Source organism: Cyanistes caeruleus, chromosome 6 (assembly GCF_971803275.1).
Source record: "Cyanistes caeruleus chromosome 6, bCyaCae1.hap1.1, whole genome shotgun sequence".
Lineage (NCBI taxonomy): Eukaryota > Metazoa > Chordata > Aves > Passeriformes > Paridae > Cyanistes > Cyanistes caeruleus.
The window spans coordinates 11,318,464-11,390,552 of record NC_141706.1 but is presented as its reverse complement, the minus strand read 5'-3'; the positions used below and the strand labels follow the sequence as shown (position 1 = coordinate 11,390,552).

The following is a 72,089-nucleotide window of genomic DNA, read 5'->3' as shown; positions in this document are numbered from 1 at the left end:
AAATAAAAGACACTTCCTATAGAGATATGAACTCTGGTATCCACAGCTAACAGAGTTTCTTTTTTTCCTATACTGTTGACCTCCTAGGTGTTCTGAAGGCCACTTTTGGTATGCTGGTAAGTTAAAAAAAGCAATCCTTTAACTATAATATCTCCTATTTTGAACAAAGAAGAAATTGAGAAGAGTTCTTGGTTTCCCATAGTCAAAAAATCTATACTGGTTAAGTAATAATTGTATCCTTATACTTGTTCCCACACATCTTGCTCCTGAAGAAATAAAGATACTCTTTATTATCCTCTTGGCAGTGTCTATTTTCACAGACACTGGAAATTGAAAAAGCTTGATCAAAAAATGGATGTCATCAAGAACAGAACCATGATAATTATCAGAAGCTTAGTAGGAGCAACAATTAATAAAAGGCTTGCCCTGTGATGTGTCTGCACCCCTTTCAGTCCCCATGCAAAGCTATAGATAGGAGCTGTTAGAGAAACATCAAAAATTATCAGCCTGAAAGTTTTGCTATTACACTGATCTAATGTAAGCAGGGTCCTCTTCAGTAGTGCCCCAAATCTTTTTTTTCTCTACTTCTCATCCATGTTAAAAAGTACTTTCTCCATTGTCATCCATTTAATTAACTTCTGTCATCACAGACCTCCAAGGCCTTAGTAGCAACCTGAGAAACAAACAATGGCTTTAAGGGATACACACAGTGAGTCAAAAAAAGGATAGCCACAGTAATCCACCTGAAGTAACAGCAGTCAAGTGCAACACCAGACATGCCTGTTCTGACTCCTGCATGAGAGACTGAAACTTCCTCAGTTACTATACAGAACAACAAAGGTTTAATTGAGACTAGCAGGCAATCCTTCAACTCTTTGTATTTTTAAGCAGATGTCATCATTTTAAATATTATAGATAACTTCAGTGCCAGAGGACAACAGTAGTGTATTTTGTTCAACCAAGATTACTCCTGCATCGCACATCTCCCTATAAGCCTCTGCCTGTCAAGATAGACAACTCAAGGAGCTGCATTCAGTAGATGCCATATCTAAAAATCCATGTGTCTTGCGTTGTATAACCATCACTGCCTGTGTAGTTCGACCTTGGATTTTGCTAAGTGCAGGCATTTTTCTGTTCAAAGGCTATCCTCAATGTCCTCTTTCTCAAATAAATATTAAACAAACTCTTAACATGGCAAACTGATCCTGTTAACCATGACTTCACACAGCCTGAAATAGCTCGGAGAAATTGAAAGTAATGCAAAAGGAATGATACAGTAAGAGAAGGAGAACGGGAAGAGATGGTAGGAGGGATCCCACTATAATGTAAAACAATATTTTTCTAGACCAAGACAGTTGCCTGAAAAACACAAAAAGGAATAAAGTACAAGAAAGACCAATAAAAAAGTAGAGATGACAGAAAAAATATAGAATAGGGAAAGTGCAAAGTCTTCCCCTTAACTGGGGAACCTTGTCTACACATCTCAGCTGTTGGCACTGGCAAAAGGCATCACTGACAATTTAGTCATGATAAAGTGACTGTCTACTCCTTCATACACTTTCTCAACAAAAAGGGAAGAAGTTGGACTAACAATTGAGTATCATATACATGATTAAGACAAATACCAATAGGATTTTTTTAATAGAAGTGCTTCAGAATAACTGGTACTAGATTTGAAATGAGAGCAACCAAAGAATGTCCCATTTCTTGTATTACAAGAGAGAAGACCAGCACTAGTGTTTTATGTGTCACACTAGACACAAAGGTCCTTCAAGACCTAAGAAATTATTTTAAAAGTATTCAGTTACAAACAGGAGACTGTTTGATACAACACACACATTGAAACCTCAAAACATCACTGGAATTGTATGATGGACAATAATACAAAATACACCTTTTTTGTAACAAACTGATGCCTGCCACTAAAATAGATAATCAAAGGGAGCTCTTTTTCCTCCTACACTGACAACAAGGGAAAAAACAGGAGGGCAGCGGGAGGAAAAAGACATACATGCAATTACACCTGTTTATAACACGTTTATGTTAGGAAGAAAGCATACGCAGTATTACATGGAAGCACAAGTAGCAATTGCTTAATAGCTTAGTTGGAGAATCTCAAAGAAAATCTATTCTTTCATAACATTATAAAACACAGTGAAGCAAGAAAAGTGCAAGTTTAACTTTTATGAAAAAGCGAACTCCAAAGCATGAATAATAAACTAGCCAGGAAAATTGCATTACAAGGTTTGTAACTTCCGAAGTGCACTGTATCTATACTACATTGGCTTTGATATTTCTGTTTAAGTTATTTTACAGACCAGAGTGCATAATTAATTAATGAAATTAAGTAATTAAATAATTATTTAATTATTAAATAATTAATTCTTCCTATTAAAAAAATAACTAGAAAAAAAAAATAACTAGAAAAGAAGTAGTAAGTTGCTAATTATGAAGAAATGCTCTAACTTACATGTTAGATTTTACATCTACCATTTAAGCACATCATCCAAACAGACCTCTGGGCACTCAGTATCTTTTATGTTGCTGATGCAAGAGAGAGAAAAATTCCTCTTACCTGTGCTCCAACTCTCGTATGGACAATATAGCTCCAGAAGTCAATGCCTTTTGCTGCAGAGTGGCCAGAAACGTGAACTCGCTCTTATTCCGGAAGAGCTGAATTAACTTCTCACTCACATGGGGTGCTGCATGGATTTCTCTTTCCGTATCTAAGAATTTTATTTTTAAAAGGGAAAAAAAAGGGAAATAACAGTCTAGTAAAAATGCTAAGTCAGAGAGATTCAGGTTACATTTTTCATTTTCACATAAATATTTTTCATTTTTGAGAGTCATCTGCCATGGTCCACCACTGCATTTTTTCAATGAAAAAACCCAAATGCCATCTCTGTCAGCATGACCACTTGTCACTTTGACAAGTTCACAACTGGTCAGCTACTGATTTTCTGATGGATTTTTTGACGGGAGGCTGAACCATTTGTGTCTGCTGCGAGCAGATTAAGTTGCTGTAAATAAGGCATGCTGCAGTCAGATAAATAGGCCCCTAAATTCTGAGAAATCTCAGGCACTGACTCTCCCAACACAATTCACTAAACTCCAATTTCAGTTTTTACCACGGACTCTGTTACCACCTCTCTCTTGTACATCACAGGAAATCTGACCTTGCACAGTGCGTGGCAAAGATGTATTATTACTAATAATGCTATGCAGCTGTGCTCCTGCCTGAGAAATAAATAAAAGACATGCTTACGAGCCACGGCTGTTTCAGGGATTTCTCAGTTTAGACAAGCAAAGTATGACAGCTCATACAATATTTATTGAACTACATCCTGACCAGGCAGATGCAGAAACATTCCAGCCTCTCTAATCCTGATGATGTCCAAGCAGCACCATACCTTCTCAGAGTTGATCTTCTAAGATTCAAATGCATCATCTCCCACCACATTCATTTTTAACTCGCTCTTTTATTCACTATACATCATCTTTATGAAAGACAATTGACCACAAAGCAGAGAAATCATGACATTTCACCTTCCTGCTCACTGCCATGTCTCTCCTGCTGGGCCTTTGTCACGCATTTCCAAGACCACTTGCAGTTCCTGGATGCCACAACCAATTAGAAACCCAGTATGCTTGCTTTCCAAATATTTTACTGTGAAGCCGAAAATGCTGGCACAAATTCTCAGCTAACAGAAAACCAGAAGGCCCCATTGTGTCATTAAATGAGGCTTTGCAGAGAGAGAGGAGAGAGACTGGCTTGGAAAACAACCTAAAACCTCACACACAACTACTGAGGGAATGCCATGGACTGAAACCAAACTCCAAGGAAAAAGTATTCAAGCATGTTTGGTAATTGGGTGTCACAGTTGTTTCTGTGCAGCTTAAAGCCCTCCAAATGAGCTTACACACCAAAACTTGTAATATATGCTTGCACTCAAAGGCTCACTGGTGAAAAGTACTACAGTTAGACATCCAAAATCTCTAGTCATCATCTAAAAATTTTTGCCAGGGGCTCAAATTCTCCAATAAATAAATACAGTGCCCACATTACAGCAACCAACTCTTTGTCTGTCCAGTGCTGTTTTTACCATAGCAGAGCATAAAGATTCCACTGCCATCATATAGTAGAAGAATAAACAATCCAGCACAGAAGACCAGATTTTGTCTTTATGTATATAGCTTTTGTTATCTGTATCATCTTCACCTAGCAGCTGTTATTACTGTTAATAAATATCATGTAGTTTCTTCTTAAAAAGCTGATGCAAGAGATACAAAACCGTGTGTCCCACAGACCCATAAATTCACCAATATCCAGTTTGCAATCTACAGAAATAGGTATTTTACATTGCCAGCATGTTCCAAGGCACAAGTAATACTCAGAGGCAGAATGTCCAAGACCTGTTAGATGAAGATGATATCATTTTTTGAAGGTTAAAAACCTTCAAGTTTTACTTTTTTTTTTTTTTTTTCTTAAAGGTGTTACAGTTACTAGAAATAAAATACAACTTAACAAAGCTTTCAGAATTTCTTTCACATAAAAGCACAGGCAATGCTGTCAGTGGAACATACATGTTTTAACTTCAGTCAAGCCTTGCAAAGTACAACAGCTTCTCATTACAGGAAGGCCCACATTGCACCACCTACCCATCAAATTTTATACAAAAACATAGGGCTCCTTGCTCAGAATCATCCATGGTTCATCAGTGCACTGACTACTTCAGTTAGAAACATGCACTGAAATATTTTTCTATTCTCTGCCACCTCTTCACAGGTAACAGTATACTAAAACCATGTGAAACACTGATATTTGTTCCCTGTTGATTAAGATCGCTAAGATCCAAAGTTATGAAATTCCAGAGTGTTGGATTGAAACTACTGGGTAACAAATAGTATCTAGAAACTGCTTTGCAACACTATGGTAGTGTAATTGGTACAAAGGAAGTTACATAAACAGGGTTTTTAGAAATTAACACAATTCTAAGTACAGTGCTATGTATTTGGGGAGAGAGTCCAGTCATTACCAGCACATCGGGACATCCCTACTGCAACCCACGTGAAAAAATTTACTTGCTGATGCAAAAATGTCAATAGAAATGCTGCTTTCCACAGCCTAATCTCAGTAACTACAAGAGGACTTTCCCACTAGTTCCATGGTGAGATGGTAAATGCAACTGGACTCATAGGCTGAGAAGGCCACCAGGGCTGGTGGGGACCCAGAGGACACACCGCCTGGGGTTCTGGAGCTTAGACTGCACCAGTGCCAAGCACAGCCTGGGCTTGCAACCTGGAACTCAAATGCTGGGAAGGAGGGGTTTTGAAGACAACATTACATCTCTCACTCCTGTCCCCACGGCACAGCCCCCCACGCCTCTCCAGCAGTGTCTGCCCTCACACACCATCCCCAGGAACGTCATGCTTGTGTTTTGCTTGATTTCTGCAGAAAATATCATACAAATAAGCAAGGAGTACAATCAACTTAGAATAAGACCATTCTATTTTCAGGTAGGTTTTCACACTTGGAAATTAAAAAAAAAGAAGAAAAATTGTGAATTACATACACCCCCTCACAGCAGGTACCTGAAAGGCAAAATACTTTTTATGTCTCTATAAAAACAACTGTCTGCCTGTAATGAAATGTCATATTTCCTACATAATATAGAACAATATAGGTTTATACAGCAATCTTCAATGAAACATCGCTTCATGCTTGAATGATAATGCAATCTCAGCAAAATAAATAAACACAGATACGACTTTCATATGCCCTTCTATGTGATTATATTTTCTTAATTTGAAAAGTGACTGTCTGGAGGGCTTTTTAAAAAAATACCAGAGTGTTTCTAAAATTAAGCAAGGAAAGAGAGCAAGCATACTCAGTTATTTGCAAGTCCAAGAGACAGAATCATCTCAGACCATCAAGTAAAGGCAACTTTCTACCTTCAGCATAACAAAAGCACAAGACACACTTATGTCAGAAAGAGGATATGCGTTGCTTGATTTTAATTCTTTTTTTTTAAGCTGTGGCTCCAAGGTCTGGTTTGCCAAGACAAAGAGCAATAACCATTTAGTTACTACCATCCCCCTCCCTGGCACCATCTCCCCACAGCCAGGGATGCCACCTTGCCTTCTCCTGGATACCTGCCCCTTGAGAGCCCATTTGTGAGGTGCCTCTGCCCAGGGAGGCAAAGATTTAGTTTTAGATAAGCATTGTTAAAGTGAGAGGCATGGCTCTAAAGCCTAGGAAAAACAAATTCCACCCTCTGCCTCGGGGGATGGGCCCTGTGAGCCCAGGAAGAGTTCCCCACCCCGGACCCCTCGTGTGGTGGCAGCCCAGGTGTTGTGATTGGGTTTGAGCCCCTGGGGTTTCTCCCTTGTTCTGTTCCTATCAGACCCTGGCCTTAAACGCCACCCTGGCTCTGCCCCATAAAACCCCCACCCTGCCTCTGTTCTGGGCTCTCAGTATCTGGATTTAAGCTGAGTTTGTTCCCGTGTTGAGTAAATGGTCTCCAGAGATTAGCCATGCAGAAGCCTGTCTTGTTGAGTCCCATATGGGTCACCAGTAACCGCAGCCTCTCTGGACACGATCCTGCAGCCCCAGAATGCTACACCCATTCAGCCCCTGACCAACACAGCCCTGCCAAGCCAAAACGAGCTACAAGACGAAGTGACACCCAGGGCCAGGGTCAGCATTCACACCACAACTCTGGCTGCAGAGCATACCTACAGCACCCTGCCCAGCTGCAGCAAGCTCCTACACCATGAGGCACAGAGAGATTGTACCCACAACTATAACTACCCACAACACTCACTATCAGCACTTTCAAAATAAGTCACAATCTTTTATTTTAGCATAGGTGTGTTTTCACTTCACCATAAAAGCAAATGAAAGGTGATGCACTCTGGGGTCAATGATTCTAGGCCAAGCTTTCCCTCACACATATGAACCGTTCAGTGTTCATATTTCAGGTTATGTTCAGGTATTTCAGTGCACACTAACCCTAAATGCCAAATGGAATTAGGTACAATAACGCAGGATCAGCATCAGTCCCTACCCAACCCGATTTAAACCCTCAAGTCACATCTTCCTTTGTGGATTCAATGCTCTATGTATCACCAGCTCTAGCAACTAAAAATTAAAATCTCAGGCTTCTGCCATTTGTAACCCTGAACATATTAGAAGCTCCAGATAAGAGAAATGGAGGAGCTGGCATCAGCTCCATTAGAAACACTGTAAGAAAATCACCACCACACAGAAGCAGAAAAAATTAGTTAGAGAAGGAAAAGGATTATGCTAGGAAAGAAAGCAAAGGTTTTGCCAAGCTTCCTTTGACAGTGACAACAATCCGATATACAAAGGGAAATATGTGACCATTTGGGATAGAATTTTAAGTGATGAAAAATGTGCACCAGTTGTTAAAAGCCATATCCCAATCCATCTAGGGAATAATTTTTCTTTAATATATGTCTCCATTAGAGGAAAAATACTCAAATTCAGTTCTGAATCAACTCATTTTCTAAAGCAATAGGTACATTTTATCATTCACTAGCCTGCTTCAATACCTTTTACTTCCCTTGACAGAGAACATACTGCAGAACACACTGCTTTATTGGTAACTTCAATCATTTTAAAGCTGTTTGCTTCAACATGCTTTCAGTAGAAACTTTGAACAGTCACTCTGGACAATAAAGTAGAAATTAATCCTGCAACAACAGAGAACCTGGATTGAAGCTATCGCAATTAAAGAATTGAATATTACAGTTTTTTTGGCTTTTACCTTGCTATGGGCAAAATCCAATAAAACTGAAAACTGTATTTAAAAAAATAAAACAAAAAATCACCTCAGTGCCCCATTTTTTTTATGTCACCAGCTTTACAAAAATGAAACCAGTATTAGAAGGAGCCAAAACTAGCAACTCTCAGTGCAAGTAGTTCCTAACAGTTGCTGAGGATGAAAACACACAACAGCATCATAAAACCTTCTTGTTCACTGAAGCAGGTGGCTCACAAAGCCTCTGAGTCAAGTGGGAACCAGTGCACCAACTCCCTTCCTGCACACTAGTCTCAAAAAACATCTTTTGAAGAACTGGTAAAAACAAAAAACAAAAAACAAAAAAAAAAAAACAAAAAAAAAACCCCAAAAACCAAAAAAAACATCAAAATCTCCAACCCACAGTGCAAAACACCAGTGATAAATGCCCATTCCCACTCACTTCCACCTTTCTAAAAGCACTCCTCAGTCCACACAAGTCACAAACAGATGCAAAAATCCCCAGAAGGATGACTGCATTAATTATGGGGATTTTCTCCAAATAGAATCATTTCACTGCCAAGCAGAGAAATGCTTCATGTACTTGTCCCTCCCTACCTACCAAGGGCAAAATGTAGATGTCTGCAGATACCACCGATTTTTTATTTTGAGCTATGGGGATAAACCCATATAAATTTCTCTTTATATGCTAAGAAAATAGAAAACTTCTTAACATGCTCCTGTGGCAGGAAAAGGCACAGAACCATGTACATCCCTCAGAGCACTATGGGAGCTCAATTCAGCCATAAGCACTAAGGCTCCAGACAGCTCACGCTGTCCTGCTGAGACCCACAGGCCTGCACTGCTTCCACCCAGGCTAAATGATGAGGTTCAATAAGATGTGGGTACTGCCAATGGAAAATAAGTGTAAATTTATGTTAAGGTGCTAAGATGACACTCTGTATCTCTCTGGGGCACCTGCACTGGAACAGGATCACCTGTTCTACCTGCCAGCAACCCAAAGAGAGGGGTCAAAACACCTCACCCTTCTCTGAAAAACTATACTACCATGGAGGACCAAAGAGGGTATGATGTATTCTCATAAGCACATCTCTGTTTCTGAGTATTCTCGGCAGCATGAAAAGACACTGTAAATGTTTTTGCCTTGCTAGTTCCATTCAGAGGCAGTAATAAAAAGCAGGAAATCATGTTCAACAGCACAGTTTTCTAAATTATGATTATTCATAGTAAATCACTTTTTACATGTTGCTTCAGTGTTTCTCAAGAATAAGATCCATCTGCAGTGAAATGCTTGGTGATTTTAATATGCAAGCCTCCTACAGAGATGATGTCTCATTTTAATTATTGTTTCGGTTTAATGGGTTTTCATTAAATTAGAGGATGGAGCAATTACCAGGGTGAACAGCTAATGTCACAAAGGTAAGTTCCCATGACTATACAGCAAAAGCAGTTCTGCTAGAGAAAGTTGAAAAATAGTGTAATTCAATGTAAACTCTGCTTTCGCATCATGCAAAACTACCCCTGGCTATATGTGCTCATTTATTGCTGTCATTTTGATATACATGTTTGTAAACTAGTTTACAAATAGGTCTCTCCTATTTAATTTATCTCCTACAAAATTTATCCAGTGTTTAAAATTATATATACATATAAATAAAAATCCTTTCAGGAAGCCATTGCAAACCCAGTCCTAAAACTCCAGATGCCGGGGCAGGAGAATTTTGAGTCACTGAAGGAATAAAACAGAGAATACTTATCAAATAACAATTTCTCTTCAACAACTAATTTAGTTGATTTAGTGGCTTAATATCAGACTCTTCGCTTCTTGAAAATTACCTTGACTTGAACACCAGCTAGAGTGACCACACTCATGCTAATTAAGTAGATGTCACATGGTCTTAAGTCCTTTGTTTGCTTTATCAGCATTTCAAACTGAACCATTCCAATTGAGTTCTCTGGAACAAAGAGAGCAGCAGATACTGCACAAGACCTGGAAATGAACACATTACAAGAGTGAAGGAAGCCACCTGTGCTTCTCCAGCCCCAGCCAGCCGAAGGTGGATAAGTGGCAGAGCAACCACTGGATGCAAACATGATACAAAGCCCCTATGGAGAAAATGGGTCTCCTACCTCCAGGACTTTTCCCTTGTCTTTTCCACCCACACAGGCAGAATGACCAAGGAAAGCACTGGAGTCACTTCTCCAGCAGTGCAAGGCGAAGCAGGTTACAGTCAAAGCCCAGTGACTGACATTGCCATCAAACCAATTGGATGCTATGGACCAAAATCAGACACCTGCAGTCAAGCCAAGAGCCTTTGGAGAAGGTTTCCTGCTGTCAAAACAGGTACTACACCTTCCTGAGGCTACACATCACCTGTTACTCAAGGCAGCTACTTAAGCTTATTTCAAGTATTTTAAACGGCTGCTGAGCTCATCTTCTCAAGTAGGCTCCATTGTTTCCTCAAGGGATTCATGCTGAAATCAAGACTGTTTACAAATGGTTGATCCCTTAATTTAAATGCTTCATTGAAATGCTCCAGAAGTTCACTATCACTAAAAGCACATAATCTGCTCTTAAATCATGTGAGTTAATCAAATTACATGTGTTGTTAGTTAATTAGCTCAAGAGTCACTGATTGTATCATCTTTTCCACTGTTTACCTACATTAGATAAGGTTATCACATTACTGTGCCTATTAAGATTGTTCTTTGCCAATCTGGAAAATAACATTTTAACAGAAAGACTATGGACTTACACCAGCAACACTGTGAACAGAGCCAGTGGAAACACTGCAGTAATTGCCAAGAACCATTCCCAGTGTGCTTTCCATTTTGCAGGATAAATACTGGCCACTCTGGGGATCTATTTCAAGAATATATTAAATATGAATGTCACACATAAATAATGAGCCACTCAAAAATATGGCTCCATGCAAAAGCAAGTTAATTTTTTCCTCCCCTTCTACAAAGCATTTTCAAGTATGCTTGAAGTCACACAAAAATATTAGAGATTGCTTTTAAAAATGATGATATATATACTAAAACTTAACAAAATGCATTCTGCATTTGTTTAAAGGAAACTTAAGGTGGTACCAGAAGGTAAGGAGCCCCTAAAACAAAAAAACAAAAACAAAGAAAAGACAAGTTTTGCAAATAACTACTAATTGTAGTATTTCCTCCCAGTGTGACTCCAAATGTGTTTGTAATCCAGAAATAAAATATGAGATTAATAGAACAGAAAGATTGATCTATTTAAATTTTTGAGCATTATGTAATAATTCTGATTTCTCATTCAGCACTCTTCTTTTTTCCAGGTAATAATAAATACTGCTCATAATTTGTGGCAACAATATTAAAAAAAAAAAACATAAGTATTTCTGAAGTCCTTCATGGTTCCTAATGATTTATGATTCCTTTAACAGATAAAGTCAATAAATAACCCAGTTCAAAAAAAAATTTAAGATCCAGATTCCACTGGAGTGGGAGAGAAGCACAGTGCCTAAATTACTCTGACTATGTTGAAAATCCCAGTCTAACTTCAGCAAAGCCACACAGAAATTAGAATTTGTCCCCCTGGAGAAAACCTGCATTCATAAATGAGTAAATCAAAATACTACTTGAAATAGCTCATTAAGGGGAGTTTGAGCTAAGCACAAATCTTCACTGTGGTGAGAGGATACTATGCCTAATGCAGCTAACAGATCTGGACATATCTACACACCAGTTTTAATTTCCAATCATTTTATCACATGAAATATCCAACTAAAGGCAATGAAATTATCCTTGAAGTTCAAAGCAAGCATAAGCAGAAGTGTTCTCTTGGTTCCAAAACTCTTAAAGACTTGACAGTCTAAACAGTTTCTTAATTACTTTTAAAGCATAAGTAATGTACTGCTGAAATGTTATGATTTCAGGGTTTTTTATACTCTAGATATGATTTACACAAGCATTAAACACTTGTTTCTTGATCTAATTCTCCCTTTTGTTTTCTTTCCCTGAGGAAAAAAAAAATCACTTCTATGTTATTGCTAAAGTAAATAAATCCTGGGTGCCTGTTTTATTTATTAACTGCATGATAATAGCATGAGACATAATACATTTCTCAGAGCCCTTCACTACTGAAGTTTCTGCTAATAATTTCTGCTGTCAGACTCTGTATGTTTATATTCAATATTCTAGATACCTTTGTTTCTTGGAACATACAGAGGCACACATTTTATTTTCTCCCAAAATAAGTATAAACGCTATTGGTGAAGTGTTTCACAACACCCACAACAAAGAACCATAAATAACTAACATACTTAGTAATTCTCCATCAGTTTTACATGATTTGAGAGATTTAATAATTTCTTTTAAAAAGTCACAGTAATAACTGTTTTATCTTTTTACATCATAATTAAGATTTGGACCACTGCTTTTCTTATTTCACCCAAGCATACCACAACACATGAATAAAATATGACAACTTTGATAGCATCTATGGCTGTGGGTTCATCCGTAACAGGAAACGTGATTGGGGCATTAAGAGCTCCCTTTTTCTCCATAAGCTTTTGTTTCTGAAAACAAGCTTTTATTTAAATAGAACTGTCTCATGTGCCTCCTTTTCTGCATTTCTTGCAGAAAATTGTTAGCATTAACAGCAGCAATAACATTTCCTTTTTTTTTTTTTAATTATTACATTTTGAAGCAATTAGGATGGCACAAAGCAAGGTGGGCAGAATATCCTGCCTGAAAGCTGACACTCACAACACAGCAAAAAACATTAAAAGTAATGCCAAGTATCAGAGAGCAAAAAGCTAAAGCAGAGGATGTTGGGAAGGTAGAATTAGAAAGAAATTATAAATATGATTTTGTAGCCAGAAAGGCTAAGGAAGAAATACAAATGATAGCACGGTTTGAATAATTCAAAGAAACCAACCGGGCTGGTATGCCAGAACGCATTCTTTCCTGCAATAAAACCAAGCTGAGACCCCTCATCCCAGCCTTATAAGGAAAGGTCTGAAGGACCCTGAGATAACTAAAAATATGCAAAAATAGCGATTTCTATAGGTTGTACACAAATGTTACTAAATTAGTATACTTAGAAAGATTGGTTAGTTAAGGAATAGAATATTCAAAGGTATAGGTTATATAAGTAGTGGTATAGAAGAGCTCGGTCTCTTTTTTGCTCTTTTTTGCTCTTTTTTTGCTCTTTGCTCTCTCTTTTTGCTCTTTTTTTTGCTCTCTTTTTGCGCTCTCTTTTTTTCTCTTGCCTTCTCTCTTTTCTCTCTTGCGCTCTCTCTTTTTTCTGTCTCTCTACCTCTCTACCCCACGCCCTGAAATAAACTTCTAACACTTAACTCGATTATAGAGGTCTTTGCCGTGTCTCTGACCGTCCCCAGAAAGCGTCTCCTACAGATTGGCGAGCCAGGCAGGAGCAGATCGTTTTCTTCAGCTGTAAGAGACCCTCATGGACGGTAACTAACACTTATCTGTCGTGCCTGCCTTCCCAGTACCGTGAGCAAGGACCACGCTGCTTAGCAGCGAGTTGGGCCGAAGCTCTTTAAAGTTGCAAGGGGAGTTCCTGAGTCCAGAGACGCTGAGGATTGGTGTCTTTTGGAGCTCTGGGAGGCTCAGCCCGGGATTGGAGCACAGCGAGGTGCCTGGCACCGCTTGGTGCTGTGCTGGAAAGGGGTTCTGAGCTCGCTGCAGTGTTGCAAAGCAACAGCTAGAAGCGGAGCTTGGTGAAGGAACCCGAAAAGCAGGAAAAGCAGCGTCTGGAGCCGCAGCAGGGGAGCCTGGCCAGCCCCCACGAGAAGCTGGGATTGGATACGCTGTTTTCTCCGGTACTGAGGTTAGTGCGCACAAGTTTTAATCATGGGACAATCTTACTCTATTCACGACAGAGACCTCTATAAGCGACTAAAACATTTATTACGCTCTGAGTCCAATAATTTACCGAAACAAGAGCTAAAAGATCTTTTAGAATGGACTCTACTTAACTTCCCCAACGCTGACCGTTCAGCTGTATTTACTAGAGATTTTTGGGACACGGTCGGTATTAAACTCTTTAATAATATCTCACACCGCGATATGACAGCCGCGCAGCTGGTCCCAGCGTGCAGGGCTCTGGTAGAACTCTTTCATAATAAGCAACAACCATCAGTGGCTGTCGCGTCGGATCCGGTCCCTACTACGCGTTTGTCCCTGGCCACGGAGACCCGAAACGTGGCCAGGCCCGTTCCGGCCCCCCGAAACTCAGCGACATCCGCAGTTTCGCGCGTCCCTTCCCCACCCCCCCCAGCCCCCGTGATTTCGCAATCTGTTCCGGTGATCCCATCCCCCTCGGCAGACCCTGCGGCCCCCGCCCCTGCTCCCCCTCCCGATACTGTTCCCGCCCCCAGTGTGGCAAGCGGCGAGCTCCCCGCTCCCTCCAGAAACCCCGTCTCCGCTGTCACAACCCCCGCGCTGCCCACCCCCGGCTCTGCCCTCGCGGTGCACCCCGCCCCTCCCGCTCCCGTCACCGGTGCGACCCCGCCCCTTGACTCCGCCCCTGCGCCTCCGCCCAGCGATGTCATCGTGGCTCCTCCCCCCGTCGGTGCTGTCGCCTCAACTCCACCACCCCTCCTCCCCACCGGAGAATCTCCCGCTCCTCCCCCGCTGCACCCTGCGGCCGTCATTGCAGCTACTGCCTATATTCTATCTGCGCTACAAAATCACACTTCAGCCTCTTCCTTAACTCTTCCACTACCTCCTGTCACCGCGGAGTCAGCCCCGCCGGCAGCAGCGGGTCACACCCCGGCCCCTGAGCCGACACAGACCACTGCTGCCTCGAACATCTCGTTGTTTCATTTTTCTCCGCCTCCCGTTTTGCCGCGACCCGTAGACATTCCAGCCTCCGCTGCCCGGTCCACCCCGGCCGCCTCAGCTCCTTCTGCTGTTTCTCTCTGGCCACGCGGTCCCGAGCCGCAGCAGGTCCCGGTTCTGTCTGCCACGAGGGCGGCCACCACCGACCCTGGACCGGAACTTACACAAACGCAGTGTCAGCCACAGGTTTCCACACGGTCACAAAACACCGCGCTACTCCCGCCAGCGTCTGGTCCTGTGTATCCCCCCGATCCTCTACCAGACCCGGCTGTAATATCACCAAGAACTGCCGCTTCGCTGTCAGATGCCCCCGCGTATTACAACTGCGAACAACTGAAACCTGCTTCCCTGCCCCCGGCCGTGCCACAGCTCCCAGAGGCTTATCCGCAAGTGCAGCACCCCGTTCTGCCCCCTGACCGTCCCCTATCGCAGCTACTGTCAGCCGACACTACAACTACAAGGCCGCCGCTACACCTGGCTACACAAAAGGTACAAAAGGAAAGGGGAATTTCTAACACAGTATCTGCATTAATAAATACAGGAGAGACAGTGAACTATTCTATGCATGCAACAGCTAATCCCCTGACTTTACCACTTCAAAGTGAGATTGTAAAATCCGAAGCTCCACTACACATAAATTCCCAAGAATGTTATGATGATAGCCAACTTACAAACTGGCTGGAAGTTAAAAGACAAATTTGCAAAGAAGAAAACATAAACCCCCTAGCAATGCCGGTGTTATTTAGTCAGCAGGCGGGCGGTCCAAGAACATGGACAGCTATTCCACCCCAGGAGATAAAAGAACTGCGAAAAGCGATAAAGGACAGTGGCATTTGCTCTCCATATTTTAAACAACTGCTGAAAAGTACACTAGAAGAGCATACTCTCACACCCAATGACTGCAAAAATCTTGCTAGCATCACCCTTACAGATTCGCAATTTATGCTATGGGAATTGAAATGGAAGAGACTACTCAGAAATGTATTGGACAATTATAGACGTAGTAATGATCCAGATTTGCGTGCTCTCACCCTGTCGAAGCTCACAGGTGAACCTCCAGATGACCGAAATGAAAAAGCTTATAACCTTATTAGCCAAGAAGCCTCTGAGCCATTCACAACATTTGTGGATCGTGTAATTCAAGCTGCTGAACGCCAGTGTGGTGATGATATAGCCCGTCCAATTATGATACGGGACATTATCGAAAATAATGCTAATGCCGAATGTAAGAAGGTGATCAAAGCCCTGGGAAAAGAAAAGCCAACAGTGCCAGAAATGATAGACGCTTGTAACAAAATAGGAAGTCCACAACATGTAGCAGCAATTCAAGCAACTGAATTAGGGAGAACCTTAGGAGAGAAGCTGGAAAAAGCTCTTTTAGCACAAACATCACAAGCTGCAGTAATCGCGGCTCAAGCAGAGGCACGAGATCAAAAGCTCACTGAAATCCTAACTGCGCTACACCTGAATTCACAGAATACCCCTATGGCTGTGATGCCTGCTACAGCATTCCCTTCGGGACCTTGCTATTTCTGCAAGAAGCCTGGGCATTTTGCAAAAAACTGCCCAGAGGCCAAAAGAGCTAATCCAACATTTGGCCAAGGTCCCGCCTACAAGAAGGGAAGCCATCATCCTTTGCAACGCCAAGAATATAAAACCCTACCGCACATCGAAGTCTGCTGAAACCTCCACACCAGCCAGTGACCCTGCAAAAAAGAGCCAAGAAGCAGACGCCCAAGCCTGATCTACGCAGAATCTTCAAGAAGAAAGTGATCTACCAGAAGCAGCTCAAGAAAAAAAATGGAGTTCTGTCGTTTACCCAAGTGCATGTTGTTTTTATCTTTTTGTTTTAATCTGTATAGTGATAATTGTAGTTTTAATAGCTATACCTTGTATACTCCAATGCATGCAGAAACTAATGAGTAGAACCGTATCTAATATCTTAGTTATTCATAGACAAAACGGGGGAGATGTTGGGAAGGTAGAATTAGAAAGAAATTATAAATATGATTTTGTAGCCAGAAAGGCTAAGGAAGAAATACAAATGATAGCACGGTTTGAATAATTCAAAGAAACCAACCGGGCTGGTATGCCAGAACACATTCTTTCCTGCAATAAAACCAAGCTGAGACCCCTCATCCCAGCCTTATAAGGAAAGGTCTGAAGGACCCTGAGATAACTAAAAATATGCAAAAATAGCGATTTCTATAGGTTGTACACAAATGTTACTAAATTAGTATACTTAGAAAGATTGGTTAGTTAAGGAATAGAATATTCAAAGGTATAGGTTATATAAGTAGTGGTATAGAAGAGCTCGGTCTCTTTTTTGCTCTTTTTTGCTCTTTTTTTGCTCTTTGCTCTCTCTTTTTGCTCTTTTTTTTGCTCTCTTTTTGCGCTCTCTTTTTTTCTCTTGCCTTCTCTCTTTTCTCTCTTGCGCTCTCTCTTTTTTCTGTCTCTCTACCTCTCTACCCCACGCCCTGAAATAAACTTCTAACACTTAACTCGATTATAGAGGTCTTTGCCGTGTCTCTGACCGTCCCCAGAAAGCGTCTCCTACAAGAGGACATGACTTAAATATGTGAGAAATGCTATTATAAAAGAAAAACTCTTTTTTTTTTTTTTTAACTCCATAAATAGTTACAATGAAGGAAACCTAAATTTCTTCCACCATTTCTCAAACAAGATCACCGTAACTAATACTGCAGGATCCTACCACAGCTGGTCAGTACATTCCCTGAAAAGGAAAGCTTGGGATAAGGGCAATACATGAGGTTTCCAAATCATCAGCATTTACCAAATTATTCTACAAATATCATGTTTTAAGGCTGTGCTGCTGCGCTTTCCAAACACCATGATGAACATCTGTGGAGACCTCCACAGACCACGAAGAATCATGACACATACACACACAAATCCCACTCTCCTCCCACACATTTCTGCCTTTGTTATTTTCCCCAGCCCCCAGGAAGAGGCTTTAAAATTTCAAGATTATTATTCACAATGAAGTGGAGAGAGAGAAACAGAGAAAGATACGAACGCTATCTGTAGACAGTCCATCTTAGAAGCAACAAGTATTTAAACTCCAAGATCCAGTTTTATATGTGTTTGGCTCTCAAAAGTTTCTTGCTATATTCCAGTTCACACAAAGTTTTTTAAAAATTAAAATAAAGACATAAGGAAGAGGGCTTCACAATACCAATGAAGCTTTACAACATAAATTTATCTCCTTTGGAAGTGTCTGTTCTCACACGTGCCAAATGGAAACCTCACAGCTTCAGAGGGAGGAGTCATCTGTACGTGCAAGGGAAGACACACTTTAAAATAGCCCCTGCAGTTGCAGTGATCTTATACTATTTCTCCTATTTACAATTCAGGGCACCCAAAGCAAACTCTGCTGTAATGTAAAAAATGTTACCACAAAAGATGGAGGATGGGGGACAGAAATGCTGTATTGAGAGGCTTTTAGGAAGCAAAGCCAATTTTGAGCTACAGTACTTACTGCTCTACAACAGTGATTCACAGATCCCTGTCATCAGAATTACAGTACCAACTATGCTATTTTAGCAGATATGCAACCTATAAGTAACGATATCATCCTATGTTGGATTTGGCATCAGATGCCAAAAACAAACTTTTGCCCATTCTAAAAAAAAAACCAACCAACCAAACAAAATAACCAAACCAAAAAACCTCCCTAATGCACTCTGTATCCTTGAACAAGCCACAGAAGGCAAGGCAATCACAGGATGTAACACCATAAAACCAGCACAGTATGACATGAATACTTCATGCCATTTATGTGGTGAAAATGAAAAATAACAGAAAAAAAGTACCCCCTTGTGTGTAATTTATACACCCACACCACAAGTGTCAGGGTTATTCTAGAATTTGGCATAGAAAAAGTAGGTTAAGGTCTCAAGTAGCATCTAATCTTTATACTTGATAAATATAAATTTATTAGCAGGATTTTTCACCACAGGAAATGGTTCATGTCTGGCTCCTTCATTAGGTCTTATTGTATCTGCCTTTGTGTACTTCTTTAAGGTACAAAATCTTAAAAAAAAAAATTAAACTAGTGAAAGTAATATCAAATAACACCACTTCCTTTTAGGCAAAAGACGGAGCTGTGTTTGGAAGTAATTTAATGAAGTAGGCCGCATATAAACATTTTTCTCAGTTATTAACAAGTTTCTACTAAAATTGGTTTAAAATTTAAAGTATCACCACCCTTGGGGTCAAAATACTTCAATAATAGGGCATTTTAGTTCATTTCCTACAGTAAGAACCCAGTTCTTGAGCACTGCTTTTCCCCATCCTCCTCATTTCAAGCAGTTTTAGCTCAGCAGCGCCCTGCTAATGCACTAAGTTGTGCCCTCTTTTAACACAGCATCTGTCCAGCAACCCAGAGCTGCAATATGAGGTGCAGAGGCTTGAGCAGGATTCTTTGCCCAGGACCACTCAGGGACTTACCCCAAGGCAACACTACCCAGGTGCAAACTATGCTTCACCCCAACCTCCCACAGCAAGAGGACATGTCTTCTTCTGACAAGAACATGGGCCCACCTGAAAAGATGCTACAGAATATTCTTACTCCACTTTAATACTTGTTTACTAAACAAGGAGCTAATTACAGTATGATATGACTTAAGAGTATCCATTCACCAAAATCTTTGCATGAAGAAGACTATTTTTGTTGTATTCTTATTTCGATGAAGATACAAGAAACTCAAACTGTTAGTCTTATTTTTATCACCGTGACTTTCATTGTAAGGACCTAGATCCACACATGGATCTAATTTCTATAAACTTCTAATGAATTAATTTCTGCATCCCTGTCTTAGCCCATTAAAGAGCGAAGAACTTTTATTTCTTTTCTGCTTATCTTCATGACAGGACTTTGTCAACAGGTCGCTAGAAGCATTCAAGGCTTTCAGCACACTACAGAAGTACTTATCCCACTTCCCCTCTGTACTTACCATCGTGGCAAATGAAGATAGACAAGTAACACAATTATTGTCTCCCAGGAAAGCAAAAATAACTGTCAAGGACAGAGGCAATGTATGCTCAGAACTCTCTCCTAATCATTACAGGCATGATGGGAAATCTAAAAAAATGTCAAGTAACAGAAGGCAGCATGACAGCATTCAGGATGGGGGGGGGAAAAGTAAAGCAGAAATTGGTCACTGTTGTTTAATGTGACTAGGTTTCTATTTTAGTCTACACTTACTTGGAAGCAAGGGGTGTTTTAAACAAGAGAATACTGAATGAGAAACTGAAATTATTCACAATCTATGCTTTTATATTGATATGCTGGATAAATTTTACCCCTAGACAAGTTTCTAACATAAATACTGAAGAAGAAACATTAAACAGCCAAAACAGGATGGGTATATAAGAGTATTTTAAACCCTACCTCTGCAAACGGATGAAGTTAATAGTAGTTTATTTATCTTCAAAGCCTCAAAGCATTGTTTACTAATTATGTCTCAGGTGATCTTTCATTTCCTCCATTGCAGATGATTCATCTCACTCAACCCTTCTAATTCCAGAATTTATATATATATATATATATATATATATATATATATATATGTATATAAGTTAGGCAGATGTTTGAATTTAAGTATCACAGGAAATCCTTGCTCAACCCTCTGGGGATGAATATTCCGAAACCTTTCTTAATTATAGGATCACACGGTCTGTGATCACAGTGCACAAAGGAAAGAACAGAGTAAAAACTATTTAACAAACAAGGATCTTGAGTTTTACTTTATTTTTATTGTTCAAGGCTCACCATGAACAGTAAATCCACCATACTCAAATCCTTCTCTGAAGGCAGAACACACCATGACCAAGCTAATTATTCCAGCACAGTACTTGAGCTTTCTACAAATACTAATGAATTCTCCATACCACTGTTGTTAGAGGAAAGGGCATTAGCACCTCAGTTTTAAAGATGAGCAACACAGCAAAAGTAAAGTTCTAATTCACTAATATAAACCCCCACATTATCCAAGCTGCATCCTCCAAAAACTCTTGTTAAATATAAACAGACATCAACGGCTACTTTTCAGCACCACCAAATCTAAACTTTCTGTGCTCTTCCTGATTATGCTGCTCCAATAACCTTTACCTAATAAGTAAACCTTTACCTAATTCTACTCTCCTGGCCCAAGACTGCAGTCTTTGTGCTTTCAATCCAGGCCACAGCCTTGTGCTTCTCTCTCCAGGCTGCTTCTTCCAACTGCTGTGCACAGCTCCCCTTACCACGCTCTTGATCCCTGCACCTCTCTCCCTCATCCCTCAAGTTAAAGTCCTTGTCACAATTTTCCTGCCTGGCCATCACCTGCTTCCTCCTTGGCCTCCAGCTCCTCCACATAGCTCTTCTCACCATCTGAGGCCATTATCCCTTGCTCTGCCTGTCAGAGTTCACCTCATCCAGCTGCTTCCACCCATGTGCCCAGCACCAGCCTGTGTCACTCCTGGCTCTCAGGGGAGCCTGCTCATCCCAACCACATCATTGTCACTTACAAACTCAGTCCTTGGTGCTAGACTTCTGACTTCAAGTCCCTCTCATTCCCAGCTTCTACAGAGGGATGGGGACAACAGCAGGGAAGAAAGAGGTGAAAGCAGGACAAGCACTCAAGACCCCAACAAGAGATCAAGTCCTGCTGATGGACACAAGCTTGGAAACCATCTCCACATCAGGGAAGTCCCAGTTTCCTCTATCCTGCTGGTGCAGTCAGCCCAGCTGTTGGCATCCTATTTCAATTCTTATTTTAGCAGTGCTTCACAGACCAGCTCTGACAAAGGGCTAACACCTCTGTCAGCACTCTAGGATGGTGGGCAGCTGCCACGTCTCCTAAGAACCAGGCTGGAGATTGGTAAAACAGGAGAACATCTTGAGGGATGAGCATGGAATGCCAGTGATGATCCCACTCTCCAAGGTATGGGCTTCTCACAATTCCATAAGCCTCCACCATAGGGACAGACACACACTGGGAAAAGAAGTGTCCATGGCTGCCTTCAGAGCCAGCCAGAAAGCAAATCAGCTTTAAGTAAACCACCAATTCTGCTGTGCCCAGGTGAGCGGGGGATTTTCAGAAGAGGTACCTCAGTGGAAAGCCAAGAGAAACAGCCAAAATTAAACACCAAGGAATGCTACTGCACCTGAATGTTACTGCATGATGGGAGCAAGAGGCTGATCCGCACCTCAGGTGTCAAAGTGTTTTTACTGACACATACAAAGGCTTTTTATCTGATGTCAGCTGCCTCTTCCCCATGAACTCTCAAGAGCCCAGGAGGGGCATCCCACAGGCAACATGAAGTAAAACCCCAAATTCACCCACCCCTGTAGGAACCAGAGTAGGCCTACACAGTGTGACACATCAATGGCAAAATACCTTGTTCTGACCTTTAAAATAAAATAAAAGCTCACAAATTCAAGGAGCTTGCAGAGCTTCCTCTGTGGTGAGATACAGGACACCTCTGTGAAGGAACATACTACTGGATCTGGCCAGCCCCACCTCAGAGAACAGCCTAGCCCCATGCCTAGGCCAGCAGCACCTCAGGCAAAGTGCATTTCAAAAGGGAAAAGAAAAAAATCTCATCCAGCTGGAGGGGAGCAGCTGCACAGGCACAAGTCCAAGTGACAGTGGGCAGTATCTGGTGAAAAAAAATTATGAAAAAACAGACATTTCTTTATATGCATTTAGATATATATTACAACATTCCTTTATATACATTTACATATATATTACAATGCAAGGGTCATGAGCTGCTTTGCCAGCTGTCCCAAAGCACATGGAGGGAGCTGCCAGCAGCCTCCAGGTATGCCCAGAGGCTCTGCCCAAAAAACCCCAGCATTCCCACAAGATGTGATATTCAGATACACCAGCATGGCAAAGGTACTAGAGCTACTCTCTTCCATGACAGCTGAAGTCAGAACTATCATTTCCAGCCACCATGTCGTGCCTTCCTAATTTTTATGCTGCTGTAAGATTTCTGCTTTGTAAGAGCAATACTTAATATTTGCTATAAACATAGCAGGAGAGATCCCACAAAAAGCAATTACTCTTGTCTCATTAGCTCATGTAAAGAGGGACTGATGCCTGAAATCCAAAATTAAAGTTTATTTCTCCTACTCAACTGCAGAACTCCTACCATCTGCCCCAAGAAGAGTAATGACATGTTTCCTCCCTGAGCTGTTACCTGCTCTCTCTCATCCAGTCCCTGGCTATTTTCTGAGCTCTGCAGCTCACACACCTTGTACATTATGCTGGCATAACAGAGTTTAACACTCGAAGTGGTTTAAAACCTTGGCCATAGCACCCTGGCCATTGCGACTGAGGGTGAGAAGTTCAGCACAGATGGACAAAGGCAGCAGACTTCACCTGGGCTTGGAATTCAATGAGCACAGCTCAGTGCTGAGCAGCTACCCCAAACACATCGCCAAGGCACAAGGAGCATATCCTGAAAACCATCCTACCATAAGCAGAGCTAGCATTCCTGATAAAAAGGGTATGTGCTTGTTGCTGATGACAAAATCAATTTAGGCAGTTGTTTTTATCCACCAATCACAAAACATGGCAAAGTTGGCCAGCATTCAAACCTCTTTCAGTTCAGCACTGCAGAACCTGACTTCTTGGACTGAGAGTACTAGAGTGGAATCTGAAAACACTTCTACTCTCTAAGTGAGGAAATAGTCTAAAAAAGTCAGTCAGTCAGTCATAAAACACTGAAGGAAAACACCAACAGAGAGGATTCACTTAATCTAGAAGCTCAAGAGTCTTCTGGGAGGCACCTCTACCCACCTTAGAAGTGAAGCTTTGATTTCTCTTTTGGTCTGAAGCAGGACAGTCCTTTTGTTTCAGAAACTCAACAAGTTTCACTCTTTTTCTCACAAAAACATTGCCTTTCTCTGTGCTTTAAGATACTTATTATTCTTTCACCTTTCCTGTTGGAGGTATGACCGTACAGAAAAGAACTCAGCAGTCTCTGGTACAAAGTGGGAATAAGGAGCATGACTGAACTCTGTGCTGCAGGAGCTCCAGGCCAGGTGTTTCTCTTACAAATCAAGTGGCTGTTTAATACAAGTCAAGAAACTGTCAAGAACAAAGCACTGTAGATCTCGAGACTTTGAACAGTACTTGGTGGTTTCCTTTGCTGAGTGCTAAACATAGTATACGTAGTAAAAAGACCATTCCTAATTTAAAGGCTAAGTTAAAAAATAGTGCCAGATTGCTAGGAAAGAAAACAGCAAAGCCTCAATAAACTGTTGGAGGTGGGGGGAACTGTTTTGCAAGTAAAGGCTTTAAGTCTCTGTTAACTCAAAAGAGATGTTGCAGGAAGAATTAAAAAGAAATAGGCATAGCAGACAATTGTAAAAGGAATAAAATTTTACTTCCACAACAAGAACTGATCATGGAACAAAAGTTAGATTGGCTGAAGTAATCACGAAGTTCAACAGCTAGGCTAAAAGTTGGTCTCACTCTACCTAGAAACAAGATGACTAGTTAACATATTCTTCTCTTATTTAAAAGCAGAGCTTTCCTCTGCTGCTGAACTCAAGATTGCGATAAATCAAAGTCAGGACAAGCCCTACCTCCCTGCTATCTGAAACAGAGAAGAGGACTGAGCCTCATCAAGAGAGCCTGAGTTCAGGGCTTCCTAATGCACTACAACTTACACTATAATCCTGTCCTGATCCTGTACACTTTTCATGCCTGTAAGATACTATTTGTAGATGTCTTACATTTGATGTTTGTAAGATGTTATTGTAAGGCATTAGGTGAAGAGCTCATATTTTAAATATCTGAGGTAGATTTTCCACCCCTAGAACTGTTTCCTTGAATTCATCAGCTTCATGGTTGGAGGTGAGATGTGGCTCAAGCATCAAGGTCTTGGGTGCCCCATTCCCCAAAAGCATTTTTCACAAATCTCCACCTGCCCTCCTCTGCCCCTTCATGTTAGAGCAACTCGTCTGCCCACAAAGACATTTTCCCCCACTCTTGCGTAAAAGTTAATAAAATAAGACATAAGAATGTTAGGGATCTTAAGAATCAGACTGTTTGCAGAATTGCAATTATGAGTTATAGATGTACATCTCCTCTAAAGCACATTGTCAGCACTTACACTGCTCTTTTTTTTTTTTTTTTTAATTTTCTCATCCCCACTTCACAGAGACTGGATCTGAAGCATATAAATAATGGAACTGATCACTCAAAAATCCGGCTGAAATACTCTAACAATCGAAGTCCATGCCCAGCAGTACTGCTCAGATAACTACACTTAACTATAAGTTTCTATGTTTTTCTGAATTAGGAACAGATTTGCTTGCCCAAATACAGCCCACATCTCTCAAATGCCACTTTGGTTCTACCACCATGCTGTCACACAATTCACAAGATAGCTAAATTTCTTTCTTTGCCTATAAAGCTGTTTGACACAGAAACCTGAGGTTTGGCTGTTAATACCAATATTATTAAAAAATCAGAATACTCCATCAGCTTTACTGGGATGGTCTCAGACTGAAACCTCAAAACACTTCATAGAAAAGTCTTTCTGCATTTTCTCTAGGATAAATTAAAACCATGACATCACTCCCCAGAAACTCTGTAACAAACAGTATGCTATCTACTGTAAGAGAGCTATCACTGATCAAAAGTCTAATTAAGAATAGTATTTTTCCCTTTCTTTTATGCATATCTTCCTATCACCCCTCCTTCTTCATTTCCTCTTTTTGCCTCTAAAGGCAACTGAAAGAATGCTCAAAACTTATAGAGCTTTCTCTTTCAAAAAGTTTAATTCACAGAAAAAGAATCTGGCTTAGGAGAACATTACATATTTTCCTGGACTTACCCTGGACACAAAACTGTCCAGGTTGGAGGAAAAGTACCATTTCTCTACCTCCAAGATGCAAACTTGCTGGGACACACAAAAGAGCACTCTTAGTTTAAACAGCTCCAGTACAGCCATTTTAGAAAATGCATCTCACAAGACAGAAAATGTTCCACAGGGAGCTTTTATGTAAGCTCAGAGCCTTGATACATGCTGTTAAAAGTGACAAGCAAAACTGTCACTGTGAAAACCACATGCCAAAGAACATACAAACTCTCTTTTTTCCTAAACTAGGGAATCCTCAGCAGTGAAAGCCCGCTAAGGAAGAGGTCTTCTAATGTGGTTCCATGTGCAGCAATCATCCTGCCAGGTGAAACAGGTCCTGCCCTTACCAGAGGTTCCAAGGCCACACCATAGTGGGGCACAGGAAGGCACAGCACACATGACCTGCTCACACATGGTATAGGCTAATCAGAAGAGAGCTGTGCTGAAAGGACCACATCTTTCAAGCTGGAACAGCAAGTCCAAGAGGATACAGTAATTTTGAAACTAAGCACTAACATCCAGGCTTTTCTGTCATCTGGGGGTGTCATGTTGGACAAGGGTTTTTTTTGTGAATCTCTGTGAGAGAAAGTAATACTTCTAACAGACATAGCAGTCACCCATACATTCCTCCAAGTTCTATATTGGTATTACTGTATGGGAAGATAAAAATCAAAATTGAGTACCTCCTGGCTCCAGCCAAAGGACCTGGCACACAGCCAGACCGTAGCTGTAAAGTAAGTCACCTCTGTTAGTAAAAGGGAATCCATACAGCTGCCAACACACTGCTGACATTTAACAAATAACAGAACAAGGAGGGAATAAAATAACAGGGCAGCCTCAGACTTCCATCCCAGCTGGCAGCAAAGGCCTCCAGTCTTCTCACAACCCAAGGGCTGATGAGCTTTACTGAAGAGAGTAATTTTCCTGAGCCACCTTCCAGGAAGTTTTACACTAGAGGCAATACTCAAGAACAAGGCTATTCCTGTGTCCATTAGCAAAAAGCATATCTGTTCTGGGAATTAAAATAACCTTTATGTACCTATCTACAGTCTTCATATTACATATTTTATACAGTAGATGTTTGTCTATTGCTCCTTATGAGCATCTATCTTTCAGGTCATCTGTTATGAATTTTCTAAGTTCCACCTTTTTTTACACCAGTCCCAAGTTCCTAAACTACAAGTGGATGACTCCAAGGAGAAAAGAACAGAATATCCAAAACATCTTCACTACTAACCTTTCAAAGCTACTTTCATTATCAATAGTCTCAATACAAGTCCTAACAAACGTCTCAGACTTCTTCCCTACAGCTCTGACCACCAGTCTGTGAAAACTCTACCACAACAGCTCATCAGTCTGGCTCAAATTAACTGTATGGAATAGCAACTAGAATTATTAACATATTTACACCACTGGAGTCCTTAGAGGAATGGCTATACTTTAACATTGCTTGTCCATAACACACAAACCTAAAGTCAGGGTATCAAAAGAAAAATAAATGGTAACTAAATGAAAATAATCAATGCTGCTCTTCTGTACGCTAATTTGGTAATCAATGAAAATTAAGCTACTTGTGTATCATAAAAGACAGGAAACAAATTCTGAGGTGGTCTCCAGAAGCCTCTCTGCTCTGACTCCTAAACTGGCCCTGGACAAATAAAGAATGAACTAAGATACAGACCCACTTCCCTTATTATTTACAGTAAAGCAAACCAACACTGCAGATCCAGAACTGAAGCTAAATGAGATCATAATCATTTGCCTCTTGCTATAGAAGGCAGGGAAGAAAAAGGGAAACACTAATATGCACACTTCAACACTGACTAAAGCACAGTAAAGAAAAAAGTCATCTCTCTTGCCTAATTGTCATATTGTAACAACTCAGTGCTTCTACTTCATGGGACATTGTCCCTTAATCTAGACCTTACTTAAATACATTGTAAAACTACATCCAGAATTTCACTCAGTAAAAATACAAAAAAAAATTCAACATCATTTTAAAACAATTCACAAACTTCATGTTAGAATACTTAATGAAGGGGAAAAAACCCCTACAAAGTGACTTATCCTGTCACTGATACTCAGCTTGGGCAGTTAAATAGAGAAGTGTTCTATCTGGTCACTTCAGCAGTTTCCACAAAGTTGATGAAAGACTTTCCACATGACCAATCAGTGTCAACACATGAAATGCCTTCTCATAGTTACACAGTTTTAGCTGTATGTCTTTGTATGCATATGATCACAGAGAAAAAAATCACAAGGCCATCCCTTGAAACCACGCTGACATATTTAGTGAGAAATAAATACTGGGGAGTATTGAAAACCTACCCAGAAATACTTCCCTAATTTCCCTTTCTGACAGCACACACACAAAAAAATATTGTCTGTATTTCAGGAACTAATTACGAGAAATAGAAACAAAAGAAAGCAACAGCTAGGTAAGACCACCATTACAGAGAATCACTTAAGCATCAAAGCTTTTGTGAGCTCGTGCAGACAGAAGAGAGAGAAGAAAATTGAGGATGTTTCTCTCACCTTGGAATAAAAATGCTTTGCTGGCATTGTGTAGTCCTGACACTTGTGTTACCCCCAGGGTTGTATTCACCAGATCCAGTTCTGTGATGATATCAATTTGTAAGTCAGGATCCATTCCAAATCCTACAGCTGTTGGAGGCAGAGAGAGTTAGATCAATTTTTATTTCAAATCAGGTAATGGAAAGAATAGACAAGAATATCTAGCACAGACATTTCTAGCATCTTCCCACTCACACACACACTGTACACAGTAATTACTTACAAGACATTAACTGTGCTGCAGGAAAGAGAACATATTCTATTCCAAGTCTTTCAATTAAAATATTTCCTTCCCAGAGATTTTACTACACGTGTTAAAACATTCTAAAACTGATACATTTATCCAATATCTTCAAAAGGTTAAAGAGTAATAAATAATGAAAAGCATAACCACCTATGCAAAAGGATGAGAGATATTTGCAGCATTCATCTACTGGTGACACTATTTCCAGGGAGAGGTAAGGACTGAAAATTCCTCTCACATTTCCTATGTAGTGTGACCAACTGACCAGGCGCACAGCTCATCCCCTAAATGTAATCCATTTTCCCAACTGGACCAAAGGACCCTGGAGCAGATATGGTAGCAGGGCAAAGAATACCCTCCTGTAGACTAAGAGCCTTGGGTGACTCACCAAGGTGTTTGATATTGCATCTGAAGCATACCTCTGTTTTTGCCAAAGCCTACCTACAAACACACATTCACTCACTCAAACCAGCTGCAGCACCTCTGGGCTGCAGGAGCACCTACTGGAAAAGCACAAATCTAAACCTGAAATTCATAAAAGGCTTATGCCCAGGAAAAGCCTGGGCATTCTTCAATCTAGTAGGAACCTGATGGGATTGACATAGAAGACAGAGACTCCAGAAGTTCAAACATTGGAAAGCTCAGGGCAACCTGATGGTTAGCACACCAAATTCATCAAACATACCTCCTTTTTTCTAGGGATGAGAAGATGACAGCCTGACCTCAGCGTTTCTCTCAACACAGCAGTAAGAGTGACATGAGATCTGTGCCTGAGACATAGGTCAAATATCTCATGTGGAACCCAAACACTTTCCTAATTAAATTTTTCACTAACATCATTAGTAACAGGAATAGGCTCCAAGAATGAAACCCTGACACAGCTGAAGTCAATGGTAAAAGTCCCATTGACTTCCATGGAGGAAGGACATTACCTGTAAAGCACGTTCAGATTGATTTCCACTAAGTAGACATCACATTCAGATCTAAATTGGTTGATTTGTTATTCCAGGACTATACTTCTGGATCATTTAAGCAGCAAGTACTCTAGTTTGATTCTTTGAAAGGCTCTGAGAAATTACTGAGGTGTACAGAACGAACAAGAACTTACATATACTACTCATAAATCTTCTGTACTCCAGCACTTGCTCTTTTCCTCAAGGATGAAAAGTTGTTGGAATAACATGTTGTGCTAACGTAGAGGATTCTACTCCACAAAGGACAGCACACTAAAAAGTACTGAAAATATAGCTTTAGGAGGTCTCTAGCAACCTTACTCTACAAGAAAAATTAAGATCTGGAGGCATGTGATGAAACTGAGGTTCCAAGAGTGCTGACATATCCACACATACACTGTGCTTTCATAAGGATATGGGGATAACCACCTTTTTGTAGAATATTGGAACTGGGAGAATATTAAAGAACCCAGATAAACTTCTCCAAAGATAAAAACTTCCTGGATAATCAGAAACATTATCAGACTTTTAGTACTATCTTTGACTTCCACCCTAGGCACTCAGGCACTGAATGATCACAACTGACACCAGCCACACTGATGACAAAAAACACCTTCCCCTCCTGGAATAAAGACCAGCATCAAAACAAGAAAGGACTTGTTATCCTTCTAAGGTTTTCATTCAGAAGAAAACCAGCACAATGTAAATTCTGTGAAATATACCTATCAGCAAAGACAAGTGTTTGCCATCCCTGTGAAAAACAGAGTATGCTGTCCCTCATTAGAAAGGGGTTACACCTATTCAGACCAGTCATAATCTACTAATATGAAGGGAGATCAAGTAGGTACTAAAACTTGCTCAACAGAAATATAGGCACTTCCATAAATCACAGTAGCTCCACTGCTCTATTAAAGCTGTTTATTCCACCCTGAATACCCAAGGCTCAACAAGTATACACAACTGGAGCTCCACAGGGTTCGATTTATGCCAACGAAGGATCTCGTGTGACAGCTTCAATGTGTTCTCTTCAAGCTTTTAAAATACTTTGGAAACAGAGACCATTTCTAATGTCACAGTAACTACTTAGCAAGAGTCTACACCACTTTAAATACCTAGTCATTTTCCTGAGCTGGATCATCAGATGGCAGCAGGCACTCAAATGCCTAGTTAATAATTAATAAACAACAAATCAGCAGCTTCAGTATAATAACCAAGTCTCCTTTTCCCCGTGTTCTCCCCCAGTCTATTCAGAAAGATACGACAGGCGTATCAACCACACTTGCACCTAGTATTTTATGCTCTCTTTCCAGTAGAAATACCATCTCTTTCTGAAGTAAAAATTAAGCATCAAGCTGTCTGCTTTCACTGGAGAGCTGTGCAACACCTGGGCCTGATTCTGGATGATGTTACTTTCAACTCCTATTTCAAGTAATTGGGCCATTCCCCTTAAATCAGTGGCTTACACAAGCAACACTCCAAATGCTTCAGGCAGGTGGGCGGCAGTAAAAATCATCTCAGGACTCGGTGGATTTGGCCCAACGTGAGCTGAAGGCACTACAGTAGATCAGAGGATTAAGCCATATAATTATGAATGATGTCACTAGGAAATCCCTAAAATAAATTAATTCTGCCTTACAGCTCTGTCAGCTTTTATTTTCTGCTTCTGCCTTTATCACTTACACCCAAGCACCAGCAATCATGCCATGCTCTATCTAGCTAATGTGCAGCCATGCAACATATGCAGCACATTTATAATCTCCTGCACATGTGTAATGTGCTATTGGGGATGGAAAAAGTAAAAGTGTGCCTTTTACTTAACACACATTCAACACAATCAAGCCATTTGCACGTACCCACGTGAAACCATTCAAACGGTAAAGACGAGGCTCTAGAAGAGGCATTTTGCTCTCTTTCACAACTTCGATGGCAATTGTTGCATACAGAGAACTTTCCGAGCAGTAGAGTTTTTGGTCCTGTTGACCATTTAAAAACCGCTGTATGCACTATCAGGAGTAACATCACTATGAAAAGAATGGGCAGTGTTTTCTTCCAACTGTTTTTATGCCGCATCTCTCTGTAGATTTTGATGAGGTTATAATTACTGTAAGAATTTAATTATAGAACATTAATTCCTTTGCACTTTCGATAATTGTGCCGGGTGGTTTCCTTGAGAATAGCTACAAGCACCACGGAGAAACGTGCCCTTCAGCAGCTCCAACCGAGGAGGAGCGGTACGCGGGACCAAGAACAAAGCCTTCGTAAGGAAGAAGCGGTTTTTGGGTCGCGCTATCTGGAGAGATAGCGGAGCCGGCACAGCACCGGCTGGAATAACACATCGCAGCCGCATCACGCCCATAGGGCCGCGCCCCCCGCCCGGTACCGCGGGCGGCACCGCGCACCACCGCCCAGACACGGCCCCGGGGCCGCCACCCGCGCACCGCCCGCCCGGATCCGCGGTGGCCACCGCTCCTCCGCTCCCCGTCCCCGCGGGGCGCAGCCCGCACGCCGCTCTCGCAAAACTTTCCCACGCCTGCCGCCAGCCCCCGCGGAGCGGCCGCCCCGCCGGGGACGAGCCCGGCTGCTCCCCGCGGAGCCCCGCGCCCTGCCCGCTCGGCGCAGCGGGGGTTACCCGGCCCCGCCACGGACCCCGGCCCCTCACCTGCCCCGGCCGTGGCCGCACACGCCCAGAGGAGCAGGAGGAGACCCATCGGCGCTGCGCGGGCGGCGGCGCCTGCTGGCTCCCTCCCCGGCCGCCGGCAGCTGCTGCGGAGCCGCATCGAGCCCAGCGGAGCCGAGCGCAGCCTCCGACGCGCGGAGCGGCTCCGGCAGGAGGCGGCGGCGGCTCCGCCCGCTGCCCAGGCGCGGCCCCGACGCCCCCGCAGCGGGGGCTCCCCGCCCGCCCCCCGCCGTGACGCGCGCCCCCCCCGGGCCTCGCCAGCGCCGCCGCCCGGCCTCGCTGCGCTCCGAGCGGAGCGGCCCCGGCGCGGGGAGCCTCCACTGAGCGCCGGCTCCAGTCTCCGGAACGGGAAGCCCCCGAGCCAGAGGGGCCCGCCACCCGCTGCGGCACGTCCGCGCGGGTGCCAAGTACGGCCGCGCAGCTCTGCCGGCGGCTCCGGGGCACCTTCCCGTTCTTCTCGACGTAAGAATCAACCCTCATTAACTATTTACTCTTAGTAATAATTTATGCCACGTATGAATAAACAGAAAGAAGTTCTGAGGTATAATACAGAAACCTGTGTCGTTCTTTGGCTTCTTGCATGTCCTTGCTCAACTCCCTTAACTGTTCTTTCATGCATCTAATGTGTAAAAGGAAGGTAAAGTATTTAAAGATTTTCATGAGCCGTATGAGCATCTGTTCTGATAGCTGCTCTAAAACCTGTCTTCAAGTATTTCTTCGCTCTAGCCTTTTAATTTGTCTCGGTGCCTGGCAAGGAACACACTACCACATGCCTCGGTTATAGGCAATATTTTTCCCTGCAGAACACCTGATTTAATTTTGAAGGACAGTTTATTGGCCCCAGATGATGTTCCCATCTGAACAGAACAGAAGCAAAGTGAGATTTCTAGTTGATCTGCAGTTGCAAGCCCCAGGATCATCCTCTCTGCTGCTTCCCCTCATTGTGATTTTGTGCTGCACAGTGCAATATCTGGCCATCTTAAATGTTAAATAATAAGCTGTAGATTTGCACAAATTTAGGATGACACCATAAAAATCATACCCATCTTAGGGGTGCAGTTGCATTCATACACATTTACACTGGCAAGAACAAACAGTCTGACTTGGTTGCCTAATTACTTCATTAGTGAGATGCCTGGAAACAGCTGTTCCTGGCTGCCAGCAAGGTAATGCACTCCAGGAAACCTCTGGGGTGGCTACTCAGAAAGCACATCAGTAATTTATTTCCCGTGTATCTAAACAACTTTTTCTTCAACTGTAACTTTCCAGCTTCTTCCCTTTGGCTAGGGTGCCCTGATGTCAGCCATGGGGCGAGAGGAGGGGTACACGCATAGTACACAAGTGTGTGTGGGTATGCACAGATATTCTATATAACCATAGCAACAAGAGAGAGAGAGGCAATGGTACCTCAGCAAGTGAAGACACACCCCTCTATTCCGTCCTACTAACATCAGGGTTCTGCATAGCAGTTACTATCTGATTTTAGAGGTTTCTTTTTTGGTGAACAGTCTGTATATCCAGTTCCTGTTAGCTTGTATCTGTTTGTGCTTATCTGGTAGTAAAACCATTGTCTACCTAGACACCAAATTGGAACTAATTGAAGTTTTCCATTTTCCACTTGATGCAGAGTCTGAAGTGGATATGTAATTTAAACTGGTCATGGATACATTCTCGAACTGATCTGTTTAACCTAAGCCTGGATTAAATTCTGTTTATAAAAAAATTACTGTGGGTACATGCAAAAATTTGCAAAAATGTTATCAGCTGTAAAGCACAGTTTCAAACACATCTTGAGCAATCTCAAGGAAAAGAATATCCTAACCATTACTGATTTGTTCTTCTGTTCACCAGAAGCATCCTAAAGCCCACAAGTACTGCAAAAAGTAACACAAGCAGCTTCATAAAAAGAGCTCTGAAAAAAGCTGGGACCACAGTTGTGACTCTTCCTATAGTCCAGCTCAATGCCCAAATGTTCACATATTTGGAGAGCATTTGGAGAGCACATATGTTCAGCTGTTCATATGAAGAAAGGATAGGGCAAATGGATGGAGAACAAAAAATCCCCTTCTTGCAACCAACACTATTCTTACACCTCCCTTAATGGCAACAAATCACCTCCCTTAATTGCCAGAAAATCTGATTTTCTGCTATGTTCTTATGGGAAGCATAAATATCTGAAAAGACTGACTTCCAGATAAGAATTAAAACTGTGTTCCTGAGTATTTATAGCAATTAAAAAAAAAAATAAATCTGAAGGCACTTTTGCAAGAATGAAGCACTTGTCCTGCAAACTGAGATGGATTTCAGCTCAGATAATATTCTTGTGAATATTGTTCTTGCACTCTCCATTGGTCATTGAATGCATCTTGGTTTTGACCTAAATTATTGTGAAGTTGCTAACTGTGTAGTGTTAAACTGTTGCTCCTGCCAGCCACAAAGCTTGTGACATTTTGTAGTTTGAGGAAGGATTTTTGAGTAGGCCCAGTGTCTCTCTGAGCAGTTGTAGGGCTGTCTGTGTGCCACAGCTAAAATGCAGTTGAAAGCAGTATTACTTCAAGGGTGTCTGAATATGTGTGGACTCATTTGCCAGCTGCACTGCAAATGCTGGGAAACAGCAGTGCTTCCACCTGGGCGGGGGGAATTTTAAAAAGTCCACCACTTGTAGTTCATGGGGTAGAAAACCTCCTCGATTCACAAATAAAGCTTGTGCCCCTGGAAAGCCTGGCTGCACGGGGACACTTGAGCTCCCTAAAAGGTGAGTTTGCTTTGCTGCCAGTAGAGGGCAAGAATTAGCAGCAGCACTTAGACTTGAATACTGTGAAGAGTAAGTGGGAAGGAAGGGGGAATTACTGTATGCCATACTTGACTTTACCCACTGACAAACACTTATAAAGGACTATATAATCAGTTCACCGGGCTAAAAGTATCTGCTTTAGGGTTTACAACTAAATAAGTAACTAACAAATCCATCAGAGTGAATCCTTACAAAGAAAAGCATTTGTCTATTTCTGTATGCAGTCAAGGATCAATATTTACTGCTCTTTTTTTATTATTATTTTTAATTCCTAAACACATAGTTAGCTAATGTTTGAAGACCAAGAAGTCTAAAGTAAACTTTACAGCTGATTAATCCATTTGGTATAAGGTGTGCCCTTCAACCTCCACACTGACCATAGGAATTTCAGCACCAAAGAAGTAAAATTATTTCAGACTAAGTACATCTGTAAGCAGTGTAGAAGAACATGTGCCTATCTTCCAGCTGCTAAATAACATGCATTGGTTTAAATTGTGGCCACGGTCAGTCCATACAACCAAGTTAAAAGGACATGGATCTGTTTCCATGAGTTTAAGGATTTGATGCAGTAGATGCCTAGTGGTGACAGCAAATGACTCTCTCCCGTTGTATGTGTTGTATCATTGATTTATGCTGGTTGACTTTGAGGGTTTGACACATTCCATATGATTCAATTTTTCCTCCTGAAAAGGGTGTTAATGGCACTCAGCTTTCTGTCAGGACTCTCATGATGCTCTCTGGTAAATTCAGACTTCCCCAAAATGAAATCCGCCTGCACACATAATGTACAAAGAATGGCTGTAATCTCCCATCAACAGGTCCTACCACCTTCTTTACCCATGCATGCACATTTCAGAGAAATACAAGCTTAAAGACAGAACAAACTTAAACAGTCTTGCCACCCAGCTATAGAGTAGTCTTCAGATTCAGACCCTTGCCTGAAATGAATCATGCTCTTGGCACAAGTATCTCTTGTGCTACCACATTTGCTGACATGTTGTGATGTCATGCTTCAGTGCTCTATTTGGGGAAAGTTTCTCAAAAGCTCGTGTCTGCCAACAATGAAACAGGTTGGACAGTACCATTTCCACAGCAGGCTGGGAAGGGAAGAACCTGCTTTCCAAATCAGTGCTGTGGCACATGGCTCTCACCACATGGCAGGAATTCAAACACAAGGTACAGTAACACCAGAAGCTGTTACTTACACTTTCCTTCTTCACTTGCTCCTCCTTTCAGCCTCCCATTTACATCTCCAGCACATATGAACCTCTCTTGTTTTTAACAGTTTAACACCTTTGGGATAATTGAATTGATAGGATAAGAAGGATTTAAACAAATCCAGTTGGTCCCCTGTTAAGCAATCAGTTGTTCCACAACATACAGAACACTCAATAGTTAAGAATAGTTAAGAAACCAGCTATTTAAATGATACTTGATTCTGCATCCTCCTCTCCCTCTGCAACATCCCCATTTCCCAGGAGGGCTGTTTCCAGTTGCTGCTTAATGTTTCTAACAATCAAATGGATCAGTTCTGAAGATACCTTAAGGCTGTGTGTTAAGTAAGAATGATATTTGTGGTGTGTGTTGGGTGGGGAAGCCAGCTGTGGAAAAAAAGAGACATTTCATTCACCAGAAAAGTTGATGTAATTTCTGTTTTAAACACTGGACATTTATTTAGAGTCTTTAGAGCCCATACATTGTTGAATAATTTTAATTTATCACATCCAAATATATTAGGCAAATATATAATACAATAAATTGCTTTTGTACACATAAATACAAAATTTGAGGTAGGGCCTCAAGAATAATGATTTCTGAAATTAACAACATACAGCAACATAATATGTACTACATGAGATACATATGGTGCATTCTTTGTAACAATATATCTTTTGCACATACAGCAAATGAAAAAAAAATTGTAGTGATCTGGTTAGGGTACAAATCTTTATCCATAGGCAGCAGTACCCCACAGATTGCCTGTAAATATATATATATATATATATTTATATATGACATTACGCAAGTAATTAAGATTTAACCCATCAGCGATGGGTCTGTAATAAAGTGCCATAGGACACAGGGAGCACATTCTCAGCTGGTGTAAATTGTCACAGCTCCAGACAAAGCTGTGACAATTTATACCAGCTAAGCATCTACCTTACAAGGTAATACTACATGATATAAAGGACAGATAACAATATGGTTTAGTCAATTTTCCTATCAATGGAAGATAGCTATAAGGCAAATGGTTACCTGAAGATGTATTTAAATATTATGGGCAAATAAAATATTGCAAGCATTAAGATCCAACCTAGTTCCCACATTATGAAAAACCCCTCAGGAAAACCTTCTGTCTTTGGTAATAGGCTGCCTGAGGGTGACCTCAGGCAGAAATCCCAATCTCCCCTCCTTCCTCAAGTCACTGACCTGAGCCCCTCTGGAATGTCAAGCTCTGACCATTTTCCAGGTACCTTACGTATACACCATCTAACTGCAAACCAAGAAATAAGTGTCTCTTACAACAGCAGAATAGAGAAACTTTCTGGGATGCCTCTGGTCAAAAAGCTCTGCTGTCTGCGAGACCACAGTCCCTGCAAGTCTGTCCTTGATTGCAAGAAGTGGAATTGCAGAATAAGAAACCAACAGGAGACCAATGACTGCCATAATTAATCATTGCTTTAACACAGGCAAAAAGAAATCATATTATCCATACAACTGTACACCACAAAGAGACTAAAGATGTTTAAAATCAATTGGGTGTTGGAATTTGATGGTAAGACATAGTCACACAGTGTATCAGAAACAATGATCTTCAGTGTGGAGGCACATCTAATGTGGTCATTGGAGAAGAAATGAATTAAAAGACTACTTGGACTCAATTGAAACATCATATAAAGACAATCCAAGTCTTTCTTGATTAAGGGTCATTTTGTTAAACCCTTCTTTTGGAAACAAAGTGCTGCCTCGTTTAGCTGAAACACAGATTTTGAACATTGCATATTAAAAACACTAGGAAGACCCCCAAAGAATTTGAAGATGGCAAGAATTTGTATTAGATGTAATCTTTAATGCATACAATAATGTATCTCAGCTCATTCAGAAATTCAATTTAATTTCAAAGAAAAAATATGCATCATAATTTCACCAAATTTAAACATCTTTTACTCACAAGATAGATAGATCTGAAAGTACACACATCACTTTTTTACTAATATGGCTTTTCCCGGTCCTTTTATTCTTTTAAAGGTCTTTACTGTTATGCTATTAGTTATTAAATTTATTTTTAGAAAACTATTAAAGTACATGCAAACTTTCCTTAGAACATGGTAAATTGAGTGCATTCCCAAACTTCAAGGTAATTTCTCATTTAGAGAAGACACTGCTGGTTAATTTAATCTCAACTTTCAGATTTGGACAATAAAATAGTCTAGAAAAATTCTCATGTGTCCAAAATAAACCCTTGCTTTTCACATGCAGTGAAAACTTCACATCTTTTGTGATTTTTGTATGCATTTCTCCCCTTTTCCAAAGATTTTTGCAAGCCTAGCAATGGGGTCAAAGCTGAAGACAAAGATTAGTTAGCAAAAATTCACAATCATCTGTTTACAGAGTTTCAAATTTAAGCCTAATACTGTGCTAATGACTTTGCGGGCACAGGAACAACATCTAAATTAAAAGCAAGCCGATTACTTACATAAATCATGGAAAGCAATTCAGCCACAATTTCATATACAGTCTGGTTTGATAATCCAAGCCAAAAGATATATCCCAGCAGTATTCCTTCAAATGGTATCTCATAATCCAGGTAGGCAGTAACTGATATCCTTACAATGAGGGAACTTTATGGCAGTGAGGTAATCCCAGTTCCAAGGCATGCCTTGAGACAAGCCAGTAAGTGAAAGGATTCAGTACTCTCAAACTATTTGACTGTATTTTCTCTTTTTTAAAGAGGACCAAATCTATGGATATTCGTTGAAATTTTTTAATGACAGTAGTAGCAAAAACTGGCTTGGTCCAAAAATCAAACCAAGATGCAAGGGAATATTGGTCAATAGAGACCCCAAGTGATTTATCCCAACATAAATATGTAATTCCCAAGAGAGGTGCTGACTTAAGTTCCTTTCTGCACCCAGGGAAGGTCCCTCAGCCCCACCTGGGAACCAAACTTCCAGCTCATCCTTATGGACCTTCATGAGGTCAAATATAGCATGGCTTCTCAAACCTCCCTCTGCCGGGAAAATAAAAGCCAGAGGTAAGAAGAGCAAGTCTTTCATTAAAATAGCAGGCAAAGCTGAAGCAAGGGGGAGCAGCTTTAAGGCAGAGAAGCTCACAGTCTTGCTGCTGTATGAGACAGGGACCAACAAGAGCCTGTAGAGCGGAGATTCAGGGGTCATTGTAAAATCTTGTGGAATCTGCCCTCCCTGCTCTGGATGACAGCCCCTGATAGTGCTTCACTTGTTCTGTGTGAGGATTAAAGGTCTCCAGCAGTGCCTAGAAGTGGCAACACTAATTGCCCCATGAAAGAGGAAGTTCAACAAAATGATTAATATATTTCATATACATATATATATACACACACAGAGAGAAAAGGAGTTAACAATTTGTGGAAGTGTTACTTTAAGGTTAAGTTTTTTGTTTTCTTCAGTGGGATGAAAACAACGCACCTACTGATCTACGGACACACATGAATTGAGGATTTACCTGAGACCCTGTAATATGAAGACAGGCAGACAAAAGAATGGGATAGAAACAGTCCCCTGAAAGGAAAGGACATTTACAGGCTACTACAGCAGTGTCTGTGGGGAGGAAAAAACTGGCTAAACTACTAAGCTCATCATTTCTACATTGATTGGTAAGATATTTATAGGGACATAAAACATCACTAGCACACACTACATGAACACTGATCACCATTTAAAAATATCATATATGTATATATAGGATATAATAAGATAATAAAGGTTAAATTTTGCCAATTATTGAAGATATATTTTTCTCCCTCATTCTAGTGCATTTGCAATAAGTTGGGCTAATTTTCTATTTAGGTAAATAAATGTATTCTTAAAAAGCTCTGGTTTTCACTCTGCTCAATAGGGAACAAAACTATTTAAGTCTAATATTCATATGACTGCATATATCTTATTTCTAAAATGTAATGGTTTAGGATGTTCTACTGCTATGTTTATGATGACCCTCTACTAGATTATCCTTTCCCCCCAATCCTTGCATTTTCTATCTCTAATGTTGCATCTGTGTGGATGACTGCAGTGATTAATTATTGTGGATTTGGGGCTTTTTATTTAATGAAAATGTTTTAATGAAAAAAATACCCTATACATGTTTCAGAGAAAATAATGTTTTGAAGAATTTATGTGCTATATATATAATATATAGACAGGTGGGGTCCTGCTATTTCCCCATTGGCTGAAAGAGAAGAATACACCATCTAATGGTTATAAGTTATATAAAGGTGCTTATAGGCAAATGAACAGGGAGTCACAAAGTTGAACAGCACATCTAACTTCTAATAACTGCTTTCAGGTGGTAACTAGACTACACTTACCACTGTAAGAATACAAAGTTAGGCACAAATTATATGATGGCTTCTTAGGAGATACTGTAAACAAAAGCAGAGAAAGAAGGAAAATTATGTTCAGAGTATTGGAGCAAAGTGACTAAAACCACAGGTGCACTTGGCTTGGAACAAGTTGTCAGACACTTTGTAGAACTGAGGCATACCTAAGTCGAAATGACAGATATCAAATTATCAAAAGAAACATATGACAGGACTTCAAACAGTGATACCCATAGAACTCATTCTGGCACCATTTCCAAACCACTTCGAGACTCAAATGCAGTTTAGTCCCAGTCTCAATTATAATTTTTAGAAATGTTGTTCTTGTTTTTCTACTTGAAAAGATCAAATGGATTATTGTGTTTCTGTTCTCACTCCATATATTGCTTCCTGGTGTGCTGTTTCAAGGCTTTCCACTTGTTTAAATAACATAACAGTCCCTCCAAGTTAGTATTAATCATAAAGGAAGTGTGCAGACATGATGGGTCAAGGTCAGCTGTCAGTGGAGAAAAAGCAACCTCATTGCTATAGGAGCCATATGCTGGATTTACATCAGGACTACAGGAGATCCCGTTCTTTGCTCACTTCCACCATTTTTGAGGGCTGCACCTTCCCTGGAATATACTGGTAGCAAAATCCTAGTCCTATCACAGCTACCTGTTACAAAGAGTGCTTTCTGGAAATGGGTCAAGCTGCACACCTCATTTCCTCCAAAGACTTTGTTTGGTTGGTTTTGTTTATTCCTATAACTAATAACACCTGGTTATGTCATCTGTCACACACAGGGCTTCTGCTGTGTCACTGGGTACAGAACATGTCATGGGCATCACCTACACCTGGAAGTGGTTGTTAGGCCCCCTCTATGGCATGCAACCATAAGTCCTGCTTTCCTAAGCAACCACTTTCAGGCAACGTGGGAAAGAAGAAATGGTGGGTGAAAAAAAATGAAAAAAAAAAAAAACCCAGAAAAATTTGACAATGTTATTGCCATGCTTTTGTAATAATTACTAGCATTGGGTTCCTAATTCCATATCCTTCACTGGCAGTTTAAGTCCCAGAGAGGAGGTTCCCAGCGGATCAATCATGTTCCGGTAACGTTCACCACGGTGCTTCGCGAGAAATGGACCCCAGTCAGGCTGTGGAGAGCACACCAGCTTGAGCCGCTGTGACAGGGGAGAGAAAAGAAAGTCTCATTTGGTGTCATGGAGCAGAATTACAATGCAAAAGAAGTGAGGATAGGCTCAAGATTATTGATGATGGCCTGGCAATGCTCCACTGCTCAGCGTTTGTTTTGCACAAAGTTTTCAAGACTAATAGCGAATAAAGTGTCCAGGTTTGATTATACATTCTCCCCCACACCATGTGTGGGGAGCTCAGAACTATTGCCACAGACTGTGAGGCTCTCTTACTGAAAGATATGTGCACAATTACTTAGCCCAATGGCCTAGGCAGTGGGTAAGTGCATTCAAATAGTTGGATTTATATTTAACATATTTCCCCAAAGTATACAAACTACCAAAAAGTAGTACATCACTATGAATGAAAAAAATTTTAATTCTGAGATGACAAAATGTTTCATTTCTATCTACAGGGAAAAAGAAAGAGGAGAAAGTCATCTGGCAAACAACAAAAATTTTCTGATCTTTCCACTGAGTACTTTATTGAATATGTAATTTGATCAGTACATTCACAGATAAAAAGGAAAGAAAACGTATTTTTGATGACTTAAGAGGGAACAATTATATGTTTATTACCTAATAAAGTGAATCAGACCTCTCTATCAGTTATTTTAATCTCTGCTTAATTACCAGTTTGCAACTTTTACCTCCCAAATCAACTATAATAATTTTATGTAGCAGACTCAATATTGAGGAAATAGAATACAGCTGAAATATCTTCAGCAAAAACCCTTTCAAAACAGATTCAGTTCTTGGGGGTTTCTTTGGATGCACAGCTGGAAAAGCAGTAAGGCAAGCACGCTATTTTTGTGGCAATATGTATGCCAGTTTTACACATGAGAAGTTTTGAAGCAGAACCTTTTGTGTCAGCAAGAGAAGTTTATGAGACAAGGAACAAGTAAATATAATTTCACATTAGCTTATTTCCAGTAGGGGCAGTTGTCTCCTGACCCAGGCACTCCAGTCTGCTCTACACAAGACCTGATGACCCTTTAGACAAGTAGCCTCACTGACTACTGCTTGGATGCTCTCCCTAGGGTGTCCCACCACTGTGAAAATTCCTCTCCTACAAAATTCCTTTGCTCTATGGGAAGCAGAGAAGTATGGTCTTTTCCCTTAGGCATGTGTAGTGTGACATATCGAGAGACCAAAAAGATTATACTATTTTAGTACATTTTCTCTCCTTTTCATTTTTGAAGCAAGAAACTGCCCCAGTGGGATTTGCAGGGAAGCTGAACTGTGAAAGCGGCTACAAAAAGGGGAACAAGTGTCTGTTCCTTCTCCCAAGGTGGGAACAGCACAAGAGCAGGCAGTGATGAGAAGACAGAACTGAGAAAGCCTCAAAGACCTAAAATAAGAGCATTGAGCTTCTCCAGAAGCCAGAGGCAAGGCAATGAAGGGATGAAATGCTGATAATGCTGTACCACACCCTGCCAGGGACTAAGGAGCCAGCAGGATGGGAGCAGCCAGGGAGAGGGGGGGTGACAGGCAAAGACAGAACACAGGAACGGGGAGAAGAAGGTGACCACCACATTTGTGAAGCAGTGCTGGGAAGTGCCAGGAATCCAATTAGCAAAATAAACAAAAGAAGCTTAAATTAAAAATAAAACTTGTAATTATTTTACACCCGGGTGTCAGAAAGGATCAGCTAATTCAAGAATAAAGAGATGAAGGGTAAAAGCAAAGATTGCCAGCTAGGTTTGAGATGAAACAAATTTGAAACAAATAGTTTGAGATGCATGAAAAGCCTTCCCACTCTACATCTTATTCCTGGACTTCAGAGAGTGGCACAACTTGTGAAGCACATCCTGGATGATTCCAGTACTGAACCACCCCTAACTTTGCACACAGGCAACTCCTGATTGACCTCTCCTAGTGCTGATTGCCAGGCTCCCTGGGCACGATACACACCAGCAGCTGAGGCTTCCTGTGGTTATATGCTGCTTTTGCAACAAGGCCAACAAATCTGGAAAAACTTTCTTCCAAGAAAGCCAAGCAAAACCTCATGAAATTTGTCTAGATCCTATAAAACAAACCACTCCACAATTTAGGATCATATTTTTTTGAGAAACTAGGAATAGAAGGTCTACATTTTAAATCAACTGAGCATCTCTTTGCAACACAATAACTAGTTTACCAGAAAGTAATCTGAACAGTATTAGACAATCAATACCTCGAAAAGCAATGTAAAATAAAAGAGACAGTCTCCTGTACTGTATTTTTAAGCAGCAAAAAGACAGAGGAATTACCTCAATAAATTTGCCGGGGGCTAGATGCATTTTTATCACAAACATAACTGGGATCCAGATGACTGAGCAGGCCAGCATCAGCCACCCGAGCACCATGGACCAGCCTGGGTAGTGGTAAGCTCCGTAAGTCATGGGTTCCCACTGGTAAAAACTGAAGCAGAGAATAAACTGGGAACAAAAAAGGAAAACAAATATGTTTGAGTAAGCAAAACAAGCCTGCTATGCAACAAATGGTGGGTATCCACACACAGATTTGGTGTATATGGAATACAAATAAAAGTACACATACCTAAGGCAGGGTACTGCCAAAAGCTCTAATGAATGGATTCCAGAGCCTGAATCTAATGAGTTTCAAGGAAATCTTGCAAAATCCCCAAACAATCACTGTATTTGTGCCAGAATAATTTAAATTAGAATTTTGTCCCTAGAGTAACATCGCTTATTACATGGTCTATTATCAGTTTTACCTAATGTGATTATGCTAAGATCTCCATTTCACTTACTGTATGAACAGCAATATATCTGCTTCCATTTGTGCATAATTCAGTAACTTTTGGAAAATTCCTGTGCTTGCAATAATTGCACATAGAAGATTTATAGAAGTATAACTAGGTGAAGGCACATATAAAAATGATCAGCTTTAGTTCTAGAGATGGGGAATCTAATGATAATGAATAAGTCTAATATTAGGCTATCCAGATGTATCAAATTCAAATATTAGCTTTACAGGGGTAATAATAGAAAAGAATTCATTACTTGGTTTTGCTTTGTATGTTTCCATTGAATAAAAATTGAATTATAACTCATCAGTGTCAATTTATTTCTCACTGTAGCTTCACCAAATATTGCATTTGGAGGGAACAACAACAGAACATGCAAGTTTAGAGAGTAAACATGGTCAGTTTGAATTTGTTTCCCTTAACAAACAACATAATTCCCTGTTCCCTGGTTGTGATTACTGACAGTAGCTATGAGCACAAGTTACTGACAGTAGCTATGAGCACAAGTCTGATTAGTAAAGGATCTGAGCAATTTGCAGAAAAGCCTTACAATTCCCTTCAGAAGTGTAAAATAGGGTCTGAGGTTTTCATCTTGAAAATAACCACGGGGAAAAAAAACAGAAAAAAAAAATCCCATATGCACATGCCTTCATTCTTAACAAACTCCCCAAGAGAAGATAAATACCACTGATGTCATCCTAACACTATTAACTGGACTATGTCTTCAAACTTTTTAAAAGTGATTTGCAAACTACAGTCTACAAAATACATTGTCACAATCAAACAACAGATAGATAAATCTATCTAAAAAGATAGATCTACCTTGTTTTCACACAGAGCAATACTGTAGTGCAGTGAAGACAACTGGTAAAGAAAATCTATGTGAGAAAAGTAGAATACCTTCATTTTACCCACTGGAGAAATAATTCTCACCATAGAAAATTTAATTTCTTCACAACTTAGGATTTTGTTGAGCTCACCAAACTCACTGATCCCTTAACACAGGCATTCCTGTCTGTGAAAACTAAACCTTTTCCAGCATTCAGGAAAAAATGTCCTCATTTGTGAATTAACAATTCTGAAAAGAAGTTACTAACTTCATCTAGTGCCTTTTTCTTCCCCCTTCCAGGAATAAAAAGATTTGCCACCACTTACACTGCACTAAAGAGCAGCACATACAGGAACATCCCAGCACATGAGCTGAAGTACAACTTCTCTGGAAGCATCAACTACAAAAGACTAGAAAGTCACTGCTTTGCTTCTCCACCCACCAGATGAGCTCATAATTACTGTTTCAAAATGTGTGTCTTTTCAGAAATTCCAGAAACTTTTCTTATCTTGGACCTGAACAGCTAAGAAAACTCACCTGGAAAAGCTGTGGCTGTCCCATCCCTGGAAGAGTTGAAGGCCAGGTTGGATGGGGCCCTGAACAACCTGGGATAGCAGAAGGTGTCCCTGGCCATGGTAGGGGGGTGGAGTGAGATGAGCTTTTAAGATCCCTTCCAACTCCAACCATTCTGTGATCGTGTGACTTGGAGGAACTATTTCATACCGCTGTGAAATAATGAGTATTTAAAACCCTACACAAATACAGAACTTTCTGCACCTGTGGTTCAGGCTTGAAGACTTCCAAGTGGAGGTACATGCGCTCAGAAAATATGGTGAAAGAAGTCTTTGTTGTTTTGTGCTGATTTGTCAAGCTGACGACTTTTGAAATGGCTGAAATAATTATTTCATTTTTATCTCAAAATAATGATTTGTGATTTCAGATTGTATCTCCACTTAGGTTAAAATGTAGGGGAAGCACTGTGTTAGAAACCTAGATGGCAAAGGAAGATAAGGTTATTGGATTTGGACCCCTGGACTTGAAAAATCTTTCATAGCTATGGTGAAATAGAGAACGTGACATCTTTTGATTAAATGGAGACCTAAACGTGAAGTAAATACTAACTGAATTTGAAGGAAGGAGTTGGGGAGGAAGTGAAAGTGGAAGATAAATAGGAAGAATTGCAAAAATAAACCAAACAGGCTGGACTGATATGAAATGTACAAAGGGCTCCGTTCCTCCCGCAGGGGGCGGCGCGGCCGCAGCCGCTGTCCCGCAGCGCCACCTCCCGGGGCCTGGTGACGGGACAGTCCCGCTCCTCCCTCCTGTTCTCGCTCGCCCTTCCACCTCAGCCTTTGCAAAGCATCCCTCTCAAATCAGTTCATGTGTCAGTAGAGTGCTCTTTTCCCTAGCCCAGCCTGACAGCAGACAGGAGCATCTTGTATTTTTTTTTCCTTTTGCATACATAAATATCACATACACACACATATATATTTTCGTATACAATTATATATATATATATATATTCATATACAATTATATATATTCATATACCATTTTTATTTTTTATATACATGTACATATATGTGTGTGTATATGTGTATATATATTTGTATGTATGTACGTACTATATGTGTATATATGTATGAGTGTGTGTGTGTATATATATACAATAATATATAATGCTGTCGTGCAGTGGTGTGCCATAGCAGCATTTTGCATGGCCAGGAAAAAGCCACCGTTTTCCTGGTAGACTCACCATCCGTCTCCACCAAAAACACTATTACTTACACTGTTTCTACTACATACCCATAGCAAGAACACATGCACTGTCTTTAAGTACCTGCATCCAAGTTCTAACTACTAGCAACCAGAAACATCATGAATAATGAACAAACAACAACAAAACTCTTTGGAGAAGATGCTAAATTTTTGTTTGCGTTTGCTTTGCTTACTGTTAAAATAGTTGGGGTCACAAATGCCCAACAGACTCTCCAGAATTTACTTGGCTGGAATCCAATCATCATTTCTATATCTTCACAAAATCTTTGCAATCCTGTAAACAGCAAATGGAAAAACAATTAGGTGTGAAAGAAGCCAGCTGCAGTCTGCAACACAGCTCTGGTGTCCTCCTTTGTGTCTAACTACAAAAACACACTCCAACTTTTGGTTGAAAACTTCCTTGGAGGAGCTAACTACACTGTAAAAAATGTGACTAATAGTGTGGGAACCATTCCAATAAAACATTTCCTTCTGAAGGATTAAAGCAATTGAGCTCTTACAGTGACATTAGGTGTTTAGTATGTTTTGTGTTAAAGCCTTAAAAATATGTATTAGGTAGCTGCAATTATTTGTCTATTTGTTTTATTTCCCTGTGAAGCTCAGCCTTATTAATATCTGTATACCTGCTTCAGCACAGACAATATTTCAGATTCTCTATAACTGCTACATGACCAGATTACAGCTGTAGCCCTTAGCATTGAAACTGATGTCCTGTTCTTTTTCACCTGATGCATAAGAGATATTTGAAATTCCTAGAGAGCACCTGCAAATATTTTGAATTGTGTTCAGTGCTGTCTGAACAAAAAGATAAAGCAATGTGTTAGTTCTTCAGATTATTGTATTGATTTCATCTACAAAGTTACTTGAGATAATAAAACATGCAAGATTGAAAAATGATATTTCAGCCACTCTGCAACTTCCCCCAGGCAATGCCATGTGACAGGAAAAGGTTTGTTGGTCAGCAGCTGCTGTTCCCTGGTGGTTATTAGTAAGTTAGCTATTAGTAATTTCAATATTAGTAATTTATCCAAAAGTTAAAATAACAACACTAAAATCAATTCCAGCTTTCCTAATTGTAATAAGAGTGAGGTCTGAGTTCATCTGTCAGAAAATGTTAAAAATTTGGGCCAGTTTTATCTAAATTTTTCAAAGCATTATTCTGTGGCATTTTGTCTAACTTGCATGATACAGGGAAGGCTTAAATACTGGAGAAAAGGTATGGAGTAAGGGAAGAAATACTTGTAACAAAAGTAATAAACTACTTTATTTCATATTGTATAGAGTCAGCTGCTGCAGCTGCTGAGTGTAAGAAGGGATAATCCCCAGGCTTGATCCACCTATTTTGGAAGCCTTTCTGTTGATATCAAGGAGAAATAAGTCTATTCACCTGATTGTTCTAAGAATTAAGAAGGTAAAAAAATAGCACTCGTTCATCATCTAGTGCCTTCTGATGCAGCCTGAAGAAGGCAGCAAGGCTGGGTGATGTTTGGCAGCCCTTAAGGGCCAGCTCAGGGGGTGAGCACATAGTAACCCAGCTCAGGCAGATAGCATGTGAGAGAAAAGCTTAAGAATTGTGTTATGATAAGGAACAGAGAAGTAAAATACAAAAATTAATCAGGAAAATGGTACTGCAAGGACTGTATTTAGGGAAGGGGGAAAAAAATAAAATCTGCAGTGGATGTAAGCTTAGAGGACTGAGCCAAGGGGAATCAGAGGTCACTTTTTTCTGCAACTGTAATTTCTTTCCCTCTTTTTCTCTTTTACTGACTACCACAAATGTTCTTCTTCAGAAAGTTCCTTCTCTGTAAAATACATGTTATTTTTATGACCCATAGAATCACTGTACTTCAGCACCAGTCTGACTAATTGGTCCTTCTCTATTCTGAAATAGAAGTTTGTATGTCTGGACAAATGTCTGGTCATCATGTGATGGATCTGAAAGGAGATTTTTGCTGCAATTGAAAGATTTTCCCCTGTGCTTAATTTACCTGTGCAGCACCTGCAGTGAGTGTGAGTGAGATACTAACACAGCAGCCATCCCTGTGCTGTGCTGGAAGCAAAGCTGGTCTTAAACTAATTGCAGCAGAGCAAGGTACAAGCTGATGGGTATTTCCACTAAGTTTAAATTGCCTTTGAAGTGTCAACTTCAGTCACACTTGCTGCTGCAAAGAAGGGATACCTAACTAGATAATTACCAGGGTTTCTGCCTCCAAAATTCATGGTGGCTTCATATAAACCTGCACAGATTTGTTTGAAATGCCAATTAAAAAAAATAATAAAAAAGAAGTTCCATTTTGGAATGGTCAGTAAATATTCACAGTTTAAGGCACCCTTAAATATTAGCAATTGAGGAGTCAAATGTATGTAAACATATAGAGGGATTACAAGTTACTTATCTCTTTCTAGTGAAAGTTCCACAGAAAAAATGCAAAGGCTATTTTAGTTAAGAGAATACCTTTTCTTTTTTTTTTTCTCTTTCAGATCTTAGTAAATCTTGTCTCCCTCTCAGATCAGTCAAGCCTGCTGAATAACAAATAACTCTGGGAAACAAACAACACATGATATTCCATATCTGTTTTTTCCTTCTCTAAAGTAGAATGATGTATTCATAAGCGCTAAGATATAAAATCCATTGAAAAGGAGACTGCAAACCTAGCTAGACGATTACTTCATTATTCTACTACAGGTAAAATGTCTAAAATTATTAATGTTTCCTACATATACACAGCACCAATTTCCACTCTGACAATTAATCTTCCCGAAAACAAACTGTCAAAAAACAGATCTGGAAAGAGCATGAACAAATTTAACATCATATATTTTCAGTTTCTAGCAGTGTTTCACTCAAACACAGGGATTTTTGTCTTTAGCTTCATGCTACATAATGCAACAGTGGGAATTATGCTGATGATTAAATTAATACCCCTGCCTCTAAGCTGTTCTTTACTAATCATTCATCATAAATTGGAGAAATAACAACTGGAGAATAAACCTCTGAACCAGCATGTGAAATAAAAAGGTGCAGTTCATTGGATTATGAAGCATGGACTCTACTGAAAAATTAGTGATTACAAGGAAACAACTATGTGTGTCTCTTTTTAATTTAAAAATCTCAACAAACTCAGCAAGCAGAACATGTAACAAGAACTAAAGACAAATTTATTTCATCATAAAAGCACCTGCCACTGTTGTGCCAACCTGCTTGCCATGAAGAGTACAAGTACACAGAGAAAGGTGTCAGTGGAGTGTAAAACAGCAGTTGTCAGACATAGAAAATATATTATGCCAATTTTAAGCACTGCTTGAAGGACTATAACCCAAGCAGCAGCTTTGCTTTTTATTTAGGGTTCAAAATCACAAATGTACAAGATGTATTTCTATGAACAGTCCTTACAAAAGTAGCTTTAGCACAGTAAAAGTAGCTCTGGTACATTAGTCAAATAGGTAATGATTTTAATGTCTTTCCTTTGTCATTTAAAAGAAAGGAAGCTCCTTAGTCTAGCAAAAGGTTAATTCCAGGGAACCTTATTTGAAATAGATTATAGCCAAGGCTTTACCAACATCTGTTCTTGAGCAATCGGTTGTACAGGAAACATAGAAAAAATGATCTGTAGTCTGTCAGATCTTTTCCGCATCTGATTACACTAAAGTAACATCTAATTAAAAACCCCTTCTCCTTTTTTCAGGTCCTTCCTTTGCAGAACTATTATTATTTCTGTATTGTTTTATGGTTTTCATAAATGTTAATATTTTAAGGGATACTGGAATTGCTGAGCAAAGCAGACACTGGCCAGAGCAGTTTTTTCTTCCAAACCTAATAAAATGTCATTCCACAAAGACTGATTTGCAATTCTTCTGCTACACAGTGTTCAGTGGAGGAACAGAGATGGTTCTCATTCCCTATTTACCTTCATCCTTACTGAAAATCATGCAGAGCAAAGAAATTTTACAGATGTAGTTTTTAAAATACTAAAAATATTTTAAACACAGAATTTTTCTCATTCACACCAACAGCAATGGCTTTAAAGGGGGCCAGCTTTGACACAGACCAGGTGATGCTGTCAATGCTGGTGGCCAGGAAGAGTGAAAACATCTAGTACAGCATTGTTCAGGCATGCTGTCAGCAAAGTGAGAAGGAGAAGGAAAGCAAAAAAATCCTCAACAAACCCTTTAACTCTTCTTAAGATTCCCTACTCATCACCTACTAAGAAATTTTATTGATTTTAAACATGCTGAGTTTCATTTCAATTCTAAACCAACTCTAATTCAATTTCTTACATGCCAGGGACATTAAAAAACCCAAGAATTTTCATCAACTAAAACATGATTGGCTTAAATCAACTCTTCTCTCTATATTTTGAATTTTTCCATCACATTCTGTAGCAATTCTTCACTAGGTCATGTCTAGCTTAGTAGCCAATCTCCCAGGAATACTCACTGAATTGGATGTCAGTGGAGGTTAAAATACACGGCTGTATTTCCATGAAATTAGAGAAAAGGAAGGGCTGATTTCCTGTCCTTCTATAACATTTATTTCTCAAGCAAAAGCACAAAATTCTGCATTATTTGTAAACCTGTCCTATATTTTAAAGCACTTATTTACAGAGCAGACTCCACAACACTGCCAGATACAATCCAATATTCAGTGGAAAGGACCAGAGACCAAGGTCATGTGGCTACACAAGCTCATTCAGCAGAATATCTTGGAATTCTATGCCTAGCTGATTAAACTATATAATTCATTCCTGTCCATAGGAACAGCTTTACACTCCAGGCATAACTTAATTATCCAGTATGTGGGAAGATCTTCACACTTGCAAGAACTGGTCTCCTGAAAACACTGGGCAAGTCTGGGAGCACATCAACAGCTGGTATCAATTGTTGTAACTACTGCAGCTTTGTGGTAATTGCTCTGTTTTATACTAACTGGGAATCTTCCTCACAACTTAATGTACATCAGCATGAATCAGTACAACTGGTGTTCTCACTGTGAATAATTAATCATTCTGAGTAGCTGCATAGTCTTGAGACTGTGTTATGGACAAATAGAAAAATGGGAAGGTTGGATGTGTACATTTCAAAAAAGGACTTCAAAGGTTCTTAAATGCTGTGTTGGGTTTGCAGGGACAGGTTTTGGTAGCAGAAGGGGCTACAGGGGTGGCTTCTATGAGAAGCTGTAAAAGCTTTCTCCATGCCTGGCTGAGGCCATCCCTGGAGGCTCCAGGACAGACCCACTGCTGGCCAAGGCCTAGCCAATCAGGAATTGAAGCAGCATCTCTGATAACAGATTTAAGAAGGAGAAAAAGGTATTGTGCAGAAGTAATTGCAGCCAGAGAAGAGCAGTGTGAGAATATATGAGGAGAACAGCCCTGCAGACACCCAGGTCAGGGCAGAAGGAGGGGCAGGAGGTGCCCCCGGTGCCGGAGCTGAGATTCCCCTGCAGCCTCTGGTGAGGCAGCTGTGTACCTGCAGCACATGGAGGGCACAGGGATGCACAGATCTACCTGCAGCCCATGGAGGGGCCCACACCAGAGCAGGGAGAAGCCCAAAGGAGGCTGTGAACCTGTGGGAAGCCCATGCTGGAGCAGGGTCCTGGAAGGGATCCATAGACCCATGGAAAGGGAATCCATGCTGAAGCAGGTGTCCTGGCAGGACTTGGGACCCTGTGAGGGACCCACACTGGAACAGGCTGCCCTTGAAGGACTGCACCCCATCAAAGAGTGGCCCACATTACAGACATTTATAGACAACTGTTGCTCATGAAATGGACTCACATAAGAGAATTTCAGGGAGAACTGTCTCCCATGGTAAGTAGCCCACACTGGAGCAGGGGAATGACTCCTCTCCTGAGCAACAGCAGCAACAACCTGTGATGAACTGACCATAACCCCCATTTCCCATCTCCCTGCACTTCTGTGAGGAGGGAATAGAGCTGAGGAAGGGAGAGTGGGAATAAGGTGTTTTTACAATTTATTTTTTATTTCATTATCCTGTTCTGTTTTTCTTAACAATAAATGCAATTAATGTCCCCAAACTGAGTCTGTTTTGCCCATGACGGTATTGGTTGAACAAATCTGTCCCAGTCCTTATCTCAACCCATAAGCATTTGTTATATTTTCTCTCCCCTGTCCAGTTGCAGAAGGCAATGATGGAGCAGCACTGGTGGGTGCCTGGCACCACCAGTATCCAGCAAATGCAAAGATACCTCTATTGCTTAGGAGGCTCTGTCCCTGAAACTGTTGCAGCACAAAAGCACCAGTGGAAAAGTGTCACTAAATGTTTGGTCTATTCTCATGTTCATATCTTTGAGCTATTGGTGGAAAATCACTTGAGACTGTATGAAAATATTTTGAGTATCTTTCATGGGTATCATATGGGTCCTGTCATGCTTCTGTCCAAAATAAGATAATTTTGAGGCTTTTTATTACAAAGAAAAATTACTTCTTTCCTTTAGAATTTCACTTTATCATTTGCTAAAATGTTGCTTTGACATAGGCTGTCCAAAACCAATGTTTTTTCTTACCATAGATATAGGAAACTCCAACAAGTTCAAAGATGGCAATAATGACAAGAGAGTAAGAGGCTGCGTAAGTGTCCACAAGCTGTAACATATACATCCCACCCTAAGAAAAGAGAGATAAAAGATTATTTGTGGTGTTGAGGCAGGCAGATTGTAGAGGAACAGGACCTAAGGAAGCATCCAAATATCGACTGACAGGCTCATGCTGCACTATAGCTTCTTCCTTCTGGCTGAATGAATATCAAATCCAACAAGAAGAAAGCAGAGTACACATGATTCTGCTAGCTAGGACAGCTTGGGAAGACTTTGAATTCAGTACTTTAAGATTAAGGACTGAACTGTGATCAGACCTTCCACCTGCAGTGTCTCAAACCACGTAATATTATGTCAAAAGCAAAATCACCATTGAAAACAGAACTACCACAATAATGAGTCCAGTTAATCTGTTTGGAAAGGATTTAATATCCTGTCTCCATGATGGAATTAAGCAGCATAACCCAAATGAATAAAGGACTGAATCCTTCCTGGGCTTTACAACAGCAAAGTAGGAGCTAGTAGGTGATGAGGTAAGGGGGAAGAAAATAAATTAAAAAGGGGTGAAAAGATGGATAAAATATCAAAATTTTGTGCATCTCATCTTGAAATTATATATAATGCTGAAGGTATTAGTGAAGAAGACACTGAAGTTTATCAATAGTAGATGGGGATTCAAGTATTAACTCCACAGTTTGCTGAGACCATCAGTATATAACTAAGAGGAAAGGCTTTCAAAACAGGTATGCATATTTATATAACATTCAAAATAGGTTGGGGTTTTTTTTCTTTATTCATAGAATGGGTTGGATTAGAAAGAAACCTTAAGGATTATTTCATTCCAAACTCCCTGCCGTGGGGACATTTCCTACTATCCCAGGTTGCTCCAAGCCCTATCCAACCTGGCTTTGAACAATTCCAGGGATGGGACAGCCACAGCTTCTTTGGAAAGCCCGTGCCAGGGTCTCACCACCCTCACAGGGAAGAATTTCTTCCTAATGAATAATCTAACCCTTCCCTCTGTCAGTGTGGGTTGAATATTTAATTTATTTTACTATTTTGGAGATGTTTGGTTAGAAAAAATTTTAAAGCCCTGACTATCAGAAAGATTTGGGCAGCAAAGTCTTTAAAGAATATCTCAGAGCATCTATTAATTTTTTTTTTTTTTTTTAAATAAGACTTTCAGACACACCATGTGTCACAGGTGGCAGAATTCAGCTAAACCTTTTGCAGCTTGTGCAGGAGGAAAGCAGCCACCAGAGGGGGACTGGGGGCAGACAGTGATGCTGAAAGCCAGTGTCATTACCTGAGTGATCATAGGAAATCCCATGATGAAGAAGGACACACAGCACCCAAGAGTGAACAGTGCCTTGTGCGTACGTAAGTACTTGGGGAATTCATCTGACACAGAGGTCACAATAGTCTCAATGGTGGCAAACTGAAAAACAAAAAAAAAAAGGGTTCATTTCAGTGTACACAAAGTGTTCCAACTGCATATAAAACAATATAAGAGAGTATTTTGAGTCCTAGGTGTTAAATGTTCAGATGGCAGCACCAAAGCTCTGCCAAAGTAATTGCCATCAGCATTGATGGCCTTACTTCGTTCCTCTTTTTTCATGACTCACTGCCCACATGGGAAATAGCAATCAATTGCATGGTCCTCCAAACCAATAAATAGGAAAATCAAAAGGAAAAGAGTGGGACACAAAAGCAGTTTACCATAGTGTCTAATCCAAGAGTTAGAAGCATCAAAAAGAAAATTATAGCCCAGAAGGGAGAGAGGGGCAGCCTAGTTAAGGCTTCTGGGTAAACCACAAAAGCAATCCCAGGACCTAGAAATAAGAAAAATAAAGGTTGTCAGATTCAATCTTTCTTACTTACAGAAAGGCTTAAGCATTACTGAATTTAGCCTTACCTGATTAATTTCTATTTACACTGTAAATTTCAAATTACTTATTTACTTCAACTTTCCAAGTAGAATGCATATTCTAAAAATAAAATGCATATCCTAAAAATTCTAAATGAAAAATACAGTATACCAACACACTGATCCAAATTTTTTTAAAAAAATTATCAAAAATTGCACACTGCAGCCACAAATTGCACATTGTCCTGCTCTGTGATCAAATTCCTGCCACTTCCCTGCCAATTAGCAACCTATGGCAAACATCCACACCTCAGTGCTACAACATGAATGAAAATGCAAATACTCTTCTTCAACTTACTGCCTCACTGTTAAATGTGGATAGAATATAAAATATGCCCAGACCTGATACTAGACAGAAAGTAATAACTACTGTGACTCTAAAAAAATCCACAAGAAAACCTGAAATAATGTAGAGCACCAGAAATAAGGAAATGGAATCTTTTAAAGCTTAAATCAGGAATTTTCCATTCTTTTTTGTTGCTATTGTTTTGTTTTATTTTATATATTGGGCTTTAATTTCTATTCACCATAAAGAAAAAGTATTTTTATAAGTGCTTTTATCTGTTTGGGAGCAAAGGGTGCAGGGCTGTGGTGGCAGCATTACAGTAGGTGGCACTTCTTTATTTATCCTTTATTAATCTTTATTTATAAAGCTGAAGGGATGCCCACTTCAAGCACACTGAGAGACGCTTCCTGCCAGGTGAGATACAAATGAGAGCCAAGTTGTCCTCATGCCAAGAGAGTGGGCTCCCCACTCACTCTGCCCTGGGCATTTCTACTTTAGGTCATTGTAACCCCATTCCTCCAGCTACACATGCTGGTTGTGTTCAAGAGAGAACTGCTGCTTGCTCATGTACTGAGAAAAATACAGTTTAAGCACCATAAAAATCATCTCCTTGAGCAACTTGTGAAGTGTTTGGGTTTCCTTCTAAGCAAAAGGCAAATAAAAGAGTTAAAACACAGTAAAAACCAGAACCAAAGTAAGCTCTGTACATGACTCAGTAAGTGCTTCTGCCTTTAAAATGTGCTGCAAAAAAAATTGGTTTCTGCATGTAGAACCACTATTGTATTTACAAACACCTCTTAATCTCTTGATTAGAGATTTCTTCTTGATTTTGGAGATAAAGGCTCTGTTTAAACTTGCTGCCTGCATATAGAAGTTTAATTAAGTCTCAGAATAATGTTACACTTTTAGGAAAAGTTAAATTATAAAATATGAAACTGCATATGTCTCCATATCAGTCTCTCATAACTCTTTTAGATAACATGTCTGGTAGCATCCAACCACAGGAAATAGTCATAGGGAGGCTAGCTCCCATTTCTTCCATCTTCCAAGATTTGATGGGTATGAACTCTTTATAAAAAGTTTATTAAAGCCAGGAAAACTCCAAGCACTTTCTATGTCTTAAAAAGTAAAATTAGCTTGAACTTTTATTTTAAAGCATAACATTTTTCAAATACACTATGTTCTTAATCAGAGAGTGGAACAAAAAGAGATTGTGCCATCTTTCCTTCCATGTTTTACTCATCAGATAAATGAGTTTTTCCTGAAAAGGAAATTCTAAATGAAAAACCGTACTATGGTTTTCAGGTTAATATTTTAAGAGTACAAATAAAGGAAAAGAAATTAAAACCCTTTCTTATTTATATTAACATTTTCATTTAAGGATTTGAAAACTTGAGGGAAATTATGTTTCATCATAATTTTGGCTTTTTTCTCTTCCACTGCAAGAAGAAATACAACTTTAGAATTAAAAAAAAATAAAAAACCAAAAAACAGGCAATGACAAGGGCTGGTTCTTTACACCAGTGCTTAAGTTTGCTTTTTAGCTATGGTTATACAATCCACTACCTCAGTCCACAATTACCCTTAATCTTCACTCTCTTCCTATTGCAAATTCATCTTCTATTACTTCACTAAGTTTTGTTTAAAGTTTCCCCCTGTCATGGAGAGCAGCAAAGCCTCACCCTCATGAAATAATTTTACATGATCTGAACGGGCTCTTCCAAATGCACTCACAGCTGTTCCTACCCCTTGGAACAGCTGGAAATAGAGAATTCCAGCCTGGGACTAGTTGGTCACTCCAAGACTACCAGCAAGTACTCAGCAGAAAATTCTGTTTTCTGAATATTTCACCATTTCCAGAGAGGTGCATCTGCTGAGCCAAGTGTTCCCTCCACCATCCCTGACAGTCATGTCTCTCATCCCACTTCTCTGCATCTCTTTGGAGCTTCCACTGCAGCTCCACCCAAGCACAGCTTCTTTAGCTCTCACTCAATACAAATCATTTTGGTGAGTGCAGTGTGGTTTAGATTTTGGGGCTGCTTTTGTTGTTTGTTCCAGAATGGAGGTAAAGTCTAAAATAAAAACATTAATGTAAACATTACTCCTAAAAACTCCTATGACTCCCTGACAGGAGGGTGCAGCCAGGTGGGTGCTGGGCTCTGCATCCAGGCAACAAGCAACAGGACAAGAGGACATGGTTCAAGTTGTGCCAGGGAGGTTAAGGCTGGAAATCAGGAAGAATTTTTTTCTTTCTGGAAGGGTGGTTTAATGTTGGAATGGACTGCCCAGGGAGCTGGTGGAGTTCTCATCCCTGGAGTTGTTATAGCAAAGGCCAGCAATTAGACTTATGGTCTAGTTGGCACAGTGGTGCTCAGCTCTACCAATTAAGACCTTTCAGATCCCCACTAATGACCATCTCTCTTCACTAACCAAGATGTTCTAATTAGTTCTTCAGAAATGTTTTACTTCTCTATGGAGGCACCTCCTTGCTCCCCACAGTTCAGAAGCACAATTCACTCCTTCCACCAGATTTCTCCCACCCTCCTCTCGTCCAAAATTACCACCACCAGAGAGAGCTTTTACCTTGGAGAGGATTTGGCAAACAGCAGCAGAGACCAATGAGAAGCCAAATAATCCCTTAGACTACATAAAGGGACTATCCCACTCTACCCTCAATTAGTCATTTACACCAAGGATTAAAATGAGTCTCAAATTCCCTCCTTCTCTTACCAAGCAAGTGATTAAGAGGTTTTAACTAAAATCTTGACTTCCAAGGTAACTTGCCTTGTATAGAAATGCCTACATGTGGTTTACCAATCCAAACACCAGTTTGAAGCCATCATTCCCTCCTCCAATATCAATGGTATCATTAACAACAGAGCTGGAAGTGCCATGCGGTGCCTGCCTAAGTAATGAAATGCCAGCGAGCCCTACCTTGGTCTGCCACAGCTTCAATATTCACTTTGAGCTCATTTGCCATGAAGCCAATAACTGAGAAGATGACAAAGCCTGCAAATATACTTGTGGCACTGTTGGTACATGTGACTATCAATGTGTCCCTGCAAAGAAAGCACAAGAAGACTGTTGGGATACACACAATGAAGGTTTTGTATATATGTTTCAGGAGTTTCTCATGAGCGCACACATCTTGTGGGGATGCTGATGAAGGCACACTTTTATACTCATCAGGTACATTTGATGCTGATCAGAGAGCACAGAAGTCTCTACAGCACCACCAGGAATCAGGTCTGCAAGCTTCCATTATCCATGTGCTGTGTAGGAGCCACAGACCATGCAGGAGGGCAGACACATCTGCTCTTGGCCTCTCTGAAGAACAGAGTCAGTCATGGTGACATGATTTGTAACACATTTTCTAACACTTTGCCTCATGAGGACATCTGCTCTCTATTAAATATGGACTAACCACTGCTGTCCAGGTAAGATGACTTTTGTCTTATCCTTCCTGTACTCATACACAAAATTCCAGGATTAAGCTTTCTGTATATTGCAGAACTCACTCAATCACCTTCCTGTCTATAGAGGGAAGATTTCTTGGTACACTTTCCCATGGTAGTTATTGTCAAGGGAATCTTAAGAAATCTATAGCTGAATGTCTTGCTACAGCAAACCAGCCATTATGAGCTCCATCCATAGCTGTTACATTCTTGATAGGATTTTTTTTAACAATATGCATGTCCAGAGAACTTCCCCATAAAACACTTTCTCTTTAGAAAAACAGATTGCTCACTTTAAATATTTGGGGTTTTTATGTTGGCTAGCATTGCTTATTCCTACTGCTATTTTTTTGTCAGGAACAGAATGAAATACAACTTGAAAAGCTGTCAAAGAACCTCACTGGCTGAGCTTCCATCTCACTCAATCTGAGCTGGCAAACTTTTAGAATTTCCAACAGACCACATCTTAATGGGAATGATTTTGTTAATCCTTTAGGTCTACAGAAAAAAAACCGACAATGTGCTCTTTGGAATCATCATGTACTAACCTTCTTCCAAAACTTAGATAGGCTTGAAATATTTCAGTCATTCATAATGAAGTTATGTAAATTTACTGCAATTATAGGTTTTTGACTATGTTTAAAATTAATGTGTAACTGAAAAGTACAATTGCTGTATTAAAATGTAATGAATATAGAAATTGAAAGAGAAAATAGTCATGCTTCATTTCAGTATTCAAATTTGTGTTGAAAAAATTAAAATATTAGCAGTAACTAAGCTTTTCTAATTATTTCTACTTCAGTTTCCCATATCCCTCCATAACACAGGTAAAGCATGTGTTTGGTATTACTACTGTAATATTTTTATACTTCATTACCATGTATTCCCTTCAAAATTTTCATTAACATCTTACAAACTCCACAAAACATTGCTAACTTAATGCAGAAAGATAAAATGATGTTTCTTCCATTTTTCCCCCTGATATTCTGATTGTAATTATTCATTAAGAAAATATGCTCAGGAATAGCATTTTCAAAAATAGGACCCAAAGGATTGTTGGGTGGGAGCTACTGTGTATGCAGCTGTTAGCTTTCATCCATATTTTGGGATAATTTCATTAAATTTCTTTTGACTGCTAGTAAAAATGTTTTTGAAATTCTTAATACTCTGATCTACATTTTTAGTTAAGTATTTTGGACTCTGTACTTAGAAGCCGTAGGATATGGCATGGAAATCCCAAGGAGTGTTTGCTTTGAAGTCTTGACTGGGGAAAGTTTTTGAGCATCCTCTTGGGTGAGTCTCTGCACATGCTGCTGGCTGTCCTGAATCAGCACTTCTGGCATTGCAGGAACTGGCAAAAGTTTGCTTCAGACTGACTAGAAGCTGTAAAATAGCAGGGAAGCACTCTACTAATGCCACTTGCTTTCATGTTTTCCATCTGAAAACACTTTAGCTGGCCAGCTTTTGCATGAAAAACTATACAGTGACTTTTTCCCTTGTAAAAATAGCTTTCAGTGATTTCAAATAAAGGTGATTTTAAATTTCATAGCATTAAATTACTTTGTACCTGTAAAACCATAGTAAGAGTAATTGGAAAAAGAAAGAACACTTAGGAGATGTAAGAATCACATAAATGGAAGTTCCAAATTAGTCCTGCATGTTTCACAATGCAACCTTCAGCCCACTCTACTCGCGGGCTGTCCTTCTGCAGAGCTGCCAAGTGATTCCGTTTCACTGCTCACAGCTCTTGACACATCCCAGATTGCCCTTCAACCTCAACCTCCTGATTCTGAAAATGGGGAGCAAGTAGGAACTTTAACAAGCCTAAATTCTCATCTAGTAGAGACTAGTAGATTAGGACCTAGGGAGAGCAGAAAATACGCAAACCCAAAAATGGTTAAATGTAAAAATCACACATACACCAAAAACACAAACAAACAAACAAAACAAAAATAATCAAACAAACAAAAAAACAGAAGAGAGGAAAAAAATACAGGAGGGAAAAAACTAACTAAAGGACAACAGGGAAAAAAATGACAAGGGAAAAAAACATGAGATGGGGATCTTACAAACCAGCTTTCTGCAAGGTGAAGGACAACTGGTTTTGGACAAACATATTTCACTCTTACACACCTGTAGCAGTTATTATGAAATTTGTTATATGAAGAGAGGGTAATTAGACCTCCCCATGCTGCAGACAAGGAAAAGAAAATCTGAGTGGCAGCATCCTTCCAAACCTAAGTAGGAAAGAAAATAACATCAGCTTCAGGAAAGAGTGTTAGACCAACAGATGTCAATAGAATATTTAAAAGCAAAATCCTGCCATGAAATACATCAGGCCCATTTGATAAGGAGCACTGTTCTTGTTGAGCCCCTACAAAAGGACAATATAAACCTTTCTGTATATGGAAGACAGAAATATAAGAACTATATTGTTTGATACATATCAACTCAAATACATTCAGAAACAAAAAATACAAATCAAGAGGGGAAGCCTGCATCAGATACTGATATTTTATCTGCCAATGACCCTAGATAATACTTTACCCATATAAGATGAAGAACAAGTTTCCACAGATGACAACACTGCCTCTACATATGTAAACTGCTTGCAGCAGACCACAAGCGATCCATGTGATTTATTCACCCCAGCAGCTCTAAGTGCAATAGCAAACCCACCATAGCATCAATCAACTTCTCCCACTTGGGTGTGATGAAGTACCAGATCCCATCTCCAGCTCCAGGTAGAGTTACTCCTCTTATCAGAAGGATGATGAGAACTACGTAGGGGAATGTAGCTGTGAAGTACACAACCTGGACAGGGCAAAGAAAAGGTTTCTGAAAGGGCTGATTTGGATAAGAAGAGAGGAGGGGAAATGTAAGTACCACTATTGCCTGAAGAAGGCAATTATTCAGGCTCAGAGACAACAGTCAGGGGATAAACTAAGAAAACAACAGGGTTATTTCCCTGGAAATCTGAAATTTTATAGCTCTCCTTGCTGCTGGAAACATGAATAACAACAGAGATGAGATAAGACAAGAAGATAAGCTAAAATTATAAGATCATAACATTATGATAAGATTATAAGAGGTGGAATTCTAGACAGAGGAGTGAAGAAGATTCCTCTCTCCATCTGAAGAGGAACAATAGAATTTAAAACTAAATACCACTTTTGTTCGTTGTCCAGAGTGAAGTCTCACAGTTCAGTGGAAATTAAATGAGAAGTGCTATTCAGTAACACATTTCTGTAGTTTTCTTCTGTATTTAACTAAAAAAAAAAAATCTAAAAAATTTTTATTACTGTTTGTACCTCTTAATAATTACATATCACCATGATGACCGTTTTGGTCCAAATTCAAAAAAAGGAAAGTCTGAAATTATTTAGACCTAATCATCACAATGTCTAAATACACAATAGTGGTTGTGTGTTTAATGTTTTAATAATTATCTAGAAGACAGCTCTCTCTGTGGTCAAATAAAATGGTTGGATAATGGCCAGTTAATTTTTACATTCAACACAAAATAATTTCAAATATTTTTCACATTAACATCTGGATCCTAAAGAAAACAGAATCATATCATAACACATTGTGGAATTATATAATGGAATGGTTTGGGTTAGAAGGGATCTGAAAATCATCTCGTTCCAACCCCTGCCATGGGCAGGGACACCTTCGCCTAGACCAGGATGACTCAAACCCAGCCCAGCCTGGTCTTGAACATTTCCAGGAATGAGGCTGTCACTGCTTCTCTGGGCAGTGTCAGAGAAGGCCCTCTGTGCCAGGGCCTCACAACCTTTACAGAGGAGATTTTCTTCCTAATATCTAACCTAAACCCTCCCTTTGTCAGTTTGAAGCCATTTTTCCTTGTTCTGTCACTCCATGTCCTTGTTCCAAGTCCCTCTCCAGCTCTCTTGTGGTCCCTTTAGGTAGTGGAAGGTGTTGGAAGGTCTTCTTGGACTTTCCCCCAGGCTGAACAGCCCTAGCTCTCCCAGCCTGGCTCCACAGCAGACAGGCTTCAGCCCTCTGAACATCTCTGGACTTGCTCCAAGAGTTCCTTCTTGTGTTGTGTGTTGTGGGCTCCAGAGCTGGACACAGGGCTCCAGGTGGCTTCTCACCAGAGCAGAAGGAGAGAATCCCCTCCTTCAGCCTGTGGTCTGAGCTGAAGTGACTTTTGAAACTGCTTTTGGAATTTACCTTGTTGTTTCAAGAGGTGTTTCAACAAGTTGCCCTGATGAATTTCTGCACAGTCAAAAGACTGAACTAATCTGTACTTAAACACAGGATTTCTATCTCTAATAACAAAGAGTTAATATTTTTCTCTATGATAGCAGTATCAGTATTTTCTTGGCCACTAAGAGTAACTTAGACAAATATTCATTGCCACATTCAAACCCACATTATTATCCAGTCTCTTGCCTTTCATAAAATATTTTTTTCCTATCCCACTAAGATAAGGAGAAAAAATATCTCAACTTTCCCCTGGCACTCCGAGTCCCTGGATTTTCTGCCAAGTGACCTCCCAACAGATGAAGTCAGCTTCTAGAAACAAAGGGATGGCTTGGAACTGAAACTCTGTGACCAGGTCTAGAAAATTCATGTCTCCATTTCCACTATATTTATCCCAGGAAATACCTAATTATGTTGCTCATACACACAAACTCTGAGCTTTTTCTAAAGTTCAGTTCTGATTTTAAAATATGCTACTTAACATCTTAATTTACATCATAATTTCCTGGATTCCAGTGAAATGTGAGATTATTGCATAATTTTTATGAACATCACACAGAATAGAGAAGGCTGGAAAGTACCATTTGTACCATCCCACTGCTGAGTACATCTTAAGAGCTCATTTTAAATTTACTGAAGATTTGAGAAAAAATGTCGAACAAAAATTGTTTCTGTTTTGGCAAACAAAAATTGTTTCTGTTTTGGCTGGAAAAGAAAACACAAACAGGAAAAAGACTTAATTTATACTTAGTCAATTACTGAAAATATTTGCAGTAATTCATCCCTTAAATAAGAGTGTGAGTCCCTAAAAACCAGCACCATACTTTCTTGTGAGTATACAATCACAGATTTTGTTCTTACTTTTCCTGATGACTTGATTCCTTTGGCAAGGGAGGCATAAACAATCACCCAAGCTAGGAAAAGAGATAGTGCCAAGGGCCATCTAATCTCACCAGGATATTCAATCCCTGCTGAAATCTTCAATACAAAGTACCTAAGAATAAGGAAAAAAAAAAAAATTTAAATGGGGAAAAAAAATAATGACAGCAACCACAGGCAGCAATTCAGCACAAATTCCTTTTTTTGTTTTGCCTCAGTAGTTTCTCTAAATGGTTCCAGTGATTCTTACCATGTATTATTTTATTTATCTGCATTGCAGTAGTAGATAAAACTGCCGGGCATGGACCAACACCCCCAACACCCCAGCTGCGCTAAGCACCACAGGAACAGAAAACAAGTAATCCAGTGTTTGAATTCAGCTCTCATCATTCCTAAGCACAAAAAATGAGCATAATTTTCTGTCCTTGACTACTGTATTTCTGATTTTCCAAGCCGTGATTTCTTGCCTGTTCCAGTAGATTTTTACAGAAAGAGGAACATAATTTCTCTAAACAAAGAAAGATCTTACTTGAAGTATTCTTCACTCCCACTGACAAATGTTTTGTTTCCTTCCCTGGTGAAGTTAACCATGGTTAGGTTTGGATAGGCACTCATACAGAAAGTAGAGTTCTTGATTTGTATTTTTGGGTGGTCACCAATAATGCAGGAATCTAGGAAGAAATGAGGTGGGGCAACAGAAAAATAAAGTGTAGAGATTTTTTTGTTGTTGTAAAATTACAAGAATCATTAGATCACACCTAATTACTTGAACTTTTGTCCATTTCCCGACACCTTTTACAAAAGGTCGTTAACTAGGTTTACTTTATCCGTTTTCATGTCACTGTGTGTTTGGGGCCGTTTGCAGAAACGGTTTTTGTTTTTTCATTAAAGAGGAGCTTCTCTAAAGACAAATAATTGGTCTTTAGCAGACACTCCAGGCTGCCAGCTGTGGTATTTTGTTGCCTACAAAGAGTTTTTCTCCGGGGGAGAGGGGGAAAAAAAAAGAAAACGGGAAGAAAAATCGGCATTTCTTTTTAGCATTTAAATTGACAAATCTAATTTATCCTTGGTAAGGAAAAATTTAAATAAAACCAGAGGGAAGTGCCCATGAGATACAGATCACTTCAGAGTGGTTCGGGAAGAGGTCGTTCCCCAGCGCAGGGAACCTCTCCCAGCCGCGGTCATCCGCAGTCTCCTCTGGCATCTCCCAGGGGCGCAGCTGAGCCGCAGAAAGCTCTGGAAAACCACCAGGGCCACAAATTTTAAAATATAAATAAATAAATAAGAGTATAATCATAACCCAACTTACCTAGCAAAAGTTTGTTTTTATCTTTACAGTCTGGCGTGTTCCAGGGGTTGTTACAGGAAGCCCAGGGGAGCACGGGCACAAAGGAGGCGAAAAGGTAGAAAAGTGTGTAGCACAGAATAATATTGTAATATATGGCTATCAGGACCGAGATGATCAGCATGGCGATGCCGCAGCCTGTGGACAGACAGGAGAACAGGAAGAAAAGCCATTAATGCGGGCGGCGGCGGGAGCTGCGGGGCCCGGAGGCTGCAAACCATCAGCTTCCTCTGGCACAGGGACAGGGACAAGGACAGGGACAGGGACACCCTCGCCGCGGGTGGGAGGCGGCCACCAAGGGCCGCGCAAGCTGCGCGCTGAGCGGCCGGACCCGCGGTGCGCCCGTGGCATGCGGCGGAGCGGGGCTCAGGGAAGCGGCTGAAGCCATGCAAGAGACGGAGTGCAGGTCATGCTCCCCAAAACCGGGCCGGCGCCTGCTCCGCTCACCTTGCAAGGCGGGGATGGCTTTCCAGACCGACACGGGGCCCTGACTAGCAAACTGCCCCAGGGAGACTTCCAGGAAGAAAATGGGAATCCCAGCTAGAGCCAACATCATCAAATAGGGGATGAGAAACGCACCTTGGGGGGCAGGGGGAGAGAAGAGAGAGCAACCTGAATCACCCCGTGATACTGGGGACAACTTAGTCAAGACATTTTTCTATTAAATTTTTTCAGTTTGTTATCGATTCCCGGTGTCGGCACCCTCGACGGGGCAGGAGGAAGGGGTGGGGTGGGGGGTTGGAGATGGGGGTCAGCTTTCTACATTTCCAGCGTTTTCTACAGACAGTAAATATTCAAATATTCATTATTGCTAAATGAGTATTTAACACCTCCCACTTAGAAGTTTTTACGTGTAAAATTAAAAGGAAAAAAAAAAGCTCTCAATTTAAAAGCTCTCAATTTAAAAATAGTTCTTTAAAATTGTCTCTTCCCTCACAGAAAACAGCTCTTACGGGCTCAACATAACTGTTTTCGATGATCACAGCACCACTATCCTCTGCTGAGAGACCTTCCGAAGACGGAAGGGATTTACAGCTGCAAGGGTTAGAATCCAGTAACATCCACCGGTTCTCCATTTCAGTAAGAGCCTCTGGTAGGAGAACCCCTGCAAATAAATTTCTTCTTCCCCTTGTAAGCTATTAACGGCATAGCCCCTCTTCCAGCTTATCCTCTCCTCTATTCAGCTGATCTACATTCACTATTTTCAAACGATTATTTTTCAATCGGATCATGGAGAGATTTAAAACAATATCCCCAAACCTCTCGAAGTAAAGGAATATCTCCACTCGGGATCAAAGGTCCTCTTGTCACTATCCCGACTCTACAATCCCTCCTCTTTCCCCATCCCACCGACTGCGGATTCAGACCCGACTGTATGTAACTGAGGCGGGGGGGTTCCGGAGCCCTGCCTGTGTAATCGGCATGCCTCATTTTCCTCTCTCTCAGGCCAGCACCAATTGCAGGTGTTTTTAAGGAAGGCGCTACCATTTAAGGAAATCTCGTCAGGGCTTTCTTACTTTCAGGGGTGACCATAAAAAACAAACAAACAAACAAACAACCCCCCCCCCCCAATCCCTCCCCCGAAAAAAAGCCCCACAAAAATAACGAAAAAAAAACCTAAAACAACCCCAAAACCCAGGCAGATGTTTCACCAAGTGTCTGATGGTCTGTAGATGCCCCCGCACCTCCACTCAGCCCGGGGCTGGCTGCCCAGCAATAGGAAGCCGCCGGCCCCGCTTCCCTCGTGTTTCTCCCCGCCAAAAAGGCAGGGACTGGTTCAGACCCGTACGGTACTGCAGGTAGAGAGACAGGAAAAAGCCATCATACCTCCCCCATTCTTAAAGGCCAGGTACGGGAACCTCCAGACATTTCCCAGCCCCACCGCATAACCCACCATGGAGAGGATGAAATCCAGCTTGCTAGACCAGTTCCCTCGGGCTTTATTCTCGTCCCCCACATCGTCTTCCTAAAAGGCGGGAAAAAAGGAGGGGCAGGGGGAAGAGAGAGAGATGGTAAACCAGACACTTTAGCAAACAAGCACGGCGGTGCTGCCGGTTTCACCGGAGGTAGACCCAGCGAGCAGCGGCCGGGCTGGGGGACCCTCGCGGCCCCCCTACCCTGTAGCCCCTGCCGCCGCTGCCGGGCCTCTCCTTTATTTAAAGAAACAAAACAAAACAAAACAAGAAAACCCAAAAAAACCAACAAAAAACCCCCATGTCTCTCCACAGAGTGCTTGCGGTGTGTCTCCCTGCTTCTGATTCCCCCGTTGCAAGGGAGGTCACATCGCCTCCTCTAGGGGTGGAAGCCCTCGGTGGCCCCTGAGGGTCCGCTCAGGACCAACCTCCAGTTCCCAGTACATCCAGGAGAAGGGAAAATCGCTTTTACCGCGCGAACAGCCCCCACACGCCACCACTCCGCTTCCAGGGTAAATGTGGGACAGTGGCAGTTTCGGGAGAGGGAGCGGCACCTTTCCGTCCTCGCACCACCGGCGGTATTCCCTCCCGGGGACCTTTTATGGGATTGGGCTGAATTATTTCGCCCTATTTTTGGTTACAGTGTCCGAGGCAGTCCCCGGGGGACTGGGCAGGAGAAGAAGCCTGAGGAGGCGAAGGGGAAGGCACGCTTCACGTCTGGGGCTGGGGACAGGGCCAAACCTCATGCTGAGGTGTGTAAGGACGCGCGCACCCGCGCACGGCGAGTCAGAGCCGGGCTGCACCTACTGAGGCACGGCTCAGTAATCAACTGGAATTACACAGGACGCTCGTTTGCACCGCTCTTACATAATTAGCGCTCGCCAGCACTACAGCACTGAATCTAAGATCCTCTCTCCCCTTCTTCCTTCCCTCCTCCCTGCGACACAGCCCCATCCCCGACTCATCTGCACCTGATTTTAGAACTTCTACCCCAAATCGGTGCTGAGTGGAAAAGACCTCCCACGAGATGAAGCGGAGGAAGGAAAACCTGTAAGGAGACAACTCACCCCCACCACTCTGCCAGGAAGAACAGCAGTGTTGCCATCTGTGCCCAGAACCACGGTACTCTGGCTCAAGGTCACCCAGGAGCCCTTGGCGTTGTTTTGCTCCAGCGTGCTCTTACCAAGGCTCAGAGCAGCGTCTCCGTCTGTGCTTTGCAAAGCGGGAATTTTGCAATAAGGGATCTCAGCTTGCCCGGCGATCCCTGTCCCGGGGCTAGGCTTGCAGGGAAAGGTTTCCACAGATTCCCTCCGGAGGGTCGAGTTGGCTTGCACCGGGGTGCTGCTGAGCTTACAGATCCCGACTTTGGTTCTCTCAAAATCATTTAGTTTCGCTTCTTCGGAGGAAAGTGTTTTGCTCTCGTTCGAGAGTGACTGGGGAAGCCTGGCCGTGGCGGCGGGGCCTTGCGGAGGGGCGTTTTGCGGCTCATTCTCGGGGCTGATTCTTACAACTCCCGCACCTTCGTTGGGTCCGGGAGCCACCGCTTCGGGATTGTTCACAAGCTGCTTGCTCATGTCCCTTTGACTGGCGTAATCCTAAAATGACAACGTCACATATTTTACCAAAAGCAGAAGAAGAGAAAAAAAGTGTTGGCACTGCGGAGATAATACGAATTTTTGTCCACGTGCAGGGAACGCATGCGCCAGAAGACCGGGCTACAGGAGTGTTGCAGAATTTCGAGAAGCCACGGCTTGCCTGCTTTCCCTCCCATTCAGCGTTAATACTCTGGAGGGAGAAAGAGTGTGGTACACAAAAAACCCCCCACCCCAACCCTCACAAAAAGCCCCAAACAACAAACCTCAAACAAAAAACAACACCAGCATCTGCAATCCTGTAATTCAAGTTTAAATAAGAGTTTCTACAGCACTGCGCCTCCAGACCTCGTTAGATTTCACATCACGACTGTAGGATGCTTCCTTCCCTACCACCAGTGTAGAAAGATTCTTTAATTTTACGCCCCATTTCCTTTCTGTCATTCAACAATGCACATCGACTTTTTTTTTTTTTTTTTTTTTTTTTAATATATATGAGCAAGAGACGAGCTGCCCTGTAGGCAACCGGGGTTGTTAAAAAACAAGTGAAATAGTGCTGGTAAAAATTTCTGAGCTGGCGCTTCAAAGCCCATCAGCAAGAGAGTGAAATGCAAAAAAAGAAAAACCCAAAACATAATCTCACCGCCACAGTGGGATAAATGCAGTAGCTTTCCCCTCTTCTTTTTCTTACGTTTTCCACTCACATAATGCTAAACATTTTATTTGTTTCCCCTAATCATTAAATAGATTATTGACACTCCCACACTCACTTCTACCTTTCCCCAGTTTAAAACCACAATTTAAAATGTATCTTTATTTTATACATTCAGCAACCTACAGGTGAATCCTACCTTTTCCATCAGTTTAATGTTACCTTTACAAATACCCTTTCCCTTTTCAGAATGTCTCACAAAACTCCCCGTCACCTTTTCCGCCACAAGTTTACTCTCCATCGTAATCCCACTCGCCCGGCACCAGGGCTAAAGTCTGCAGGGTCTCGATGACTAAATGAGTGCATTTTTGGCTTCCACCGCTTTCCCCGTGCTCCCCTCCTCCCCCGCAGCATCCCTACCCCGTCCGCGGGAGGCTCCGCGCTGGCTCCTCCGGCAGCACTGCGGACAGCTCCCTCTCCACCACCGCTCTGCTCCTCCAGCCCTTCTCGGTATCGAAGAGAAGAAATCAAGCACTTACCACGACTTAAATAGCCACAGATCGAGCCGATTGAGATGAAAAGAGCAGTACAGGCAATTGACGGACTGGATTTTGCCCAGTTCAGAGCAAAGCTTTCTATACTTCCCTGGGAAAGACTGGTTTTGCGTCAGTGCATAGCAAGGTGCCCTTCGTGTGACATTTTCTTGATAATAAGAGTTTGATAAATCATTACCCTTGGTTTCAGATTTTAAAGGGACACCGAGAAACCGGAGAGCCGGCTGGCTGTCACTCACGAGGCATTGCGTGTTCCCTGTGACTCATATAGGGGCTGATTACTAAACCAAAGCCAGCCGGAGCACGGAAGAACTTTCTTGCTGATAATTAGAGCGAACATGTGAGAAACGCGTATTACTGCACCCTAGGCAAGAGAGAAATGGGGACAGACCTTTCATTTCTACTCCTCTTCCTCCTCCCTCTTAGTGTAGTGCAATCCAGCTCCCTTTTTAAAATCTGCATTTCTGCAGTCCACAGATCAGATGTTGTAATAGCTTGTTTCTATATCTTATGAATTTATATATCCATATACATGGAAATAAAAATAAAAACATTATCAATTTTGTGTCGAACCACATATCTATACACCGAGTGAGAAGTTCACTATGTATGAAGCACACAAATATATTTATATTCTGTCTTTCTTGGTTGCATGAAATTGCATTGTATCGTCTATTTTTACTATGCCTCATGGGGGAAACTCCAGCTAAATTTAAACGATACAAGCAATAAAGCAAATTTCTCTTTCATCAAAACTGTCTGAAGAGCAGTTAAGTGGTAGCAAAGACGACGGCAGCAACCCTGAAGTTGCTGGTGTTCTTCCCTCACCCATCAAAGCATTTATGTTTTATTACTGGGGGAAATTATTTGTCCATTAAAAGTCAGGTGTTAACTGAGAATCGTTTTTGCAACTAAGTATTTCACACCTAATCACCTCTTGTAGGTATGATTTGCTACTTGAAGGGCTTTCTCAAAGATTTGTTGAGCACAAGATAATTTTGCTCACGTTGACAGAAAAATGAAAAGCGCATTGGCAAATCGGGATACTCCCTACGCAACCTTCCAGTTGTTTCAGCGTCAGCGACGCTGTTCATCCGCATAGACCCTGCTGGTGTCAGCTTCTCCGGAGAGTATTTCACATTTTAGCGTAAGCGGAGTGGAGCATGCGCCTAGCAGGGGAGGGGAGGAGAGGAGGGGGCTGAGCTCGCCAGCCCCGCACGCGTTCCTTCTGCGTCCTTGCTTTTACGGGTTACGAGCGTTTGTTTCGGCGGACGAAGTAAATAACAAATTCTCAGGGGCCAGTCACTGCTGCAGAGCCGCTGACTGCAGGAGCGGCCCCCCCTGCAGGGACAGGGCAGTTTCGTTCCAGCGCCGGCGGCTGAGCTGCAGCCCCGGCTTCCTCCGCCACAACTCGGCACTGCGGTGGCAGCTGAAATTCACTCGCCACAATTATTGACAGCCCCACGGAAGCCGAGGAGCTGGGGGCCAGCAAAGCAGAACGGCGAAAATCGGTTTTCGCCGAAAAGATCAGTCAGTGTCGCAGCTGAAAAATGCTTTTAGCTTCCAACAGAGCTACAGAGCACGTTCGCAGCACAACTGTCGTTAAGTTGAAATGTTGCTTCGCACATCTTCGAGCATAGTGGTTACCTATACCATATGTATATAATTACTGTGTGCACATACAGATATTTACACACACACATATACACACACACACACACACACACACACACACACACACACACACACAGAGTCTGTAGATTGTACGTTCCTGATTTTAAAGTCACTTTTCTGCCTCTGTTCTACCATGCAGAGCACCAGCCTGGTCTCGTGG

The 72,089-nt window shown here is 41.1% G+C and overlaps 2 protein-coding genes across 6 annotated transcripts in view; both read right to left on the bottom strand.

Moving 5' to 3' along the window:
- Window positions 1-32,172, bottom strand: part of NELL1 (neural EGFL like 1) — a 324,035-nt gene extending 291,863 nt beyond the window's left edge. For 3 of the 5 annotated variants that reach the window (XM_086894122.1, XM_086894123.1, XM_086894125.1), the window contains exons 1-3: window positions 31,945-32,148; window positions 28,050-28,178; window positions 2,576-2,726 (exon numbers count right to left, since the gene is read on the bottom strand). In XM_086894122.1, the coding sequence (XP_086750248.1) occupies window positions 2,576-2,726; window positions 28,050-28,178; window positions 31,945-32,062 (398 nt within the window). In that variant the 5' untranslated portion in view covers window positions 32,063-32,148. Of the gene's footprint in view, window positions 1-2,575; window positions 2,727-28,049; window positions 28,179-31,944 lie in introns of all 5 variants that reach the window. The other 2 variants (XM_086894121.1, XM_086894124.1) reach the window with 2 other exon arrangements.
- Window positions 32,173-40,336: 8,164 nt separating this feature from the next.
- On the bottom strand, window positions 40,337-70,276 carry SLC6A5 (solute carrier family 6 member 5). Its single transcript, XM_023928809.2, has 17 exons — window positions 70,241-70,276; window positions 68,525-69,052; window positions 67,372-67,510; window positions 65,992-66,123; window positions 65,509-65,682; window positions 64,729-64,870; window positions 64,182-64,314; window positions 61,770-61,904; window positions 61,224-61,327; window positions 58,570-58,694; window positions 55,142-55,254; window positions 54,729-54,860; window positions 53,393-53,492; window positions 47,043-47,143; window positions 43,762-43,929; window positions 41,343-41,497; window positions 40,337-40,376 (listed from the first exon to the last, which is right to left on the bottom strand). The coding sequence occupies exons 2-17, from the start codon at window positions 69,029-69,031 to the stop codon at window positions 40,367-40,369; spliced, it is 2,370 nt and encodes a 789-aa protein (XP_023784577.2). The 5' UTR covers window positions 69,032-69,052; window positions 70,241-70,276; the 3' UTR covers window positions 40,337-40,366.
- Window positions 70,277-72,089: the final 1,813 nt, after the last annotated feature.

Coding starts and splice junctions, on each gene's coding strand:
- SLC6A5 (XM_023928809.2), bottom strand. CDS start 69,031: ATGAGCAAGCAGCTTGTGAACAATCCCGAAGCGGTGGCTCCCGGACCC. Junction 58,695..61,223: donor TTTCATAATAACTGCTACAG/GTGTGTAAGAGT, acceptor CTTTCTTTGCAG/GGACACATTGATAGTCACAT. Junction 43,930..47,042: donor TGACCCCAACTATTTTAACA/GTAAGCAAAGCA, acceptor TTTTGTTCCCAG/TTTATTCTCTGCTTCAGTTT.